Source organism: Triticum aestivum, chromosome 2B, assembly GCF_018294505.1.
Source record: "Triticum aestivum cultivar Chinese Spring chromosome 2B, IWGSC CS RefSeq v2.1, whole genome shotgun sequence".
NCBI lineage: Eukaryota > Viridiplantae > Streptophyta > Magnoliopsida > Poales > Poaceae > Triticum > Triticum aestivum.
The window spans coordinates 50,433,181-50,505,269 of record NC_057798.1 but is presented as its reverse complement, the minus strand read 5'-3'; positions in this window follow the sequence as shown (position 1 = coordinate 50,505,269).

The window sequence follows — 72,089 nt, the reverse complement described above, 5'->3', positions numbered from 1 at the left end:
ACCCTCAGATGATCGCACTGCGACCCCTCACCCAGCATGGTTCTGACCCGGGATGAAGGAGCCGTCGACGTTGATCTTATATTCACCGTTGGTTGGGGGTCGCCACTTGTCAGGAGGGATCTTGGGTGCATTAGCCACAAAGATCTGCATGTAGTCGCTTACATTGCTTCTCGCCCTCCTAGCAGCTCGTCGGCCGCTGTAGGCATGTTCCCTTCTCGAAGTTTATTCCTGTTGGTCCACCATAACCACCAGAAGGTGAGAACTAGAAGACGATGTTTTAGGTCCAGCCCCCATAAGAACTCCATGGTTGCATGCACGGACGTGATACGTTCAAGAGCAACCCGCTCGCTCTCCATGGCTAGCTCCCTTCATCCAGCCTTGACCATCTTGCACTTGATAAATAGGTGAGCCCCGTCTTCATCTGCCTTACCGCAAAACAGGCACTTCGTGTCAGCAATGGGGATACCACGTCGGGCCACATTAGTCCCGAGTGCAAGAGAGTCATGCTTAATGCGCCAAGTGAACATCTGTAGGGTTTTTGGGCAAGGTAGTTTCCATATCCGTTTCCACGAATCATCCTCCACTCTGTTAAGCATCCCCGGATCCGTGTTGCTGCCACCCACTCCTCCTGTCCTCCTCGCTTTTTCTAGGTGGCCAAACAGTTTGTAAGCCGACTTGACTGAATGGGTACCTTTGCTGTCGTAGTGCCAAGCAATAAAATCTTGTGCCCCCTCTCTCAACGGAATCTGGAGAATGTGTTTAACATCATCAGGCCAGAACGTATCCCTCATGAGCAGCTTGTCCCACTGGCCAGTTAACGGATCGATAAGATCACATACTCTTTCCAGAAGATTAGGACCCCTAGCAGTAATAACCTGGCGCGACCAAGGCCTAGGTATCCAAGGATCCGACCAGATGTTGACTTTGGTGCCGTCTCCTAATCTCCATATATAACCTTCTTTGAAAAGCTGGAGCCCGTGTAGCAAACTTCTCCACGAGTAGGAGATGCCAACTCCCGGTACAGCCGTGAGGATTTGATCGTTCGGGTAGTATCGAGCACGTAACACTTGCGCACATAAGGAGTCCGGGTGCTGAATGAGGCGCCAAATCTGTCTGGACAGCATGGCGATATTGAACCCATGCATACCCCGGAAGCCGAGACCTCCCTGGGCCTTTGGCAGCGTAAGTGTTTTCCAGCCGATCCAGTGGATGGTGCTCTCCTTATCTTGTTGACTCCACCAATAGTTTCCGAGCAACGAGCCAAGTTCTTCGCAGAAAGATTTTGTTAGATCGAAAGACGACATGGCGAAGGTAGGTATAGCTTGGGCAACTGTAGTTACTAAGGTGCCCTTTCCGGCCTTTGCAATGAGTCGTTCCTTCCATCCGTAAACCCGGCCAGCCATCGCGCCCTTAACGAAAGCAAAAGCCTTCTCCCGAGACTTGCCCACATGAACTGGCAGCCCCAGATATTTGTCATTCCATTCTTCAGTTTGGATCTGCAGCGAGTCTTTGACAGCATCACGAATCCCATCTGCAGTGTCTGGGCTGAACATCACGGCCGATTTCTCAAGGTTTATGCACTGCCCCGAGCAGGCCTCATAGAGATCAAGCACCCTACGCAGTTCCTGGGCTTCCTCCTGCTTAGCTCTCAAAAGGAGGAGCGAGTCATCCGCGAAGAGCAAATGTGAAACCACTGGATCCCCCTGGCATACTCTAACACCACTGATCCTCCCACTCCCCTCCGCATCATGCAAGAGAGCCGAGAGGCCCTCCGCACATATGACAAAAAGATAGGGCGAGGCAGGGTCTCCTTGCCTTAAACCCCTGGATGGTGAAAATTGTTCGGTTAATTCGCCGTTCACTTTAATCTGGTAGCGAACAGAAGAAACACATGACATGACCAGATCTATCCACCTAGTCCCAAAACCCAGCTTGGTCAGCATAGCTCTGAGGAAATCCCATTCGACTCTATCGTAAGCTTTACTCATATCCGCCTTGACAGCAACTATTCCCTCTTTTCCTCTCTTCTTATTAAGGAGATGGTGTGACCGTTCATACTCCACTAGAACATTGTCCGTTATCATTCTCCCGGGGACAAAGAGGCGCTTTGGTTGGAAGAGATAATGTCTGGGAGAATAATTTTGAGACGGTTGGCGATGACCTTAGAGACCAATTTGTATATAACATTGCATAAGCTTATCGGCCGGAGATCCTTGATCCTGCTTGGGCATTTCACTTTAGGAATCAGGACCACAGTTGTATCATTCCATCCCTCCGGCATGGCCCCACCATTGAGAACAGCCATGACCTCCTCTATAACTTTCTCCCCCATGAAATGCCAATGTTTCTTATAGACCACCGAGGGCATGCCGTCCGGCCCAGGGGCTTTAAGGTCCCCTATGTGATCAAGGGATTCTTTAATTTCTTCCCTGGTAACTTCTGCCTCCAGAATCGCCCTCATAGCTGCCGTAAGACGGGGCTGAACTTTATCAATAAGTTCAGAAAAACGGTTGACTCCGGCGGTAGTGAAAAGGTCCTGGAAAAAGAGCAAACATAGTCATTTAGTTCCTCCCCTCCTTCACTTCCATGCCATCTTCCCTCCTCAACTTCTTGATTCTATTCGCCTTCCGTTTTGCAGAAGCTACAGCCATGAAATACTTTGTGCTCTTATTTCCATCCTTCAGCCACGTGGCGTGTGAATGCTGCCTAGCTTTGGTGTTCTTCTTGCCTTCCAGCTCCTCCAGCAATCCTCGCAGCCTCCCTTCCTCCCTCACTTTTTCTGCCGAGACCGGTGCCCTCATGCATCTCTCCAATGCTCTCCTAGTATCCCTAAGTCTTCCTTCAAGCTCTCCCGCCACTTCCTTACCCCATCTCCTCATCCTACCAGCCACATTCTTCATGGCAGAAGCCACATTCCCATGGCCCATCATACAACCTTCCTCCTATGCCCCCTGCACCTCCGCACTACACCCTTCCTCCCGGAGCCACCACGCTTCGAAACGGAAACTACAATCTCCTCCCCCCTGCCTCCTGATAGCGCCTTGTGTACATACGATAACCGGTCGGTGGTCGGAGTGTCGTGGAGAGCCGTTTATGACTGTGAACTCCGGAAACCACTTGCACCAAGATGCATTTGCTGTCGCTCTTTCAAGCCTTTCACAAATATATGTATCCACCCTCTTGCTGTGGTTCCTCCACGTAAATCTATCTCCCTCATATCCCAAGTCACTAAGGTCGCACGCCTCGAGCGCCTCTCTGAAATTATCCATAAGTCTTTGACTTCGGTCAGCCCCACCAATTTTCTCATCACAAGTTAGGATTTCATTGAAATCACCCCAACAAAGCCAGGGGCGTCCGTCCTGGTGTTGCTGTCCAAGGATTTTTAAGAGCCTTCACGTCTCCACCTTGCATTCCGATTCAGATTCACCATATATTCCTGTTAACCTCCAGACCCGACCATCTTCTTCCGTGATATCCACATCCACATGCCTCCGACCATAAGATCTTAAGGCAACATCCAACCCTCTCCTCCAAAACAGCGCCACCCCTCTACTCCTCCCCACTGGGTTCCATGCAGACATGTTAACCATACCCAATGACCAACGGAACCTCTCCAACTCCTTCACCGATAGCTTCGTATCCGCCAAAAACAGAACGTCGGGATCCTCCGCCCTCCCCAAGTCGAGGAGGCTGCGAACTGTCGGGCCATTCCCAAGCCCCCGACTGTTCCATCCGATCAGTTTCATAGCTCCCGGCAGGACTGCTCCTGCAGCTCGGCTGATGTGATTTCATTAGCAGCGATCGTTGCGGTGTCCGTCGCCAGGTTACCCTCCTGACTCATCTCCTGAACCCTTCCCTTCTTACTGAGCTTTTCTTCTTCTTCATTAGTTATGTCCCTCTTCTCTCCTGAGATCGCAACCACCCTCTGGCCTTCCCCACCTACGACCCTCTCCCTGCCCTCCCTGCCTTTCTTCCTGTACTTCTTACCACCTGGAAGTTTGTCACTGCCACTCGCCTCCTTATTCATAACCAGCCGCCGAGTACCTTCACCCCCTCCTGCGAAGCCTCGCCATGAACATCAGATTTGGCTATGGCCTTCTCTATCTGACTTCCCGAGCCAGCATGTACCACCATTGCGCTCTGGTCAAGCACTAGTTTCCTCGCGGCTCCTTTTTCAACAGTAACAGAAATTTTTTGATCGGGCTAGTAACTTCATCCTCCTTCCCACTCTTCCCATTCTTCTCTTCCTCCCCTCCACCCGACCGAGAGTCATTCTTCCTCCAAGATAGACTATCACTTCCTCCACTAGATCTCCCGCTCGATCTACTAAAGCCAAAGTTACGGGTTCCGCTTAAACCTCTCCCTCCATCCCTCCATAGCCTCTCCTCCATTCCCCCTCTACGTTGGCCTACATCCGCTCTCAATCATCGACCAAATTGGGCTTGCTCTCCCTTCATAAGTTTGATGGTACAATCTTTGTCTCCATGGCCGATAGTCCCACAAGTATAGCAAAAATCCGGCAAGAACTCATACTCCAACCGACACCAGCCCTTCTCCTCCTCGCCATCACTACTCACCATGTCGGCCTTCCCATTGTCCCCTTCCTCTCCCCCTACAGCTTCTTCATCTAGGGTAAAACCCCTCATCAATGGCTTATCGATCTGCATCCTGATTTTGACTCTAAGAAACCTTCCAAAAGCTTTCCCATCTGGTCTAGTATCTGCCTCCACATACACGCCTATGGTGTTCCCTATGTCCTTTGCAGCTTCTTCGTTCATCATACCGAGGGGTAGGTTATAAACCCTAACCCAGATGGGGATGTTGTTGTGAGCGTAGTCTTCTGGCCTTTTATTGGGCACATAATCCTCAACCACTACCAGCTCCTTAGCAAACATCCATGGTCCATCCTCGATCGCCTTATGCTTCCCCGACTCTTGGTGGAAAGTGAATAGGAACTGGTTGGCCCCAATCTCCCTGCAGTCGATCCCTTTAATCGGGCACCAAACCTTGCCAAGAGAGAGGCAGATCGCGTCTCGGTGCGCCAATTTTTCTGACATTACCTTGCCAACAGCCTGCGGAGCCGACTCCTTGCCCTTCCCCACGGATGAGATTCGAACCTTGACTCCCTTCTTCTCCTCCTCCGTCAACTTCAACCCCTTCATCAGCCCAGCTACTCCCTCCACCGCCATGACTACCCTCCTGCTCCCTCCAAGCACCTCCTAGGAAAAGTGTTTTACGACCCTGCGCCCTAGGGCCACGCGGAGAAGGAGTATGGTGGACAGGACTCGGATTTGGATGGGCTCACACCGGCGCAAAGAACGCCAGGGAGACCTAGCACGACGGATCTCGAAGAACCCTAGCCCGGCAAGACACGGACGTGATCGCCTCCCTGATCGCCTCCAGAAATCCCGGACGAGAGCCAACCGTCACCCTATGGGACGGACCCACTTCCCTAGACTAGTTACTGTGTTACCTGTAGTTGACCGTAACTAATAAGTCAAAAATGCTACTAGCAAGATGCTTCACACGGCGTAGACTTATGACAAATAGTTACTTGCAGTAGATTTATGCTCCGCACAGGTTTGAATCCCAAACGTCAACAGTGGTCGACCAGGCTAGCAGAACGACAGAACACTTTTTGCATGTGAAGAGAAAATTTTATGCTAAACAATATGTATCCCGCACACAGGTGCAGATGGCTCAGTGTGTATGTACGACGTCATATCAGAGATGCTCCTATTACTGTACACCTAGGCCTGCAAATCAAAATAGGATGGCAGACCAGGGTACGGATCGCGAGGCAAGACAAGTACAACGAACGAACGGGATAGTAGGGTATCCCGACCCCCGGGAGTAGAAAAGCCAGTCTCATGAAACATATTCTTCTCATAGACCCTTGCTAAAGAAGTTTTGTTGGTCAGTATAATAAGAATCTAACTGAACTCGATATAGCGACAGCATTCAATACTTATTATGGAACTTTTGCCTGAGCTATTTGTGAAGGATTGTAATGGTACTAGTGAAAATAAAGAAAAACCTAGGGTTTTTGTAACTACTATGGAGCAACAGCTCTATAGTCCTTGATTCCATGAAAACAAAAGGAAGCAAAAATATTTACAAGAGAAACCAAGGAAAAAGTTAAAAACAACACTTACATACTTATCTATCCACGAAAACAAAGGGAAAAGCCTAGTAGTAGCGCGGGTCTAAGGGCTATCAGTAGCGCGGGGAACCGCTCTACTGATATGGTGCTACAGCTAACATGTAGCAGTAGCGCAGTTTGACACGTGCTGTTGCTATACCTACTTAGCAGTAGCGCTTTCCATACCAGCGCTACTGCTAAGTGCTTTAGCAGTAGTGTTTTCTTGTCCAGCGCTAAAGAGCGCTACTACTATATTTTCTCATATATATATTTTTGCATATTTGCGATGTTTTTTACAGGTTTTATACAATATTCTAATCATATCATAAACATGCAATATGCTCATCATATCATACACATAATAGTCTCATCATATCATCCAACACAAATCATGTCATCACATCATAATCATGATGTAGCTACAAGTTACATGACATGTCTCATCATACATAATGTAGTACTTCTTGAGGCGTCGGTTCATATCCCTCTCTCGCACTAGCGTGAACCTAAACTAACTACTGGCTATCGCTCAAAAACCGGTACACTTGGGCATGACACTCCGGCCACTCTTCGTATACTCTTGGCGTAGCACTTCTTCGCCATCGATGATCTATGCACCTGCATTGTCACATGAGTCGATGATATGCAACATATATAGTTGAGCAACAGAAAGAGTCAGACTTGGCAAAAATAGAAGTAACATATCATAAGCATAAATAACAAAGTTCATTGTACCCAAAGTGCCGTAACTAGAGTGAACTTTGCCAGTTGAGGAGGACGGTTTAATTACATCACAAATAAAGTTTCGTTGTGCATAACTCAAAGTTTCGTCTAGAGAAACAAAGGACTAAATGGACACTTTGTCATATATCGTCAATCACTCCAACATGTCATGCCATCCATCCAAGTCAGGGAGATAGTCCCTTAGCATAGTGAAAGGCTTCAGGTCAAGACACTGAGCCGATACGCGTGTTCCGATGTCTTCCCGCGACATTTGCCCTTCTTCGTAGAACATCCCTGTTTTTTTGATGACCTCCTTCATGATGATTTGGGCAAGTTCACGCTGGACGTGATAGAACTCAGCTCGAAGTCGATGATCTGGGATATCTCCTATGTTCTTTGCCTATTATAGAATATGGGCATCGCCGGATCTAGGTGACACGCGAAGGTTTTGTTGTTCCCTTCTGTACTCCAGCATGTGGTGGAGGACATAAAACCCATCACTAATAGTACCACTCGGTTGCTGGATGCAGCAGAAGTCGGTCTTATGGCCGAAGGCGGGCGTGTGGTTCCTTGACTTCCTGGTCTTGATCTCTCCACCCCGTAGGCCATAGCTCAAGATAGCACTGTCGAGAACAAACTTGATGTGGGTGTAATCCTTTTTCTTCATGTTCTTCGATGAGTCCAAGTAAAGAGCGTGGGAGAATCGGGGGTAAAGGATGATGAGGACGGTGCGCCCGTCGCTGCGCAAAATAAGTACACCTCAAATTAGCCTCCACGCGTGCAAATGAATGATTGAAATCGAAGGAAAGATATCCGCGGATGACTTATATGGGATGATAAGGCACGAGAATCGTCTCCTTGTCCTTATTGGTGACCATGAAATCGGTGATGTAGTTACTCACATATTCACGGTGCTCTGGACAGACTGCCAAGAAGCCCTCGTGCATGAAGTATGGGTCAGTGACACAGATATAAGGTATCTGCTCAATCCTGATGAAGTGGTTCATGTGCAAGGCAAAAAGGCGAACAAACGTAAAATCCAGCTTTTTCAAGTGAAACATGTCGAAGATGTAATTGAATCGAAGGAAGAACTTTTCCGTGGGGAATGTGTTGACGTACAACCTTTGCTGCCGCACGATAACCATGTACAAGGCTTTTCTCTCTCTACAGCACATCGTCATGAAGTCTCCTTAGATCGTCGTATATGCCCTCTACCGCTGCCTTAGGTAGAATCGGATCACCGGGGATATGACATTTTGCCGCATCGGGGATAGGGATACAGTCTTTATCCCGAGCCTGCTAGATCATAGAAGGAGCTTTGTTGGCTTTCATCGTTCTCTTCCTATGCTTCTTTCCTACTAGAAGTGAGCCTATAATGCGTTCATCCTCCAGCAATTCAGGCACCAACTCATCACTCTCAAACCCTGATTACTCATACTGCTAAGCCATCAATCCTCCATCGTTAGAGGTGCCGGTATGGAGATACTATAGAGGGTCATCGTCATCCTCGTCGATGGCATCATGCATTGCTTCTTCTACGGTGGTGACATCATCAGCCATTACTGGAGCCTCTTCCTCACCCGGCACAATAGGAGACGCTAATTTGGTAGGTGGGGTGTTGGTGTTCACACCTTGCTGAGGTTGCTTGGTCGTGGGTGTGCTCCCGGCCGCCTCTACACGAAGCAGACTCTTCGGCCACAACAGGACCCAACGATTGCAATCGCCAAGCCGCCGCGGGGTCTCATCGTCATCTCCCCCTAGTGCTACCGGAGGAGCCAAATTCTCGTGGCCCGGTTCAACACTGGCCACGGAAACCTTGAAGACGTCAGGGGGATCGGTCGGTTGTGGAACAATTCTTCCTTCGGCTGCATTATCGCCGCCTTCCCCACGTCCAGCTTCGGGCCGCTAATGGTGTAAAGTATGGTACACGGGGTTACATCGGCCTGCAAAGACATGTATGCAACGTGAGGCATCTAAAAGGCGATGGAAACGGGAGATTATACATATATTGAAGAGGGTCGTTGTGACAGGTACCGTGAGGACGTCGAGCTCAGCTAAAGACGAAGCACCGTCGAGCACTTCCGAGAAGGAGGACAGGCTGTTATGAGCATGTGCGGGAGCCACTGTAGAAGCAGGTGCGGTAGCAGGTGCTGGTGCAACGCTAGTGGAGCTCCTCCCCAAGAAGTTGGAAAGGGGAAAGTCCGCTGCATCCTTATTTGTATTTTTCTTGGTCCAACTGTCGATAGCCGGAACCAAGACACTATACGAAGCTGCAACCTCCTGTTTTGCGACAGCAACCTTCTTGCGGATGTTTTCTTCATTTAACCTTCGTCTTTCCTTTCTTTCCTCTGTGGTCTCACGGTAGTACTTCTTCCACGTGGTGCCGTCTCCGACGCCGTGCACACGTCCATACGACAATAGAGTGTCCATCGGGAGTCCTTTCAATATGTGATGTCTACTATGCAACTTTATTCTTGTAGACTCGTGTTGGGCCTCCAAGCGCAGAGGTCTGTAGGACAGTAGCAATTTTCCCTCAAGTGGATGACCTAAGGTTTATCAATCCGTGGGAGCATAGGATGAAGATAGTCTCTCTCAAGCAACCATGCAATCAAATACAAGAAATCTCTTGTGTCCCCCAACACACCCAATACAATGGCAAATTGTATAGGTGAACTAGTTCGGCGAAGAGATGATGATAAAAGTGTAGTATGGATAGTAGATATGAGTTTTTGTAGTGCGAACAATAAAAACAGCAAGGTAGTAAACGATAAAACAGAGCACAAATGGTATTGCAATGATGTAAAATGAGGCCTAGGGTCCCTACTTCGCTAGTGCAATCTCTCAACAATGCTAATATAATTGGATCATATAACCATCCCTCAAAGTGCGATGAAGAATCACTCCAAAGTTCCTATCTAGCAGAGAACATAAGAATAAATTATTTGTAGGGTACGAAACCACCTCAAAGCTACTCTTTCCGTTCGATCTATTCAATAGTTCGTACTAAAATAACACAAATCTATTCTTTCCGTCCAATCTATCCTAGAGTTCGTAGTAAAATAACACCAAAGCAAATTCATATTCATAATACTCAATCCAACCCAAAGAACTTCAAAGAGTGCCCCAAGATTTCTACCAGAGAAACAAAGACAAGAACTTGCATCAACCCCTATGCATCAATTACCCCAATGTCACCTCGGGATTCCGCAAGTTGAGTGCCAAAACATATATCAAGTAAATCAATACGATACCCCATTGTCACCACGAGTATTCAATTGCAAGACATATATCAAGTGTTCTCAAATGCATAAAAGTACTCAATCCAATAACAACGAAATCTCAAAGGGAAAAACTCAATTCATCACAACAAGATAGAGATGGGAAAACACAGTATGATCCGACTATATTAACAAAGCCCGCGATACATCAAGATCGTGACATCTCAAGAACACGGTAGAGAGAGAGAGAGAGAGAGAGAGAGAGAGATTAAACACATAGCTATTGGTACAAACCCTCAACCCCGAGGGTGGACTACTCCCTCCTCATCATGGTGGCCGCCGGGATGATGAAGATGGCTGTCGGTGTCCAAACCGGTGGATCTTGGGTAGGGGGTCCCGAACTGTCCGTCTAAGGCTAATGGTAACAGGAGGCGGCGGACACAATGTTTACCCAGGTTCGGGATCTCTCGATGGAGGTAATACCCTACTTCCTGCTTGATTGATCTTGATGATATGAGTATTACAAGAGTTGATCTACCGCAAAATCGTAGAGGCTGAACCCTAGAAGCTAGCCTATGATTATGATTGTTCTTGTCCTACGGAATAAACCCTCCAGTTTATATAGACATCGGAGGGGGCTAGGGTTACACAGAGTCGGTTACAGAGAAGGAGATCTACATATCCGGATTGTCAAGCTTGCCTTCCATGCAAAGGAGAGTCCCACCCGGACATGGGACAAAGTCTTCAATCTTGTATCTTCATAGTCCAATAGTCCGGCCAAAGTATATAGTCCGGCTGTCCGAGGACCCCCTATTCCAGGACTCCCTCAGTAGCCCCTGAACCAGACTTCAATGACGATGAGTCCGGCGCACAGATTGTCTTCGGCATTGCAAGGCGGGTTCCTTCTCCGAATATTCCATAGAAGATTTTAAACACAAGGATCGTGTCCAGCTCCGCAAAACAAGTTCCACATACCACTGTAGAGAGTAGAATATTCCACAAATCTAATCTGCTGACAACTTTTCACAGCGTGACATTACGATGTGGTCCGGTCATTATGCAAACCTTTTTTCCAACCTGCTACCGCACATATCGTGAGGCGTTTTCCTTGGCACGTCTTGTCGAAGCAGAGATCGTGTCTCCTTATCACGGGATTCTCATCAATACGGGTGTGGGTAACCCAACCGCGCCATCAACGCGACGCTTGGGGAATAAGCGAGTTTACCGGGCAAGTGGGGAGGCGCAGGATCCCCTGCTGCCTTTATAAGGAGATAAGGACTCCCCTCTTTCGCCCACGCCTTCTTCTTCCTCTTCTCATCCATTCCCCCTTGCTCGAGCTCCAGCACCCAAGAGTTCGTCTTCTCCGCCCACAAAGGCCTTCCGAAAATGTCCGGATCCGGAACAGGAGGCAAGTGGATGGCCTCTACCGTCCGGGAGAAGGATATCAAAAAGCTTTGGGAGGCCGGGTATTTGGCCAAGAAAATTAGCCACCGTCTTCCGACAGCGGGACAAATTGTCCCCACTCTAGAACCACACGAGAGGGTTCTATTCCTCCCTCATTTTGTCCGTGGGCCATTCGTTCGCGGCATCATGTATTATTACGGGATCGATTTTCATGATCTATCCCCCAATTCCTTCCTCAACATCTCGACATTCATCGTCGTGTGTGAGGCCTTTCTCCGCCTCTCGCCACACTTCGGCTTATGATTGAAGATCTTTAATGTGAAGCCCAAGGTAGTGAGCGGCGAGCATGCCGAGTGCGGAGGTGCCATGGTGAGCAAGATGCCCAATGTCACATGGCCAGCAGGTACTTTCAATGATTCCGTCAAAGAGTGGCAGCAGCTGTGGTTTTACATCACTGAGCCGCGCAGCACGGAATGGGCCGCTACTCCTGAATTCAGATCCGGAGCCCCCTGCGGCTTACGTCCTGGCCCAAAAAGGGCCTGAACTGGTCTTGTCCGACAAACTGTCGGTGCTCCGGACGCGCGTCAAGGATATGGAAGACAAGAATATCAAACTTGTCAATGTAGTCCAGGTGATGTTAGTTCGCCGGATTCTTGCTTGTCAACACAAGGCTTGCAATTTATGGGAATTCGACCCGGCCAAGCACCAGACCCTGCTCGAGCTCTTTGGCTCCTTGCATAAGGACATTTGGAAGGTGCTCTTTAAGTCCAGCAAATCGTGGCCGGACTCCGCCGAGGACTGTGGGTACCAACTGTCCCGCCCTGCAAGTTTGGTAAGTCATTGTATGTTGGCAATTCATATGTTTTATTCGCATATCCTGACGAAAATGCTTAATGTGTTTTCCACAACTCTCCTAGGGATGGACAAAGAAGGTGGGGCGGATCTACTATCCGGCCCCTCTGCCAGAAGATACGTCCGACCCACTTCTGACGAAGATGCTGGTCCCAGCGCCTTATGATGTCTACTACACAACCTTCTTCTTGTAGACGTTGTTGGGCCTGCAAGTGCACAGGTTTGTAGGACAGTAGCAAATTTCCCTCAAGTGATGACCTAAGGTTTATCAATCCGTAGGAGGCGTAGGATGAAGATGGTCTCTCTCAAACAACCCTGCAACCAAATAACAAAGAGTCTCTTGTGTCCCCAACACACCCAATACAATGGTAAATTGTATAGGTGCACTAGTTCGGCGAAGAGATGAAGATACAAGTGAAAAATAGATGGTAGATAAAGGTATTTGTAATCTGAAATAATAAAAACAGCAAGGGAGCGAGCGATAAAAGTGAGCATAAATGGTATTGCAACGATAGGAAACAAGGCCTAGGGTTCATACTTTCACTAGTGCAAGTTCTCTCAACAATAATAACATAGATAGATCATATAACAAGACCTCAACATGCAACAAAGAGTCACTCCAAAGCCACTAATAGCGGAGAACAAACGTAGAGATTATGGTAGGGTACGAAACCACCTCAAAGTTATTCTTTCGGATCGATCTATAAAAGAGTTCGTAATAGAATAACACCTTAAGACACAAATCAACCAAAACCCTAATGTCACCTAGATACTCCATTGTCACCTCAAGTATCCGTGGGCATGATTATATGATATGCGTCACACAATCTCAGATTCATCCAACCAACATAAAAGTACTTCAAAGAGTGCCCCAAAGCTACTACTGGAGAGTCAAGAACGTGTGCCAACCCCTATGCATAGGTTCCCAATGTCACGAAACCCGCAAGTTGATCACCAAGACATACATTAAGTGTTCTCATAAAAGACTCAATCCGATAAGATAATTTCAAAGGGGAAACTCAATTCATCACAAGAGAGTAGAGGGGGAGAAACATCATAAGATCCAACTACAATAGCAAAGCTCGGGATACATCAAGATCGTGCCATAGAGGGAACACGAGGGAGAACACGAGAGAGATAGAGATCAAACACATAGCTACTAGTACATACCCTCAGCCTCGAGGGTGATCTACTCCCTTCTCGTCATGGATAGCGCCGGGATGATGAAGATGGCCACCGGTGAAGGATCCCCCCTCCGGCAGGGTACCGGAACGGGCTCCCAAGAGGTTTTTGGTGGCTCTGGAGGCTTGCGGCGGCGGAACTCCCGATCTATCTTCTGTTCTAGAAGTTTTAGGGTACGTAGGTATATATGGGTGCAAGGGGTACGTCGGTGGAGCTTCGGGGGCGCCCCCCCACCCTCGTGAGCACCTCCCGTATCTTCTGACGTGGAGTCCAAGTCCATCAGGTGGGTTTCCTTCCAAAATTAACTTCTCTAGTTGATTTCGTTCCGTTTTGACTCCGTCTGATATTCCTTTTCCTCGAAACACTGAAATAGGCATAAAACAACAAATCTGGGCTGGGCCTCCGGTTAATAGGTTAGTCCCAAAAATAATATAAAAGTGGATAATAAAGACCAATTTTGCCTAAAATAGTAGATAAAGTAGCATGGAGCAATCAAAAATTATAGATACGTTGGAGACGTATCAAGCATCCCCAAGCTTAATTCCTGCTCGTCCTTGAGTAGGTAAATGATAAAAAAGAATTTTTGATGCGGAGTGCTACTTGGCATAATTTCAATGTAATTCTTCTTACTTGTGATATGAATATTCAGATCCGAATGATTCATATTGATAAAGGAAATAGTAACACTTCAAGCATACTAATCAAAGTAATCACGTCTTCTCAAAATAACATGGCAAAAGAAAGTTCATCCCTACAAAATCATATAGTTAGGCTATGCTTCATTTTCATCACACAAAGATGTTCCCAACTTCTATGCCCCCGATGACAAGCCAAGCAATTGTTTCATACTTAAATAATCTCAAACTTTCTCAACCTTCACGCAATACATGAGCGTGAGCCATGGATATAGCACTATGGGTGGAATAGAATATGATGATGGGGATTGAGTGGAGAAGACAAAAAGGAGAAAGTCTCACATTGACGAGGATAATCAACAGGCTATGGAGATGCCCATCGATTGATGTCAACATGAGGAGTAGGGATTGCCATGCAACGGATGCACTAGAGCTATGAATGCTCAACAAAAGAAAACTAGTGGGTGTGCATCCAACTTTCTTGATCATGAAGACCTAGGGCATTTGAGGAAGCCCATCGTAGGAATATACAAGCCAAGTTCTATAATGAAAAATTCCCACCAGTATAAAAAAAAGATAACTTACGAGACTCACTACATGAAGAACAAGGTGCTACTTTGAAGCACAAGGGTGGAAAAAGAGATAGTAGCATTGCCTTTTTTATTTATTTTCTCTTTTTTTTGGGCCTTCTTTTTTTTGGCCTTTCTCTTTTTTTGGGCAATGCTCTAATAATGATGGTCATCACACTTCTATTGATTACAACATAAGGATTGCAACTCGAAACTTAGAACTAGATATGACTCTATATGAATGCCTCCGGTGGTGTACCGGGATGGTGCAATGAAACAAGAGTGACATGTATGAAAAATAATGCATGGTGGCTTTGCCACAAATACGATGTCAACTACATGATCATGCAATGGCAATATGACAAAAGTAATGTATGTCATGAATATGATGATGGAAGTTGCATGGCAATATATCTCGGAATGGCTATGGAAATGCCATGATAGGTAGGTATGGTGGCTGTTTTGAGGAAGATATAAGGAGGTTTATGTGTTATAGAGCGTATCGTATCACGGGGTTTGGATGCACCGGCGAAGTTTGCACCGACTCTCAAGGTGAGAAAGGGCAATGCACGGTACCGAAGAGGCTAGCAAAGACGGAAAGGTAAAAGTGCATATAATCCATGGACTCAACATTAGTCAAAATAACTCATATACTTATTGAAAAAATTTAGAAGTCATCAAAAACCAAGTACTACACGCATGCTCCTAGGGGGATATATTGGTAGGAAAAGACCATCGCTCGTCCCCGACCGCCACTCATAAGGATGCACAAGCCAGGTACACTTCATGTTTCAAATTTGTCACACAACTTTAACCATACGTGCATGCTACGGGACTTTCTAACTTCAACACAAGCATTCTTTAAATTCATAATCACCCAACTAGCATGACTTTAATATCACTACCCCAATATCTCAAAACAATTATCAAGTATCAAACTTTTCTTAGTATTCAACACACTCATAAAAATTCTTACAAATCTTTTATGCTTAGCATATTAGGATTTTAAGCAAATTAGAATGCTATTTAAGACTCTCAAAATAATATAAGCGAAGCATGAGAGTTCATCTATTTCTTAAAAACAAAACCACCACTGTGCTCTAAAAGATATAAGTGAAGTACTAGAGCAAATGACAAACTACTCCGAAAGATATAAGTGAAGATCAATGAGTAGTCGAATAATTATGCAACTATGTGAAGACTCTCCCATTTAATAATTTCAGATCTTGATACTTTATTCAAACAGCAAGAAAAGCTAAAGAAAACTACATTGCAAGGATAGCACAACTCATGTGAAGAAGCAAAAACTTAGGCTCAACCGATACTAACCGATAGTTGTTGAAGAAGAAAGGTGGGATGCCTACCGGGGCATCCCCAAGCTTAGATGCTTGATACTTATTGAAATATTATCTTGGGGTAACTTGGGCATCCCCAAGCTTGAGCTTTTGTGTCTCCTTAATTCCTCTCATATCATGGTTTCTCTTTTTATCAAAAGCTTCATTCACAACAAACTCAAAAAGAACTCGTGAGATAGGTTAGTATAAACCAATGCAAAACCATATCATCTTCTACTGTAACAAATCACTTAAATTATTATTCAACATTGAATAATAAATGTCTCTTCATGTTTAATACTCCTATCATCAAATAGAATCATTAAACAAGCAAACATATGCAAACAATGCAAACATAATAGCAATCTGCCAAAACAGTACAGTCTGTAAAGAATGCAAGAGTATCAATACTTCCCTGACTCCAAAAATTATGAACTAAAATTCCCAATTAAATAAATTAATCAGATCTTAATATGCAAAAAGATTCAACGTTATACCATTCTCTGGCTTTTCTAGGGAATTTTTGCAACAGCGGTAAACTTTTTGTTTTCAAACAGCAACATGTATACAAGCAAAATAAGCATGGCAAAGGCTATCCTTGACTTTTTTTATTGAAACTAAAGATGCAAAACATTATTATAACTAGCATCAACCAAATACTAACAAAAGAAAATGACGCTCCAAGCAAAACACATATCATGTGGTGAATAAAAATTTAGCTCCAAGTAAAGTTACCGATGAACGAAGACGAAAGAGGGGATGCCTTCCGGGGCATCCCCAAGCTTAGGCTCTTGGTTGTCCTTGAATATTACCTTGGGGTGCCTTGGGAATACCCAAGCTTAGGCTCTTGCCACTCCTTATTCCATAGTCCATCGAATCTTTACCCAAAACTTGAAAACTTCAACCACACAAAACTCAAAACAAAACTCGTAAGCTCCGTTAGTAAAAGAAAGTAAAACCACCACTTAGGTACTGTAATGAACTCATTATAAATTCATATTGGTGTAATACCTACTGTATTCCAACTTATCTATGGTTCATACCCTTACATACTAGCCATAGATTCATCAAAATAAGCAAACAACAGATAGAAAACAGAATCTGTCAAAAACAGAACAGTCTGTAGTAATCTGTATCAAACGTATACTTATGGAACCCCAAAAATTATGAAATAAATTTCTGGACCTGAGTAATTTGTATATTAATCATATGCAAAAATAATCAACCTAAAATCACTCTCCAGTAAAAAATGGCAGATAATCTCGTGAGCGCTAAAGTTTCTGTTTTTCACAGCAAGATCACATAAACTTCACCCAAGTCTTCCCAAAGGTTCTACTTGGCACTTTATCGAAACAAAAGCTATAAAACATGATTACTACAGTAGCATAATCATGTGGACACACAAAAACAGTAAGGATAAATATTGGGTTGTCTCCCAACAAGCGCTTTTCTTTAATGCCTTTCTAGCTAGGCATGATGATGATAATGATGCTCACATAAAAGATAAGAATTGAGACATAACGGGAGCATCATGAAGCATATTACTAGCACATTTAAGCCTAACCCACTTCCTATGCATAGGGATTTTTTGAGCAAACAACTTACGGGAACAATAATCAACTAGCATAGAAGGGTAAAACAAGCATAACTTCAAGAATTTCAACACATAGAGAGGAAGCTTGACATTATTGTAATTCCTACAAGCATAAGTTCCTCCCTCATAATAATTTTTAGTAGCATCATGAATGAATTCAACAATATAACCAGCACCTAAATTATTCTTTTCATGATCTACAAGCATAGAAAATTTCTTACTCTCCACATAAGCAAAATTCTTTTCATTCGGAATAGTGGGAGTATCATAAGAGACTTGAACACTAAAAATTGTTTCCACATTAAAATAGTAATGTTCAGAAAAAGGGTAATCATAATCATGACAAGATTTGTAAATATAATCATCACTACTTTTTATAGCATAAGTTTCATCACAATAATCATCATGAGTAGCAACTTCGTTCTCATCATAATCGATTGAAACCTCTCCCAAGATAGTGGAATCATCACTAAATAAAGTTGACACCCTTCCAAATCCACTTTCATATTCATCACAATATAATTCAACATCCTCCAAAATAGTGGAATCACTATTTCCTAAAGTTGACACTCTTCCGAACCCACTTTCATCAATATAATCATCATAAGTAGGAGGCATGCTATCATCATAACTACTTTGTATATCAAAACTTGGGAGACTAAAAATACCATCCTCACTAAACGTAGCATCCCCAAGCTTGGGACAAACATTAATTTCAGCAAATATATTCTCAAATATTTCATCATCATCAAACATAGCTTCCCCAAGCTTGGGCTCTTTCATATCATAAGCATAATCACTCTCATCATTAAAAATATGGATAGCACCAATAGTAAAGCAATTATCACCCTAACAATGAGTAGTAGGAGCAACATCATTTCGGAGGGATACCTTTCTACCTTTGTTGCTCCTTCTTTTCTTTTTCTTCTTCACATTATGTGTAGGTTCAACCTTCCTCTTCGATCTCCTTATTGATGAGATTGGTTGAATAGGATGCTCCTCCTCGTCACCTGATTCATCATAAGAAATAATAGGAGGATATTGGGAAGTCTCTTCCCTTTCATTAGCATTCTCGTCATCTTTAGGTAATTGGCAATATAAGGATTTTCAATGCAATTCTCCGCACAATACAAATAAATATCCTCTAGATCAAAATCAAGAAATCTATCAAGATTAAATTTTGGAATACCCTCGGTTATACATTTCATTTCTTCATACCCCAAAAGAAGACTAAGCTCTTTATGATGCCCAAGGGTAATCAAGCTATCACAATTTTTGGACACGATTTGATCATAAAACAATTTGCATTGGAGATTTAAACGACCACATTCATTGCAAAGTTCACAAGGAGCGCGAAAAATATTGAATCTTTTAGCACACTCATCAAGACTTTCTTGCAAACCTTTAGTTTTTAAATACATATGGCTCTTGCAATATCTATTTTGTCTATTTTGTGGCGTACATTTGGAGGCGTAGGATGAAGACGGTCTCTCTCAAACAACCCTGCAACCAAATAACAAAGAGTCTCTTGTGTCCCCAACACACCCAATACAATGGTAAATTGTATAGGTGCACTAGTTCGGCGAAGAGGTGAAGATACAAGTGCAAAATAGATGGTAGATAAAGGTATTTGTAATCTGAAATAATAAAAACAGCAAGGTAGCGAGCGATAAAAGTGAGCGTAAACGGTATTGCAATGATAGGAAACAAGGCCTAGGGTTCATACTTTCACTAGTGCAAGTTCTCTCAACAATAATAACATAGATAGATCATATAACAAGCCCTCAACATGCAACAAAGAGTCACTCCAAAGCCACTAATAGCGGAGAACAAACATAGAGATTATGGTAGGGTACGAAACCACCTCAAAGTTATTCTTTCGGATCTATCTATAAAAGAGTTCGTACTAGAATAACACCTTAAGACACAAATCAACCAAAACCCTAATGTCACCTAGATACTCCATTGTCACCTCAAGTATCCGTGGGCATGATTATACGATATGCCTCACACAATCTCAGATTCATCCAACCAACATAAAAGTACTTCAAAGAGTGCCCCATAGGTACTACCGGAGAGTAAAGAACGTGTGCCTACCCCTATGCATAGGTTCCCAATGTCACGAAACCCGCAAGTTGATCACCAAGACATACATCAAGTGTTCTCATAAAAGACTCAATCCGATAAGATAACTTCAAAGGGGGAAACTCAATTCATCACAAGAGAGTAGAGGGGGAGAAACATCATAAGATCCAACCACAATAGCAAAGCTCGGGATACATCAAGATCGTGCCATAGAGGGAACACGAGAGAGAACACGAGAGAGAGATCAAACACATAGCTACTAGTACATACCCTCAGCCTCGAGGGTGAACTACTCCCTCCTCATCATGGATAGCGCCGGGATGATGAAGATGGCCACCGGTGAAGGATCCCCCCTCCGGCAGGGTGCCAGAACGGGCTCCCAAGAGGCTTTTGGTGGCTCTGGAGGCTTGCGGCGGCGGAACTCCCTATCTATCTTCTGTTCTGGAAGTTTTAGGGTACGTAGGTATATATGGGTGCAAGGGGTATGTCGGTGGAGCTTCGGGGGCCCCATGAGGTAGGGGGGCGCGCCCTAGGGGGGTGGGCGCGCCCCCCACCCTCGTGAGCACCTCCCGTATCTTCTGACGTGGAGTCCAAGTCCATCAGGTGGGTTTCCTTCCAAAATTAACTTCTCTAGTTGATTTCGTTCCGTTTTGACTCCGTCTGATATTCCTTTTCCTCGAAACACTGAAATAGGCATAAAACAACAAATCTGGGCTGGGCCTCCGGTTAATAGGTTAGTCCCAAAAATAATATAAAAGTGGATAATAAAGCCCAATATTGCCTAAAACAGTAGATAAAGTAGCATGGAGCAATCAAAAATTATAGATACGTTGGAGACGTATCACCTTACAAGGCGCCGAAGAAGAAGGCCGAGAAGGGGGGCAAAAAGACTAGGGGCGGCCTTCGTCGCCGTGGCACTTCGGACACCATGTCCGAAGACTCTGATGCCCGATCTTCCTCCAGAGAGGACGAGGAGGAGGAGAAAGACCCATCCCCGGCGAGGGGAGGAAAGAAAAGGACGGCCTCCACATCTTTGGAGGCCGAGTCGCCTAAGAAGGGAAAAACTCCCCTTCCAGAGGAGTCCGCCGCTGCTGCCGACAGCAGCCCGGAGTGGGATCCCAGGGCCCAGTCCCTGGTGAACTCGTGAGTATATAAAATTCGAATATGTTTATGCGTCCAGACTCATCATGGCATAATATTTGAATCTGAGCCATACTTTTTTGCAGTCCGGCGAGGTCCCGCACCGAACAATCCTCGTCAAAGGATTTACTAGGCTCGGATGCTATGGAGAGCGCGACACCCCCGAAGGCCCCCTTCCCCAAACATGTGAATGACACCGAGGTTTCATCCCAGAAGGACCCAGGCCAAGGAGGGGGGGGGGAGATCGTAAAGGCGGTGCCAGGAGGTCAAACTTCGGGGGCCGAATACATGGGAGAGAAGACTCCCACGGACGTCGACGGCGGGGGCTATCTCAAATTTGGCCCCCAGCCGGACACATTTCTGGAGACCAATACGGCTCCAGAAGCAGGCAGGCGACCTCCCTCAGCTGGAGGGGTTGTGCCTATTCCACCGGCAACCTCTGTCCAACCAGAGGTGTCGGATACTTTATAGGCGATGCTTAAAAGCACCTCCCTCGTCGATGAACACCGTGCCCTTATGGGTGCGGTGATTGAGAAGATTCAGTCCGCTGAGAGTGGACTGAATGAAGCCTGCATTAGCCTTATAACGGGCCTAGAGGTATGTTTTGTGAGATTTTGAAGAGTGTCATAGTATCGATAGTAGCCCCTGATGCACTATTTGGTGAAAAAAGGAACCAAACAGAGGATCAAATAAGTGTTCGCAGGAGACTCACTTTATGTCATCTCTCTTTTATTTAAAAGCAGGCGTCTGTAGCAATGGCCTCCTCTCAAACTGCGGAAGTCTCCGGACTGAGGCAGAGTCTGAGCGGGCCGAAGGGGAACTCGGCCGAGAGAAGAAGAAGTTGGAGGATAACCAAGGTATGCAGAAACCTTGTTCCTATTCAACACAAATAAATAAGTTTGCATGATGAAAATATTTTTATGATGTGCTCTAGGGGCGACGGCCGAAATTGAGGCTCTTAAGAAGGTTGTGGCCGAAGCCGAGAAGAGGGCAACCACAGAGTAGGCTCGTCGTGAAAAGCACGAGGCCAGGGTTATTGAAGTTGAGCGACAACTTCAAGAGGCCGTGGATAAATGCGAGACCTTGGAGCAGAGTTTATCAGGGAAAGAATCCGAACTCTCCCAAGCTCGCCAAGCCGCAAGTGATGCCCGGGGGGAAGCCCAAGGTGCCCTGAAGGAAATCCAGGAGGCGAGGAAGATTGCGGCTGGTAAGGCTTTTTCTATACAAAGCGGGTATTTAAAAGGAGAAAATCAAGTTGATAATTTGAATTCTGATTTCTCCAGGGGTATTTGCGGAGCTGCCACACAGCATATCTGATGCCGCACAATTCTATTGAGCTGAAGAAAGGAGCACTGCGGAGAAGCTCTTCTGGTCGTAGTATCTGGTGCCGGTGTATCCGGTGCCACTTGCCGATCAGCTGAAGCAGTTGATCGAACTGCATAAGGCGGCCGAACTAGCCATGAAGGATTTAATTATCCGGCTATGGCTCGCCGAGCCGATTCCAAGCAGCTACTTCGGGCTCGTGAAGCGGCTTGTGAGTGCCTGCCCTCGACTTGATGTCATCAAGCAGTCGGTCTGTATTGAGGGTGTGTGAATGGCCTTCGCCCGCGCAAAGGTGCACTGGGGGAAGATGGATGCTAAAAAGATGATGACCGAGGGACCGCCCGAGGGGAAGGAGCACCGCAAGCCCGAATTATATTATGATAATATCCTAAAAGGATCCCGCCTTGCGGCGGAGCAATGCACCAAGGACATTATATTTGCATGAATACAGTCATGTTGTCCTTTGTAATGTTGAACAAGGTCATTTCTATTGTTTATTGCCTGTTATTTGAAAGTTTTCCCTCCTGCGTGGCCATTTTATATATTAATCCTGAGAGTTGGCCAGTCGTCGGCTTCTGCCCCCACGTAGGAAGTACGGGGGTGTTCGAGATAAACCTGAGCACTCTTTATCCTAGTTTTGGGTCCTTGAAGGAGGTGTTCAGCACAACGAACTAGGCAATCGGACTATAGGGCTTTATCGCTCTCACTTAGCCATAGGAGTTTAACAAAAGGAAGGTAGGCGCAGCCCCTGGTGTTCGGAAGACCGCACGAGGGGCTCTATAAGCGCCTGATCGGAAGAAAAGCCGATCCATCGCACGCTACATTGGTTATGGCATTATGCGGAAGAAATCCTTAAAGATTTTACAACCTCTCGAACAGCTGACCAGCTCTCGCCGTATCATGACAGTCAGCTTTCAGCTTTCTCTACTAAGGCGCTCGTCCGGAAGAACCGGGACACAATCGCAGTAGTTCTCCCTGTGCCGCCCTAGCCGATATAGCGGAACGTAAGGCAGCAAAACATAGGAGCCGGGCAAACCCAACTATTGACCCAAGACATGATTTGGAGCTGAAGCATATAATGCTATAAGTTCGGGGTGCCGAACGACCGTGATGGTGGTCGGGACTTTATTGCCGTGTTATGGGTACAATGAAGCCCCTGGCATATTAAGGCATATCGCGATGTAGAGATGCCATTTGACAAAGAGTGTCGATAAGAAACAACAGCAGATGAGCATCATATAAAGCCACATGTTGTCATTGAATAACACGTTGATGCGTATGAGTACAGGTAATGTGATAAAAAGCGATATGACTTCGGAACCTGCTGAGATCAAGCGGGAGGAGGCTGTGTGCGGATCCAGAGTGTAACCGTATGGTCATCAAGGGGCATCTCTAAGGATTCCCTTATGCATTCGAGTTGTTTCCATGCCGCCAGTCCTGGCCTACGCAAAAGTGGACCTGCAAAGATAGTGCAAAAAGGAAATTTATGTGCTACAGAGTGTTTTAGTTGAGCTCCGGACGAGCCAGGCTATCCTGCCGCAGAGTAGATCAGACTCCCTTGACGGTGTTCGGGAGATTGGCCATCGACTCGAGGTTCGATTGAAAGATGCCTTTCGTTGCTTCTAAGACGGTTGTACACTCTTCTGTGCAGAGGTGGAGTTCGGCCTTGCCATTAACTGTTATGACGCCATGCGGACCGGGCATCTTGAGCTTACGATAGGCGTAGTGTGGCACCGTGTTGAATCGAGCAAATGCGGTTCGTCCAAGCAGTGCATGATAATTACTGCGGAAAGGGACGATGTCGAAGACTAACTCTTCGGTACGGTAATTGTTCGATGATCCGAAGACTACCTCCAGAGTGATGGAGCCTGTGCAACGGGCCTCCACACCTGGTATAACACCTTTAAAGGTGATTTTAGTGGGCTTAATCATCGAATGATCAATACCCATCTTGCGCACTTTGTCCTAATACAGCAGGTTTAGACTGCTGCCTCCGTCCATAAGGACTCGTGTGAGGTGGATTATTGGGTCAACGATGAATGCGGCTGAATTTCCCTGATTGCTATTGGCTGGACGATCCGTACGATCAAAAGTGATTGGCCATAGTTTATATTGTGGGGCGACTGGCTCCGTTAAGTCGACATCCCTAAGAGTGCACGTCCATTCCAGTTTGGGAATGTGGATGGCGTTTATCATATTCACCGTTTTGATTTGCGGGGGAAATTTCTTTTGCCCTCCTTTGTTTGGTGATCGGGGCTCCTCATCGTCGTCATCGCTTTGGGACCCTTTCTCCTTGTTTTCGGCACCTGACCTGCCGGTTTGTTTGAAGACCCAACATTCTCTGTTGGTATGATTGGTTGGTATTCCTGCGTGCCACAAATTTGGCATGGACGATCAAGTATGCGGTCCAGACTGGACGGGCCCGAATTGTTCTTTTGGAATGGCTTTTTTCGCTAACCGGACTTAGAGCCACTGAATCCGGCATTGACTGCCGTGTCTTCGGTGTTGTCACCATTTTTGCGACGCTTGTGTTTGTTGCGTCGGGGCTTGCCGTTGCTATCTCTGGCCTCTGATGTGCCAGGATTGCTTGCTGTGTTGTTGCTAGGAGCCAACCAGCTATACTCGCCCTCACAAAAGCGGGTCATGAGTGTCGTGAGGGCTGCCATGGACTTCGGCTTTTCTTGGCCGAGATGTCGGGCAAGCCACTCGTCATGGATATTATGCTTAAAGGCCGCTAGGGCTTCAGCATCCGGACAGTCGACGATTTGGTTCTTTTTAGTTAGGAACCGAGTCTAGAATTTCCTGGCTGACTCTCCGGGTTGTTGGGTTATGTGACTTAAATCGTCAGCATCCGGTGGTCGCACATACGTGCCCTGGAAGTTATCCAGGAATGCGTCTTCCAGGTTCTCCCAACTTCTGATGGAGTTTGCCGGCAAGCTATTCAGCCAATGCCGAGTCGGTCCCTTGAGTTTTAATGGGAGGTATTTGATGGCGTGTAGGTCGTCCCCGCGGGCCATGTGAATGTGGAGAAAGAAATCTTCTATCCATACCGCGGGGTCTGTAGTCCCATCATATGATTCAATGTTCACGGGCTTAAACCCTTCTGAGAATTCATGATCCATTACTTCATCAGTGAAGCATAGGGGGTGTGCGGTGCCTCTATGCCGGGCTACATCACGACGCAGCTCAAACGAGTCTGATCTGTTGTATTCGGCCCGGCCGGATTTGTATTTAGCATATCCGGTGTGACGGTCATCGTCATGTGTTGGGGCGCGCCCCCGTGATCCATAGATCGATCTTGACTGTCCTGCTTTGTTTTCCAATTTGTCTCGCAGGTCATGTGTGGAGCCCCAGGCCTTCATGTTTTTGCTTGTTTGGTGACGGGGTGCGGGCTGGACTTCGAGCTGATACTCCGCTTTGTCTCGGCCACGAAGTGGCCGGTCAGCCACATCATGCACTAGTAGTGTGGGCTTTAATGCCCCTCCTCGAGTTGAGGTAGCAACCTGCGCTTTGGGTAACTTTTGGTTGGGCGCTCGAGTCCGTATTCCTTGGCTTCCAGGACCTCAGTCCATCTATCAGTTAGCAGATCTTGATCAGCTTGAAGCTGCTGCTGCTTTATCTTCAGGCTTTTTGCTGTGGCTATAAGTCAGCGCTTGAAGCGCTCCTGCTCTACGGGATCCTTAGGCACGATGAATTCTTCATCGCCGAGGCTCACCTCGTCTTCGGAGAGGGGCATGTAATTATCATCCTCTGATTCTCCATCCATTGCCTGTTACTTGGGGCTAGCTTGCCCATTCTCCCGTCCGGCCTGCTCGAAGCCTGGCTGGGTGGGGTTGTTTTCGTCCTCGGCATTATCCGGAGCGTTATTGTCTCTTGTGCCGGTATTGTTATTTTTGCTATGGCGAGGCTTAGAGTGGCGCCGATGACGCCGGTGCTTAGATTGCTTCTCGAGGGGATTATCCTCTGTTGTATCATCGCCATCGCTTTCTTTGGGGGTGTCCACCATATATATATATCATATGATGAGGTGGTTGTCCAGCGCCCTGTGGGCGGTGGTTCTTGTTCCTCTCCGGTATCGTCATTCATACTGTCGATGTCTTCGGAGTCGAAATCAAGCATGCCGGTTAAGTCGTCGACAATGGCTATTAAGTGGGTGGTGGGTGGGGAACGAATTTCTTCGTCGTCCGCTTCCCACTCAAGCCGGACATAGTTCGGCCAAGAGTCTCCTGACATGGAGAGAGATTTCAATGAATTTAGCACATCGCCCAAGGGTGAGTGCTGAACGATATCAGCGGAGGTAAACTCCATGATCGGTGCCCAATCAGATTCGATAGGCATGGATGCACGTGGTTCGAAACCTATGACCGGAGACGAGTACGAGGGTCCGATGACACAGATCTCTTTGGAGGTGATGTCTGTGATCAGCTCTAGCGCCGATGAGTGTGCGGCCTCTGTGGCGGGGTCTATCCATCCGTCCTCGGATGGCATGATCTGCTCCGGATCTAAGGCCAGGGCAGCTGCAGGTGTGTTCTCCTGAACACCATCTGATGGCAGATCTAAGTCATGCTCATCGTCACTATACGGCGCACCTGTTATGGGCTCGAATCTGTCGAAGATCAAGTCTCCGCGGATGTCGGCAGTGTAGTTCAAGCTTCCAAACCTGACCTGATGGCCAGGGGCATAGCTATTGATCTGCTCCAAATGGCCAAGCGAGTTGGCCCGCAGTATGAAGCCGCTGAATACGAAGATCTGTCCGGGGAGGAAAACCTCACCCTGGATTGCTTCGTTACAGATGATTGAAGGAGCCATCAAGCCTTACCGTGACGACATAGTGGAACTCTCAATGAAAGCACCAACGTCGGTGTCAAAACCGGCGGATCTCGGGTAGGGGGTCCCGAACTGTGCGTCTAAGGCTAATGGTAACAGGAGGCGGGGGACACAATGTTTACCCAGATTCGGGCCCTCTCGATGGAGGTAATACCCTACTTCCTGCTTGATTGATCTTGATGAAATGAGTATTACAAGAGTTGATATACCACGAGATTGTAGAGGCTAAACCCTATAAGCTAGCCTATGATTATGATTGTTCTTGTCCTATGGACTAAACCCTCCAGTTTATATAGACACTGGAGGGGGCTAGGGTTACACAGAGTCGGTTACAGAGAAGGAGATCTACACATCCGGATTGCCAAGCTTTCCTTCCACGCAAAGGAGTGTCCCACCCGGACACGGGACAAAGTCTTCAATCTTGTATCTTCATAGTCCAACAGTCCGACCAAAGTATATAGTTCGGATGTCCGAGGACCACCTAATCCAGGACTCCCTCAATGGCCACCGGTGATGATTCCCCCCTCCGGCAGGGTGTTGGAATGGGGTCTAGATTGGATCTCGTGGATACAGAGGCCTTGTGGTGGTGGAACTCTGATCTAGGTCTACCCCAAAGGGTTTTGGAATATTTGGGAATTTATAGGGCGAAAAGAGGCGGTTCAGGAGGCACCCGAGGTGGGCACAACCTACCTGGGCATGCCTGGGCCCCCAGGCGCGCCCTGGTGGGTGTTGCTCCCATCGAGGCACCCCCCTAGGTGCTTCCTTGGCCCACTGGATGTCTTCTGGTCCATAAAAAATCCACAAGAAGTGTCGTGGTATTTGGACTCCGTTTGATATTGATTTCCTGCGATCTAAAAAACAAGCAGAAATAGCAACTGGCACTGGGCATTGGGTCAATAGGTTAGTCCCAAAAAAATGATATAAAGTTGCTATATAATGATTGTAAAAATCCTAGAATGATAATATAATGGCATGAATACTTCATACAATATAGATACGTTGGAGACGTATCACCATCCCCAAGCTAACTCCTACTCGTCCTCGAGTAGGTAAATGATAAAAGAAATATTTATAGAGTGAATGCTAGCAAAGTGCATAGGTTTGATCGATGATAATTTCAATCACTTTTCCTAGCATCATATTAGCAATTCTTTCTTATGAAACTTCTCATGTTATAGTAGCAACCAATTCACATGTTACGGTTCAAACAATGAATTCTCTTGAAACTCAACAACCTATGTTCTCAGTCACCAAGCAATTGCAATTCTACTTATTCAACAGAGTCTAAGTAAGAGCTCCACATACTCAACCATCATATAGTCTTATATGATTGCTAACACTCACTGCATACACATGAGCAAAACGTTTCAACCAGACACATAGAAAGATAGGGGCTTATCATTTCTCCTCCCAACGTATTCACCTCAAGGGTGATGTCAACAATAATAACTCATGCTAACCATATCCAACTGGATATATGTGCCTAGATCTTTCCTCACCACATGATGCTTGCCAAAGGAGAAAAATAAAACGGAATAGAGAGAAAAACCTTGACTCTTGCATGAAAGTAAATACATAAAAGTAAAAGATAGGCCCTTCGTAGAGGGAAGCAGAGGTTGCCATGCGCTTATTTGCTTGTATGATCAACCCCTTAGTGCAAAATAACGTCACGTTATATTGCCCCTTATGATAGCAACCTTTATTATGCAGTCTGTTGTTTTTATTCTTTGCCATCACAAGTTCGTACAACGCTCAATTTTCTCTTAAACTAAATTATCTAACACTTTTAGAAGCAATTTTTATTGCCTTATTGCACCGATGACAACTTACTTGAAGGATCTTGCTCAATCCATAGGTAGGTATGGTGGACTCTCAAACCAAGATTTGGGTTTAAGAGTTTTTTGATGCACAACTAGTATCTCTACTTGGTGCGGAATTTTTGGCTAGAAAAGATGGGGGGAAAGCACCACATGTTGAAGGATCTATGACAATATAACTTCTATGTGAATATGAACAAACATAAATCATTACGTTGTCTTCCTTGTCCAACATCAACAATTTTGGCATATAATATTTTTATGTGGGCTCACAATCACAAAACATTTCCAAGATAGTGTATTTGCATGTGAAAGTTCTCTTCCTTATACTAATTATTCTTGAATTTCTTGTATGAAAAATATTGTGATTGTCAAGCTTCAAAAGCTTTCACTTTCTAAACCCAATGTGAATCCACTATTAGGCATGATATGAACATGTAATTTCAACATCATGATATTCAACTCATTCAATAATTTACTCATAAGATATAAGTGAAGCACAAGATTAGATGACAAGCTACTCCAAAAAGATATAAATGATGATCATGAGCATAATATTTCTTTCTCTCAAATTAATTTAAGTGAAGTAAGAGAGAATTTCTTCAAAAATACTAAAGCACACCATGCTCAAAAAGATATAAGTGAAGCACTAGAGAAATTCCATAGAAAAGAGATTCGTTGACGGAATGTGAACGCCGCTTACCTAGCCTCCCTGGCAACTAATTGAGGACTCTATTTTATTTAAAAACTTTCAGATCTAAGTATTTTATTAAAACAGAAACCAAAACAAAACAAAATGACACCCCAAGAATAGTACAACTCATGTGAAGAAGTAAGAACATTGGCTCAACCAATACTAACTGATAATTGTTGAAGAAGAAAGGTGGGATACCTACCGGGGCATCCCCAAGCTTAGATGCTTGAGACTTCTTGGAATATTAACTTGGGATTCCTTGGGCATCCCCAAGCTTGAGCTTTTGTTCCTCCTTAATTATTTTCATATCATGGTTTTCCTAAATCTCAAAAGCTTCATCCACACAAAACTCAACAACAACTCGTGAGATAAGTTAGTATAAACCAATGCAAAAACCTTATCATTATATACTGTAACAAGTCACTAAAATTATTATTCAATATTGAATACTAAATGCCTCTACATATTTAATACTCCTATCGTCAAATAGAATCATTAAACAAGCAAACATATGCAAACAATGCAAACATAACAGCAATCTGCCAAAACAGTACAATCTTTAAAGAATGCAAGAGTATCAATACTTCTTAGACTCCAAAAATTATGAAAAAAAATACCACACTGTAGAAACTTTATCATAGCTTATTTTTCAAAAAGTTTCAACATTTTATCATATTATGATTTTTCTAGGGAATTTTTTCAACATCGATAAACTTTCTGTTTTGAAACAGCAACATGTATACTTGCAAAATAAGCATGGAAAATGCTATCATTGCCATTTTAATTGAAATAAAGGATGAAAAACATTCTTCTAAATAATAGAAAGCAAATCCTAACAAAATAAATTGACGCTCCAAGCTAAACACATATCATGTGACGAATGAAAACATAGCTCCAAGTGAGGTTACCGATAATGTTAGAGACGAAAGAGGGGATGCCTTCCGGGGCATCCCCAAGCTTAGTTGCTTAGATCTTCCTTGAATATTACCTTGGGGGTGACTTGGGCATCCCCAAGCTTAGGTTATTGTCACTCCTTATTCTCCTCATATCGACATTTCACCCAAAACTTGAAAACTTCAATCACACAAAACTTAACGAAACTTCGTGAGATAGGTTAGTATGATAAAGAGCAAACCATTTCACTTTGGTACTGTCAAAGACAAGATTCATAATTGTTTCCACACTATTCCTATGGTAGCACATCATTTACACAATTTATATTGAGCAATATAATTCGTAGAAACAATCAGACAAGCAAACTATGTATTGAAAACAGGATCTGTCAAAAATAGAACAGTCTGTAGTAATCTGTACTCAAACCATACTTCTGCTACTCCAAAAATTATGAAAAAAATATGACCACGTGTGTCTATTAATCTTATGCAAAAATAAACAACTCAAAGCACTCTTCTGTTAAAAATGAGAGTTATTTCCGCGAGCGCAAAAGTTTCTGTTTTTCAGTAAAATCAAATCAACTATCACCCAACATGATCCCAAAGGCTTTAATTGGCACTTTATTGAAACGAAAGCAATAAAACATGATCACTATAGTATCCTAATCATGTGAACACACAAAAACAGTAGGTAAAAGTGTTGGGTTGTCTCCCAACAAGCGCTTTTCTTTAATGCCTTTCAGCTAGGCATGATGAGTTCAATGATGCTCGCATAAAAGATAAGAATTGAAACATGAAAAAGAGCATCATGAATCACATGGCAAGCACATTTAAGCCTAACCTACTTCCTATGCATAGGGATTTTGTGAGCAAATAATTCATGGGAACAAGAATCAACCAGCATAGGAAGGCAAACATGCATAACTTCAAAACTTTCAACACATAGAGAGGAAACTTGATATTATTGAGATATGTAAAAGCAGATGTTCCTCTCTCATAATAATTTTCAGTAGCATCATGAAGAAATTCAACACTATAACTGCTACCTCTTGAGCATGTGTTAGTTTTCCTTAAAGAGGAAAGGGTGATGCAGCAAAGTAGTGTATGTATTTCCCTATATTTTTTAGAACCAAGGTATCAATCCAGTACGAGGCTACACTCAAATCCCTCGTACCTGCACAACCAAATAAGAACCTTGCAACCAACGCGATAAAGGGGTTGTCAATCCCTTCACGACCACTTGCAAAAGTGAGATCTGATAGAGATAATAAGATAAATATTTTTGGTAATTTTATGATATAGATTGGAAAGTAAAGATTAGAAAATAAAATAGCTCGGAAACTTATATGATGGAAAATAGATCCCGGGGGCATAGGTTTCACTAGTGGCTTCTTTGAAGATAGCACAAGTATTACAGTGGGTGAACAAATTACTGTCGTGCAATTGATAGAAAAGTGCATAGTTATGAGAATATCTAGGCATGATCATGTATATAGGCATCACGTCCGCGACAAGTAGGTCGAAATGATTCTGCATCTACCACTATTACTCCACACATCGACCGCTATCCAACATGCATCTAGAGTATTAAGTTCATAAGAACAGAGTAACGCATTAGGCAAGATGACAGGATGTAGAGGGATAAACTCAAGCAATATGATATAAACCCCATCTTTTTATCCTCGATGGCAACAATACAATATGTGCCTTGCTGCCCCTGCTGTCACTGGGAAAGGACACCGCAAGATTGAACCCAAAGCTAAGCACTTCTCCCATTGCAAGAAAGATCAATCTAGTTGGCCAAACAATACTGATAATTCGAAGAGACTTGCAAAGATAACAAATCATACATAAAAGAATTCAGAGGAGATTCAAATATTGTTCATAGATAATGTTGATCATAAACCCACAGTTCATTGGATCTCGACAAACACACCGCAAAAAGAATTACATCGAATAGATCTCCATGAAGATCGAGGAGAACTTTGTATTGAGATCCAAAGAGAGAGAAAAAGCCATCTAGTTAATAACTATGGACCTGAAGGTCTGAGGTAAACTACTCACACATCATCGGAGAGGCTATAGTGTTGATGTAGAAGCCCTCCGTGATTGATTCCCCGTCCGGCAGAGTGCCGGAAAAGGCCCCGAGATGGGATCTCACGGGTACAGAAGGTTGCGGCGGTGGAAATAGGGTTGCATGGTGCTCTCTGATGTTTTTAGGGTATATGAGTGTATATATATATAGGCGAAAGAAGTCGGTAAGGGGAGCCACGAGGGTGGGGGGCGCGCCTCCCTGCCTCGTGGCCGCCTCGTTGCTTCCTTGACGTCCACTCCAAGTCTCCTGGATTGCGTTTGTTCCAAAAATGACTCTCCTGAAGGTTTCATTCCATTTGGACTCCGTTTGATATTCCTTTTCTGCGAAACACTGAAATAGGCAAAAAAAACTTCAATTTGGACTGGGCCTCCGGTTAATAGGTTAGTCCCAAAAATAGTATAAAAGTGTATAATAAAGCCCATTAAACATCCAAAACAGATAATATAATAGCATGGAACAATAAAAAATTATAGATACCTTGGAGACATATCAATAACCATCACATAAGCAAATTTATTCTCATGAATAGTGGTGGGAGCAAACTCAACAAAATAACTATCGTGAGATTGAAAATTAAAATCATGATGACAAGTTTCATGGGTATAATTATTCAATATAGTATACATGTCATCACCATAATAATCATAGATAGCGACCTTGTTCTCATAGTCTATTGAAGCCTCATCCAAAATGGTGGATTAATCATTAAATAATGTCATGACCTCTCCGAATCCACTTTTATCATTATAATCATCATAAATAGGAGGCATGCTATCATCATAATAAATTATCTCATCAAAACTTGGGGGAGTAAAAATATCATCTTCATCAAACATAGCATCCTCAAGCTTGTAGCTTTGCATATCATTAACATCATGGATATTCAAATAATTCATACTAACAACATTGCAATCATGCTCATCATTCATGACAATCATTTTATTAAATTCTTCTTCTATCAATTGAGCACAATTTCCCGAACCATCATTTTCAAGCAAGATATTATAAAGATGATCAATAATATGATGCAACCTCAATTCCATTTTTTATGTAGTTTTCTTTTATAAACCAAACTAGTGATAAAAAAAGAAACTACAATATTCGATTGCAAGATCTAAAGATATACCTTCAAGCACATAACTCCCCAGCAACGACATCAGAAAAGAGCCTGATGTCTACTACGCAACTTTATTCTTGTAGAATCGTGTTGGGCCTCCAAGCGCAGAGTTTTGTAGGACAGTAGCAATTTTCCCTCAAGTGGATGACCTAAGGTTTATCAATCCGTGGGAGGCGTAGGATGAAGATAGTCTCTCTCAAGCAACCCTGCAATCAAATACAAGAAATCTCTTGTCTCCCCAACACACCCAATACAATGGCAAATTGTATAGGTGCACTAGTTTGGCGAAGAGATGATGATAAAAGTGTAGTATGGATAGTAGATATGAGTTTTTGTAGTGCGAACAATAAAAAACAGCAAGGTAGTAAATGATAAAACGGAGCACAAACGGTATTGCAATGATATAAAGTGATGCCTAGGGTCCTTACTTTTGCTAGTCCAATCTCTCAACAATGCTAATATAATTGGATTATATAACCATCCCTCAAAGTGCGATGAAGAATCACTCCAAAGTTACTATCTAGCAGAGAACATAAGAATAAATTGTTTGTAGGGTACAAAACCACCTCAAAGTTATTCTTTCCGTTTGATCTATTCAAGAGTTCGTACTAAAATAGCACAAAGCTATTCTTTCCGTTCAATCTATCCTAGAGTTCGTACTAAAATAACACCAAAGCAAATTCGTATTCATAATACTCAATCCAACACAAAGAACTTCAAAGAGTGCCCCAAGATTTGTACCGGAGAAACAAAGACAAGAACGGGCATCAACCCCTATGCATAGATTACCCCAATGTCACCACGAGAATCCATGAGTTGAGTGCCAAAACATATATCAAGTGAATCTATACGATACCCCATTGTCACCACGAGTATTCAATTGCAAGACATATATCAAGTGTTCTCAAATCCATGAAAGTATTCAATCCGATAACAACGAAATCTGAAAGGGAAAAACTCAATTCATCACAACTAGAGACGGGAAAACACCATATGATCCGACTATATTAACAAAGCCAGTAATACATCAAGATCATGACATCTCAAGAACACGGGAGAGAGAGAGAGAGAGATTTAACACATAGCTACTGGTACAAACCCTCAGGCCCGATGGTGGACGACTCCCTCCTCATCGTGGTGGCCGCCGGGATGATGAAGATGGCCACCGGTGATGATTCCCCCCTCTGGCAGGGTGCCAGAACAGGTTCTAGATTGGATCTCGTGGATACAGAGGCCTTACAGCGACGGAACTTCTGATCTTGGGCTACCCCGAAGGGTTTTGGAATATTTGGGAATTTATAGGGTGAAGAGGCAGTTCAGGGGGAACCTGAGGTGGGCACAACCCACCTGGGCGCGCCTGGCCCCCCAGGCGCGCCCTGGTGTGTGCTGCCCCCTCGAGGCACCCCCCCAGGTGCTTCCTTGGCCCACTGGATGTCTTCTGGTCCATAAAAAATCCACAAGAAGTTTCACTATGTTTGGACTCCGTTTGATATTGATTTCCTGCGATGTAAAAAATAAGCAAAAAACAGCAACTGGCACTGGGCACTGGGTCAATAGGTTAGTCCCAAAAAATGATATAAAGTTGCTATAAAATGATTGTAAAAGATCCAAGAATGATAATATAATGTCATGAATACTTCATAAATAATAGATACATTGGAGACGTATCAATATGTTCAAGGCCCGGTTGAATGGGGTTTCCCACTTGGGCCTTGAGGGAGTCCTGGACTAGGGGTTGTCCGGATAGCCGAACTATCATCATCGGCTGGACTCCAAGACTATGAAGATAGAAGATTGAAGACTTCGTCCCGTGTCCGGATGGGACTTTCCTTGGCGTGGAAGGCAAGATTGGCGATACGGATATGTAGATCTCCTACCATTGTAACCGACTCTGTGTAACCCTAGCCCTCTCCGGTGTCTATATAAACCGGATGGCTTTAGTCCGTAGGACGAACAACAATCATACCATAGGCTAGCCTCTAGGGTTTAGCCTCCTTGATCTCGTGGTAGATCCACTCTTGTAACACACATCATCAATATTAATCAAGCAGGACGTAGGGTTTTACCTCCATCAAGAGGGCCCGAACCTGGGTAAAACATCGTGCCCCTTGTCTCCTGTTACCATCCGCCTAGAAGCGCAGTTCGGGACCCCCTACCCGAGATCCGCCGGTTTTGACATCGACATTGGTGCTTTCATTGAGAGTTCCTCTGTGTCGTCACCATCAGGAAGGATGCCTTTTCCCGTCTTTAAAGATGGCACCGTCGTCAAGGGAGCTTTGGCCGCCGGCCAGACTATCCGGCTAGGCAGTTTCCTTATGACCGCCTGTTCGGCCATCGCTCTGACAATGACCTCTCAGGTCATTAAAAGCAATCTTCACGTCAGCTCGGAATTCGCCGAGTAGCGTGGTGACCGACTACGATCAGATTGGGCTTAAAACCGATCTGAGAGAAATTAACTCTCCCCAGGTTACCCACCACGTTGTTGTGGTAGAGGAACAATGCGGCGACTCTTCTTCTATGTTAAAAACCAAACTATGTCCGGATTCCCGATCCCTCCAGGCCGGATTCCCGCGAAGGGACGGACGCCAATCAAATACTGAACCTAAAGTCAGGCATCAGACCAGATTTGTTGGAAAGCATCCAACAAACCAAGCTTCCAAATCCGGAAGCTTCTTGGCCTTTGAGCCTCAGATCGGGCGGGGTTCCGAACTTAATTCCACCCGCCCACCCAAACATAAGCGATCTATCTCAAATACGGCAAGAGCCCGATGAAACAGTACATCATTACTGGGCCAGATTCCTCCTGGTTATGAACAGGATAAAGGACTACCGTGAAGAAAGCGCGATTTCAATTTTCTGCAACAATTGCACGGACGAGGGAATCATAAACGCCATTAGTCGTCGCGAAGTTACACGCTTCTACGACCTAGCGACCATCGTACAAAAATACTGCGCGATGGAGAGTGCCTGGAAAACCGAAACTAGGTTTTGGGACAATCCGGCCCTGAATACAATCCCAGTCTGAAATAAAAGGGTGCGTCATACTCAAGCACCTGGGTTAAAATCTAAAAAGCAAAACCCCCCTAAAGGGTACGGAACTATACTGGAGGGATGGCTCAACGGACCCTGCAAAATCCACAGTACGGAGGGCGCCACTGCAACACATAGCCTTCGAGCATGTTGGATATTATGGCAGTTGGCCAAAAGTGGCGAAGGCTTTTTAGCCCCGGGCAACCAGCCCAGCAGTACCAGTACGGTATTAACAGTCTTCGAGAATTTCGCATCAAATAACATGCGGAAACGAACAATCCGCAGCCTCGCCGAAGTCTACCAAGTAGCAACAACAAATCCATGGAGTGACACGGCTATCACCTTCAATGCCAGCGACGAACCTAAATTTCGAACAGCTAGAGCACCAGCCGCATTAGTCCTCAGTCCGATAGTGGACGACTTTCGTCTTACCAAGGTACTCATGGATGGCGGCAACGGAGTAAACCTCATCTACTAAGAAACCCTTCAAAAAATGGAAATTGACTGGAGCCGCATTGAGCAAAGCAGCACAACCTTCAGGGGAATAATCCCTAGTCGAGAAGTATGCTGCACAGGAAAAATCACACTAGATGTAGTGTTCGGCTCGCCGGACAATTAGAGGTCTGAAGAGGTCACGTTCCAAGTGGCCCCATTCGGCAGCGGATATCACGCCTTGTTAGGGCGAGAGGCATTCACAATCTTCCAAGCTATACCCCATTACGGGTACATGAAGCTCAAAATGCCCGGACCCAATGGAATAATCACTCTCGCTAGTGATCCAGATACAACACTTCGCGCTGAAAATAAAACAGCCGCACTGGCCCTAGAGGCATTATCCGAAGCCCTAGCGGCAGAGGAACTAACTGCGCTGCGCTCCACGGTGGATAGGGATGATGTGATACTCGATAAGAGGTCCAAGTCCACCTCTTTTAAACCAGCAGACGAAATAGTCAGATTTCAGGTCCATCCAACGGACCCCACAAAGACGGCCTCCATCGGGGCACAATTAAATCCTGATGTAGAAGCCGCACTACGAGAATTCCTTCGGGAAAATTGGGACATTTTTGCCTGGCACCCTTCAGACATGCCAGGAATCCCACGCAGGCTGGCAGAGCACAGCCTAAATATCCTAAAAGGATTCAAGCCAGTCAAACAAGCTCTTCGGCGATTTTCCGAACCCAAAAGAGAGGCAATGGGAGAGGAGCTAGCCAAACTCTTAGAAGCCGGATTCATCAGAGATATAAAACATTCGGACTGGCTAGCCAACCTAGTAATGGTACCAAAAAAGGACAAATCCTGGCGCCTTTGCGTCGATTTCAAAGACCTTAACAAGGCCTGTCCAAAGGACCCTTTCCCTCTCCCTCGCATCGACCAAATCATCGATGCTACCACAGGGTACGATTCATTGTGCTTCCTCGACACATACTCCGGATACCATCAAATCAAGATGGCGGAAAAAGACCAGGCCGCAATGACATTCATTACTCCATATGGGCCATTTTGCTTCAACACAATGCCCTTCGGACTCAAAAACGTTGGCGCAACATATCAGCGCATGATTCAGACATGTCTGGCTACCCAAATAGGCAAAACAGTAGAGGCATACGTAGACGATGTGGTCGTCAAGACCAAACACGTCGAAACTCTAGTAGACGACTTGGGGGTGACATTCGACAACCTCCGAGCATATGACATTAAGCTCAACCCTAAAAAATGTGTCTTCGGAGTACCAGCCGGAAAGCTTTTGGGCTTCATTGTATCCGGTAGAGGAATTGAAGCAAACCCAGCCAAGATCCGAGCTCTGTCACAATTAGATATCCCAAAATACCTCAAGCAAATACAAAAACTAACTGGATGCGTAGCGGCTCTAAGCCGCTTCATCTCCCGTTTGGGAGAAAAGGCTCTGCCCCTCTATCGCCTCCTCCGGCGCACCGAACACTTCGAATGGACGGATGCTACCACGGCCGGACTTGAAGAAATCAAGGCCATACTGGCAACTAATCCGGTCCTGGCCAGGCCCAACCTGGGCGAACCTATGTTATTATATATCGCAGCAACACATCAAGTTGTCAGCGCGGTACTCGTCGTCGAGCGAGAAACAGAAGGGCACAGATTCCCTCTTCAAAAACCAGTGTGCTACGTATCCACTGTCTTAACTCCATGCAAGTCCCGGTACCCACATTATCAAAAGATAGCGTATGCGGTGTTCATGGCATCCCGGAAGCTGCGACAGTACTTTCAGGAGTGTTCCATAACGGTGGCCTCCGAAGTACCTCTCAACGATATTATAAACAATCGCGACGCAACGGGCAGGATTGCAAAATGGGCCATTGAGCTCTTACCATTTGACATAACCTACAAACCACGGCGAGCTATAAAGTCGCAAGTTCTGGCTGACTTCATCGCCGAATGGACCGAAGCCGAACTCCCTAAAGAGTACGGCGCGTACTCCAATTGGATCATGCATTTCGACGGATCCAAAATGTTGGCTGGCTTGGGGGCTGGCGTCGTCTTGACGTCCCCAACCGGAGACACAGTCCAATACGTACTTCAAATAATGTACACGGACTCCAACAACGCAGCCGAATACGAGGCCCTTCTACATGGCCTTCGGATGGCAATCTCCATGGGCATTCAACGCCTAGAGGTGCGCGGGGATTCAAACCTCGCAATATCCCAAGTAAATGGAGACTTTGACGCCAAAGATCCGAAAATGGCAGCCTACCGCAACGCCGTCCTAAAAATGTCAGCTCGGTTCGAAGGACTCGAATTCCACCATGTAGCCCGGGATAACAACCAGGCAGCAGACGTGTTGGCACGCATCGGCGCAAAACGCGACGCCGTCCCTCCGAACATCTTCCTGGAACGGCTCTTTAAGCCATCCGTATTATGGCAAGAGGAGTCCGGAAACAACAATCCGGAACCAGTTGCATCACCTAACTCAGACCATTCTGACACAATCGTGGCTCAGCCAATGAAATAACACCTTCAGCCCACGAAATAATGGCAGTAATTGCCCCGTGGACGGAACCATTCCTAGCCTACTTAATCAGGCAGGAACTTCCCGAAGACCAAAATGAGGCCCGCTGCATAGTTCGGCGATCTAAAGCCTACAAGATCCATGACGGAGAACTTTATAAGAAAAGCACAACCAGAGTCCTTCAAATGTGTATCTCCGAAGAGGAAGGGCGAAATCTCCTGGCTGAAATTCACGCCGGACTCGGCGGGCACCACGCTGCAGCCCGGGTCCTTGTAGGCAAGGCCTTCCATACAGGATTTTATTGGCTGACAGCCCAGGAGATGCTCAGGACTTAGTCCAACGATGCGTCGGTTGCCAGCTCTTTGCTAATCAGAGCCACATGCCACCCACCACCCTCAAAACTATACCCATCACCTGGCCGTTCGCGGTCTGGGGGCTTGACATGGTTGGACCCCTTAAAGGGGGAACCCACAAGCACAAATACTTATTGGTCATGGTGGACAAATTCACCAAATGGATAGAGGCCAAGCCGGTTAAAACGGCAGAATCCGGACCTGTGGTAGACTTCATATCCGGGGTAGTACACCGTTTTGGCGTCCCCCACAGCATCATCACTGATAACGGCACGAATTTCATGGCCGACGAGGTTAAACTCTGGTGCAAAAACATGGGCATCAAGCTCGACTACGCTTCAGTCTATCACCCCCAAACTAACGGTCAAGTCGAGCGAGCAAATGGTCTAATCATGAGCGGCATCAAACCCAGACTAGTGCGGTCCCTCAAGGAATCTAACACGCACTGGGTAGAGGAGGTCGACTCCGTACTCTGGGGGCTGCGGACCACGCCAAACCGCACTACCGGATTCACACCATTTTTTATGGTGTACGGCGCAGAGGCAGTTCTGCCCTGCGATATAATTCATGACTCACCTCGCGTGCGCATGTACGAAGAAAGAGAAGCCGAGTTGGATCGGCAGGACAGTGTGGACGCCTTAGAAGAGGAGTGGGACGTGGCAAAAGCTCGTTTCGCATTCTATCAGCAGCAGGCTCGAAGATATCAAAGCAGAGAAGTACGGGCCAAAACTTACAATGTTGGCGAACTTGTTCTACGCCCGCCGGACAAGAAAAAGGACAAACTTAAGCCCAAGTGGGAAGGTCCCTTCATCATCGACCAAGTCCTGACCGGCGGAGCATACCGTCTACGTAACGCATCTGACAATCGACTCGAGCCGAACCCATGGAACGCAGCCCGTCTCCGAAGATTCTACGCCTAACGCCGGACTCAGAGTTCGTCTCACTCCTCCGTCCACCTTTTTACATTTTCACTGTCTCTTGTCCCCCTCCTTCTTCCCACTTATTTTTTCGATACCTTTTATAGGCTGATTTGCGCATTGTTCGCACACACTTGATGTGCTCCTAGCACTCATTATACCAGGGGGCTTCTTTAACAGAAGCTTATTTATATGGGCTTCATGCCCAACACATGTGTTATACTTCCGCATGTACCTTTTATTCACCATTATATGCATCGATATGACTTAAGTTTTGCCCAAGCTGGGCTGCCTGGCTCCTGTGCTTACCCCTACGTTCCTGATTGTTCAGCTAGGAGGTAAAGGGAGCACCTCTACGATTGTTACTGCCGGGTCAGCCGGATGTGTACCTCAGACTGGGTGAAGCCGAAAGCTAGCGTTCTTAAGAGAATATTCGGTCGGTGACTTGAAAGATGATTTATTGCTTACTTATTTATCTGCCCCCAGATGCTTTTTCTGCTAATTTCGCAGTCCGAACATGCACTTTAGGGAATGCCTCCCAGGGAAAGGAACCCTTAACGGAACTATTCTCCCTGGAAGATGTTTCTTACTAACCATGCAATATAACATAGCTAGTTGGGCACTTGTCTGATAAAGCAATTATGACCCCGACGCCTTGTCTCCATGCACGCCCCGGTTCTTTTATAACCGTAAGGGTATTCGGACACACTCCGGACTGTTGGGTCCCGAGGTTGAAGCGAAAAGGTCCGCAAAGACAAAGGATCTACAATCCGGCTAGAAGGCATTCTATATGTCATTTTAAAATTACATCGCCAAACTGACTAATTGTACTCCTCTTCAATCCCATCTAACAGGCTGTCTAATTTACAGTCCTGTTGGGAATATTTCGCGGCCAGCTCTATTTGGCCGTACATCAAGCTCATAGGGATCTCCTTCCCATCAGGCCCCATAGGTCCGACCTCGGCCATGTGGTTTGGGTCAGCCTTCGGGTACCGCGTCTTCACCATGGCCCAGGCCTCCCTGGCGCCTTGACGGCAGGCTGATATCTTGCACAGACGGAGACGTCGCCGTACTCCCTGAAGCTTCTCAGCAAGCCCTCCAAGGCCCTCAGGTAGGGAGACGGAAGGCGATAAGGCCTGAACGACACCACTCATCGCCTGCCGAACACGTTCGAACAGTTTCACCAGCTTGGGAAGTTGGTCACCCGTTGAACCGGGCATTTCCTCCGCAGGGCGACCTGTGAGCACACCTAAAGACACATTTCTGTCAATCGACTTCCTCGCCAAATTCTTCTTTTCAATGGAATTTGCTCAAGCACTTACTATAAATGCCGCGACGAAGCCGCTGATTCTCCTTCACGGAGCCAGACAGCTGGGCCCGAACATCTTTCAGCTCTTCTCCTAGCTGGGTGTGGGCATCTTGGAGCTTGTTCCTCTCCTGCTGCACCTTCATAAGCACCCTCTCACCGGCCTTCAGCTGACGCAGTAGCTGTTGCTTTTCCGGATCTAGTCCGGCGCCCTCTGCAATATTATTGTTAGATTTACGCACACGCCGCACTTTGTTAACTACTTATCTTTTCGAAGTACGTATTACCAGCGAGGGTCTTTGTGGCTCCCCCTGTGGCGGCCAGTGCAGCCTCAAGTTGGGCCTTGCACTCTTGAAGCTCCTGGGACAGGTGGGTATTCTTCTCCGTAAGATCCTACATAATAAATGATCCTTAAATCAGTTATTTTAACTATTTTAAGTCTCGGGGGCTACTGGCATATATATAACTATTAAAATTACTTACTCGTATGTCCTTCACATACTGCTCCATGGCTCTGGTTAAACCATCTTGAGCGGCATGGAGGTGCGCGTCTCCCGCATCAAAGGCATTCAATGCCTCCGGGGAGAAACACGCGTCACAAAGAATTGTCCGGCGACGCCTGTGATTCATGGCGCTCTCCACCTCAGACGGGGTGGCGGACAGCCTGTCGGCATCCTCCGTCGGAGGAGCATCCGTCTCATGCCTTGTATTCGCCTCCCCTTCTGGACCACGCGTTGGAGCATGGCTTGCGGAGGCTTGATTGGCAACCTCTCCGGACACTGTCCGGCGAGCGCTCTTTCTCCTGGAAAAGTTATGAGCATTAATATACCTCCTAGGGATCCTTCCCTTAAAAACAGCGGTGCGTCGTACCATTGCGGCGATGTTTCGGTTCGCGTCGCACTCCTCTTCCGCCTGCTGGGCCGAACTGACCCTTGCTGGTCAGCCGCCGTGGCTTCGGCTTCCCGCTCGAAAGGCACCTCCTACGATGCACCATCAGTATAGGATGGTCAGAATTGAGCATGGATCAAATGATGGTGTCAAGACCTCGGTCGTAGTCACCTGGGAGGCCGGAAACTAATCGGGGTAGTCAGCCGTAATGGCGACTAGAGCATTGTCCATGCTAAGTTGTTGGAACACCCCATCAATCAGCTCCACCTTTATGTTCGGATCCTCTTCGGAGGCCAGATCAAGGGATCATTCCGGATCCTTGGGCTGTGGAGTTAGGCTTTGTATGCCCTCCATGTCCTGGCGCAGCTCCTGCGTCGAAATCATAAAGTAAAATACTTGACTTTGGAAGTATGGATCGGGTAGATAAACGTCCACTTACCCAGCTCCGAGGGTTATTCATGGAAAATCCATTCAATGGACTCGTGCGGAGGAAGTCCTCCTCCTCCCCCTTGTACAAGCCGGATAGGATCTTTACCAGATCGGCTGCCGAGCCCGGCCCTCTGCGGCCATGACGGGTGGCGTCATCTTCCCCATTGAAATCCCACATAGGGTGGCCCCTATATTGGAGCGGCTGCACCCCTCGCATAATGCACGTGGCCATGATTCCGATCATGGTCAATCAAGAGTGGGCCAGTAACCTAATCCGGCCCATCAGATAATGGACGCTCCCATCATCCTCCCGTTGAGGGCTCTGCGGGCGCCAACTCAGGCGTTTCTTCAAGGGAGCATTGCTGAACTCCGGGAGGCCGATCCGAACTGGATCCGGCAGAGGGGCGTCCTCCATGTAGAACCATTCCGAAGGCCAGTCTTCGGACGCCTTCTTCGGGGTGCCAGATAGATATCCGGTCCCGGCGATGCGCCATATTTCGGCTCCGCCCACTTGATATATCGACCCCTCCTGAGAACGGGGTGCGAGGCAAAACAATCTCTTCCACAGTGCAAAGTGGGGCTCGATGCCCAAGAACAGCTCGCAACGGGCTACAAAGCCCGCGATGTGCAAAATGGAGGCAGGTGTGAGGTGGTGAAGCTGGAGTCCGTAGAACTCCAGGAGCCCCCGGAGAAACGGGTGTATGGGAAATCCGAGTCCCCTTATTAGATAAGGGACGAAGCATACCCGCTCTCCTTTGGAAGGGTTGGGGACGCTCTCCGCCTGCTTTCCACCCCTGAAGGTGGCCAGTCCGGCTCGAACCGGAACCATGAAGGCTGGGGGAAGATATCCCTCGGTTTGGAGCGCCACTAGCTCGCTGTGTGGAACTGAGCATCTCCCCCAATCTCCTGGCTTAGGGCTGGGAGCGCGAGAGGAGGAGCCGCGTCGACTATCCATGATAGAATGGATTTTTGTCAGAGGCGCTTCGATGAGTACTTGCGGAAGGAGGATGGTGTGAGTTGGATCTAGATCCTCACATCTCTTATAGGCGGCTCGTTCGCACGGCTAGGGGGTAAGATGTAAAAATACCCTAGCTTTTCGCATTCATACAACACGTGGAAGAAGGCCATTATTGGGCGTAGAAGCCAAGGAGCGCAACATTTATAAGGAAGTCGGACACTATTCGGCAGGAACATGAAGTTTGAAGGAGAACCCGCCTTGTAACGCCGAAGACAATATACGTGCCGGACTTGTCGTCGCTGAAGCCTGGTTTGGGGGCTAATGAGGGAGTCCTGGACTAGGGGGCGTCCGGATAGCCGAACTATCATCATCGGCCGGACTCCAAGACTATGAAGATAGAAGATTGAAGACTTCGTCCCGTGTCCGTATGGGACTTTCCTTGGCATGGAAGGAAAGCTTGGCGATACGGATATGTAGATCTCCTACCATTGTAACCGACTCTGTGTAACCCTAGCCCTCTCCGGTGTCTATATAAACCGGATGGCTTTAGTCCGTAGGACGAACAACAATCATACCATAGGCTAGCCTCTAGGGTTTAGCCTCCTTGATCTCATGGTAGATCCACTCTTGTAACACACATCATCAATATTAATCAAGCAGGACGTAGGGTTTTACCTCCATCAAGAGGGCCCGAACCTGGGTAAAACATCGTGCCCCTTGTCTCCTGTTACCATCCGCCTAGACGCACAGTTCGGGACCCCCTACCCGAGATCCGCCGGTTTTGACACCGACAGGCCTCGCAATGCCTCAGACGACGAGCCGCTTTCGGCCGCAATTATGTGCTGCTCTTTTTGCAAAAGGAACAAGAATCGTATAAATATATGACTAAATGTGCAGTCGAATTGATCAGAAGCTAAAATTAGGGGGTAAATTAAAAATTACCAGCAGTCTCATGAACTCCTTGTGATCGCGTACATCTCAAAAACCTTCTTGACTAGGTCCCAAGGGTACTGGGCCCTGATGACATTATGCTCCTGCTGGACAGTGAACACCGCCAAGGGGTCTGGGATGCCCAGACTTTCGCGTTTTGCGTCCTCCTTGGCCAATATGGACCTCTTCCCGCGTAACCACGACTTTCGAGGTGGTGGCACCCCATGTTCCTCTCTTGGAGCCCCTTCATGTACTCCGACTTTTCTTTGGCAGCTTCTTCAACACAAGTCGCCTTGAATATTTCAAACTGCTCTTCCGTAATTGTCGGATTATCATTTACAATCTAGGAGTAGGGTTCTTTTTTGTCGATGATCTTATGTTTCACCCTTACTTTCAGGCGGACAATGCACTACTAAAATTGCTCATGGCGCGTTTGTTATCTTCTTCATTGTCGGGTCTTTATCTGGATTAGTATATTTGATTTCATCCCGGCCCGGTAACAAGAATACCTAGTGCAGCTTAGTTCGGAGGGACTGCTTCATATCTGGTATATTCTTTAGTTTCTCATCGTTGTTGGTGGCGCTTGCTCATAGGATGCAGCCTATTTGATTGCCATAGCACGCGTGCGCTTCCGTAGGCTCTTTTGGCTCAAAATTGTCATCGTCCACCACCGTGACCACCAGTCTATTAGTGATGAGCTGGTTTGGGCGCCGTTGCCTCTTTGGTTTTGGTTCTGTACCGGCTTCACCAGTCTTCGTGCGGGTCTGGGTCTCAGCGCCAGTCTCGATACCAGTCCCGATGTCGGTCTCAGTCTCGGATGTGACAAGTGGGCCATGCAACAACCGTTGCTCGTCGAGAAGGTTCAAATAAACGTCTGCCACCTCGTAGACGTTGCAAACACCGTTGCTAGCCATGTTTCCTACAATTAAATCTAGTCAATTAATTCTAGACCTAATAAAATGAATAATGACATAAAAAAGGCCTGTATTTTGAAGGGATGTTGATTCATTTCTGGTGCGGTAAATCCCGGGCACTCGATATGTCCTAGTTTGTAGCACAAGTCATGCCGAAATTCAAGGAAAATTTTGGCACGAGCTTTGCTATAAAAGTGGACAAATCGAGCACCTAAAATTTGCTGGAATGGAAATGAATCAACATTCCGGCAACACATAGGCCACTCGGCTTCATTCCCTGGAAACAACAAAAGGCCACTTGGGCACAATTGAACCACTTCAATGTTGCATATAACAGGACCACTCAAGAACATGTACATGAGCAACTACAACAGTAGATAAACATGAGCAAACACTATTGAGGAATTTGCATATTGTTGGAAATATGCCCTAGAGGCAATAATAAAAGGATTATTATTATATTTCCTTGTTCATGATAATTGTCTTTTATTCATGCTATAATTGTATTATCCGGAAATCGTAATGCACGTGTGAATACATAGACCACAATATGTCCCTAGTGAGCCTCTAGTTGACTAGCTCGTTGATCAACAGATAGTCATGGTTTCCTGACTATGGACATTGGATGCCATTGATAATGAGATCACATCATTAGGAGAATGATGTGATGGACAAGACCCAATCCTAAGCATAGCACAAGATCGTGTAGTTCATTTGCTAGAGCTTTTCCAATGTCAAGTATCTTTTCCTTAGACCATGAGATCGTGTAACTCCCGGACACCGTAGGAGTGCTGTGGGTGTACCAAACGTCACAACGTAACTGGGTGACTATAAAGGTATACTACAGGTATCTCCGAAAGTGTCTGTTGGGTTGACACGGATCGAGACTGGGATTTGTCATTCCGTATGACAGAGAGGTATCTCTGGGCCCACTCGGTAATGCATCATCATAATGAGCTCAAAGTGACCAAGTGTCTGGTCACTAGATCATGCATTACGGTACGAGTAAAGTGACTTGCCGGTAACGAGATCGAACGAGGTATTGGGATACCGACGATCGAATCTCGGGCAAGTAACATACCGATTGACAAAGGGAATTGTATACGGGGTTGCTTGAATTCTCGACATCATGGTTCATCCGATGAGATCATCGAGGAGCATGTGGGAGCCAACATGGGTATCCAGATCCCGCTGTTGGTTATTGACCGAAGAGCCGTCTCGGTCATGTCTATGTATCTCCCGAACCCGTAGGGTCTACAAACTTAAGGTTCGGTGACGCTAGGGTTGTAGAGATATTTGTATGCAGCAAACCGAAAGTTGTTTGGAGTCCCGGATGAGATCCCGGACGTCACGAGGAGTTCCAAAATGGTCCGGAGGTAAAGAATTATATACGGGAAGTCGAGTTTTGGCCATCGGGAAAGTTTCGGGGGTCACTGATATTGTACCGGGACCACCGGAAGGGTCCCGAGGGTCCACCGGGTGGGGCCACCCATCCCGGAGGGCCCCATGGGCTAAAGTGGGAGGGGAACCAGCCCCTGGTGGGCTGGTGCGCCCCCCCCCTGTTGGGAAACGTTGCATAAAATAAAAAAATTCCTACATTCACCAAGATCAATCTATGAGTTCATCTAGCAACGAGAGAGAGGAGTGCATCTACATACCCTTGTAGATCGCGAGCGGAAGCGTTCAAGAGAACGGGGTTGAGGGAGTCGTACTCGTCGTGATCCAAATCATCAGAGATCCTAGCGCCGAACGGACGGCACCTCCACGTTCAACACACGTACGGTCAGCGTGACGTCTCCTCCTTCTTTATCCAGCAAGGGGGAAGGAGAGGTTGATGAAGATCCAGCAGCACAACGGCATGGTGGTGGATGCAGCAGGGTTCCGGCAGGGCGTCGCCAAGCGACTACGGGAGGAGGAGGTATAGCAAGGGGGTAAGAAGGCGCCAGAGGTCAGGGGTGCAGCTGCCCTCCCACCCCCCCTCTTTACATAGGGACCCCAGGGGGCGCCGGCCCTAGAGATGGGATCTCCCAAGGGGGGCGGCGGCCAGGGGGTTGGAGTGCCCCCCAAGGCAAGTGGAGGTGCCCCCTCCCCTAGGGTTCCCAACCCTAGGCGCAGAGGGGGGGCGGGGGGGGGGGGGGGGCGCACCAGCCCACCAGGGGCTGGTTCCCCTCCCACTTCAGCCCATGGGGCCCTCTAGGATGGGTGGCCCCACCCGGTGGACCCCCGGGACCCTTCCGGTGGTCCCGGTACAATACCGGTGACCCCCGAAACTTTCCCGATGGCCGAAACTCGACTTCCCATATATAATTATTTACCGCCGGACCATTCCGGAACTCCTCATGACATCCGAGATCTCATCCGGGACTCCGAACAACTTTCGGTTTGCTGCATACTCATATTCAAAGAACCCTAGCGTTATCCAACCTTAAGTGTGTAGACCCTACGGGTTCGGGAGACATGCAGACATGACCGAGACGGCTCTCCGGTCAATAACCAACAGCGGGATCTGGATACCCATGTTGGCTCCCACATGCTCCTCGATGATCTCATCGGATGAACCACGATGTCGAGGATTTAAGCAACCCCGTATACAATTCCCTTTGTCAATCGGTACGTTACTTGCCCGAGATTCGATCATCGGTATCCCAATACCTCGTTCAATCTCGTTACCGGCAAGTCACTTTACTCGTACCGTAATGCATGATCCCGTGACCAGACACTTGGTCACTTTGAGCTCATTATGATGATGCATTACCGAGTGGGCCTAGAGATACCTCTCCGTCATACGGAGTGACAAATCCCAGTCTCGATCCGTGTCAACCAAACAGACACTTTCAGAGATACCTATAGTGCACCTTTATAGTCACCCAGTTATGTTGTGACGTTTGGTACACCCAAAGCACTCCTACGGTATCTGGGAGTTACACGATCTCATGGTCTAAGGAAAAGATACTAGACATTGGAAAAGCTCTAGCAAACGAACTACACGATCTTTGTGCTATGCTTAGGATTGGGTCTTGTCCATCACATCATTCTCCTAATGATGTGATCCCGTTATCAATGACATCCAATGTCCATAGTCAGGAAACCATGACTATCTGTTGATCAACGAGCTAGTCAACTAGAGGCTCACTAGGGACATGTGTTGGTCTATGTATTCACACGTGTCTTACGATTTTCGGATAATACAATTATAGCATGAATAAAAGACAATTATCATGAACAAGGAAATATAATAATAATCCTTTTATTATTGCCTCTAGGGCATATTTCCAACAGTCTCCCACTTGCACTAGAGTCAATAATCTAGTTACATTGTGATGAATCGAACACCCATAGAGTTCTGGTGTTGATCATGTTTTGCTCGCGGAAGAGGTTTCGTCAACGGATCTGCGACATTCAGATCTGTATGTACTTTGTAAATATCTATGTCTCCATCTTGAAAATTTTCACGAATGGAGTTGAAGTGACGCTTATTGTGCCTGGTCTTCTTGTGAAACTTGGGCTCCTTGACAAGGGCAATAGCTCTAGTGTTGTCACAGAATAGAGTGATTGGCCCCGACGCATTGGGTATGACTCCTAGGTCGGTGATGAACTCCTTCATCCATATTGCTTCATGCGCTGCCTCCGAGGCTGCCATGTACTCCGCTTCACATGTAGATCCCGCCACGACGCTCTGCTTGCAACTGCACCAGCTCACTGCTCCACGATTCAACATATACATGTATCCGGTTTGTGACTTAGAGTCATCCAGATCTGTGTCGAAGCTAGCATCGACGTAGCCCTTTACGACGAGCTCTTCGTCACCTCCATAAACGAGAAACATGTCCTTTGTCCTTTTTAGGTACTTCAGGATATTCTTGACCGCTGTCTAGTGCTCCTTGCCGGGATTACTTTGGTACCTTCCTACCAAACTTACGGCAAGGTTTACATCAGGTTTGGTACACAGCATGGCATACATAATAGATCCTATGGCTGAGGCATAGGGGATGACACTCATCTCTTCTTTATCTTTTGCCGTGGTCATGCATTGAGCCGAGCTCAATCTCACATCTTGCAATACAGGCAAGAACCCTTTCTTGGACTGATCCATTTTGAACTTCTTCAAAATCTTATCAAGGTATGTGCTTTGTGAAAGACCTATGAGGCGTCTCGATCTATCCCTACAGATCTTGATGCCTAATATGTAAGCAGCTTCTCCAAGGTCCTTCGTTGAAACACACTTATTCAAGTAGGCCTTAATGTTGTCCAAAAGTTCTATATCATTTCCCATCAAAAGTATGTCATCTACATATAATATGAGAAATGCTACAGAGCTCCCACTCACTTTCTTGAAAACACAGGCTTCTCCATAAGTCTGCATAAACCCAAACGCTTTGATCATCTTATCAAAGCGAATGTTCCAACTCCGAGATGCTTGCACCAGCCCATAAATGGATCGCTGGAGCTTGCATACCTTGTTAGCATTCTTAGGATCGACAAAACCTTCCGGCTGCATCATATACAGTTCTTCCTTAAGATAGCCGTTAAGGAATGCCGTTTGACGTCCATCTGCCATATCTCATAATCATAGTATGCGGCAATTGCTAACATGATTCGGACGGACTTCAGCTTCGCTACGGGACAGAAAGTCTCAACGTAGTCAACCCCTTGAACTTGCCGATAACCCTTAGTGACAAGTCGAGCTTTATAGATGGTAACATTGCCATCCGCGTCCGTCTTCTTCTTAAAGATCCATTTGTTTTCTATCGCTCGCCGATCATCGGGCAAGTCTGTCAAAGTCCATACTTTGTTTTCATACCTGGATTCTATCTCGGATTGCATGGCTTCAAGCCATTTGTTGGAATCTGGGCCCGCCATCGCTTCTTCATAGTTCGAAGGTTCACCGTTGTCTAACAACATGATTTCCAGGACAGGGTTGCCATACCACTCTGGTGTGGAACGTGTCCTTGTGGACCTACGAAGTTCAATAGCAACTTGATCCAAAGTACCTTGATCATCATCATTAATTTCCTCTCCAGTTGGTGTAGGCACCACAGGAACATTTTCCTGAGCTGCACTACTTTCCGGTTCAAGAGGTAGTACTTCATCGAGTTCTACTTTCCTCCCACTTACTCCTTTCGAGAGAAACTCTTTTTCCAGAAAGGATCCGTTCTTGGCAACAAAGATCTTGCCTTCGGATCTAAGGTAGAAAGTATACCCAATGGTTTGCTTAGGGTATCCTATGAAGACGCATTTTTCCGACTTGGGTTCGAGCTTTTCAGGTTGAAGTTTCTTGACATAAGCATCGCATCCCCAAACTTTTAGAACGACAGCTTAGGTTTCTTCCCAAACCATAATTCATATGGTGTCGTCTCAACGGATTTAGACGGAGCCCTATTTAAAGTGAATGTAGCTGTCTCTAGAGCGTATCCCCAAAATGATAGCGGTAAATCGGTAAGAGACATCATAGATCACACCATATCCAATAGAGTGCGATTACGACGTTCGGACACACCATTACGCTGAGGTGTTCCAGGCGGCGTGAGTTGTGAAACGATTCCACATTTTTTAAGTGCGTACCAAATTCGTGACTTAAATATTCTCCTCCACGATCTGATCGTAAGAACTTTATTTTTTGATCATGTTGATTCTCTACTTCATTCTGAAATTCCTTGAACTTTTCAAAGGTCTCAGACTTGTGTTTCATCAAGTATACATACCCATATCTACTTAAGTCATCAGTGAGAGTGACAACATAATGGCATCCTCCGCGAGCCTCAACGCTCATTGGACCACACACATCAGTATGTATGATTTCCAATAAGTTGGTTGCTCGCTCCATTGTTCCGGAGAACGGAGTCTTGGTCATTTTGCCCATGAGGCATGGTTCGCATGTGTCAAATGATTCATAATTGAGAGACTCTAAAAGTCCATCAGCATGGAGCTTCTTCATGCGCTTGACACCAATGTGACCAAGGCGGCAGTGCCACAAGTATGTGGGACTATCGTTATCAACTTTACATCTTTTGGTATTCACACTATGAATATGTGTAACATTACGTTCGAGATTCATTAAGAATTAACCATTGCCATCGGGGCTTGACCATAAAACATATCTCTCATATAAATAGAACAACCATTATTCTCGGATTTAAATGAGTAGCCATCTCGCGTTAAACGAGATCCAGATACAATGTTCATGCTCAAACTTGGCACTAAATAACAATTATTGAGGTTTAAAACTAATCCCGTAGGTAAATGTAGAGGTAGCGTGCCGACGGCGATCACATCGACCTTGGAACCATTCCCGACGCGCATCGTCACCTCGTCCTTCGCTAGTCTCCGCTTATTCCGCAGCTCCTGCTGTGAGTTACAAATATGAGCAACGGCACCGGTATCAAATACCCAGGAGTTACTATGAGTACTGGTAAGGTACACATCAATTACATGTATATCAAATATACCTTTAGTGTTGCCGGCCTTCTTGTCCGCTAAGTATTTGGGGCAGTTCCGCTTCCAGTGACCCTTCCCTTTGCAATAAAAGCACTCAGTCTCAGGCTTGGGTCCATTCTTTGACTTCTTCCCGGTAAATGGCTTTGCGCGGCAACATCCTTGCCGTCCTTCTTGAAGTTCTTCGTACCCTTGCCCTTCTTGAACTTGGTTGTTTTATTGACCATCAACACTTGATGTTCTTTCTTGATCTCTACCTCCGCCGACTTCAGCATTGAAAATACTTCAGGAATGGTTTTCTCCATCCCCTGCATATTGTAGTTCATCACAAAGCTCTTGTAGCTCGGTGGGAGCGACTGAAGGATTCTGTCAATGATCGCCTTGTCCGGGAGGTTAATGTCCAGCTGGGACAGGCTATTGTGCAACCCAGACATTTTGAGTATGTGCTCACTGACAGAACTATTTTCCTCCATCTTACAACTATAGAACTTGTCGGAGACTTCATATCTCTCGACCCGGGCATGAGCTTGGAAACCCATTTTCGGCTCCTCGAACATCTCATATGCTCCGTGTTGCTCAAAACGCTTTTGGAGCCCCGGTTCTAAGTTGTAAAGCATGCCGCACTGAACGAGGGAGTAATCATCAGCACGTGACTGCCAAGCGTTCATAGCGTCTTGGTTCTCTGGGATGGGTGCTTCACCTAGCGGTCCTTCTAGGACATATGCTTTCTTGGCAGCTATGAGGATGATCCTCAGGTTCCGGACCCAGTCCGTATAGTTGTTGCCATCATCTTTCAGCTTGGTTTTCTCTAGGAACGCGTTGAAGTTCATGTTGACATGAGCGTTGGCCATTTGATCTACAAGACATATTTTGCAAAGATTTTAGACTAAGTTCACAATAATTAAGTTCATCTAATCAAATTATTTAATGAACTCCAACTCAGATTTGACATCCCTCTAGTCATCTAAGTGTTACATGATCCGAGTCGACTAGGCCGTGTCCGATCATCACGTGAGACGGACTAGTCATCATCGGTTAACATCTCCATGTTGATCGTATCTTCCATACGACTCATGTGCGACCTTTCGGTCTCTGTGTTCCGTGGCCATGTATGTACATGCTAGGCTCGTCAAGTTAACCTAAGTGTTTAGCATGTGTAAAACTGTCTTACACCTGTTGTATGAGAACGTAAGAATCTATCACACACGATCATCACGTGGTTCTTCAAAAAGGATGAACTTTAGCAATGGCGCATAGTTAGGGGGAACACTTTCTTGAAATTATTATAAGGGATCATCTTATTTACTACCGTCGTTCTAAGTAAACAAGATGCATAAACATAATAAACATCACATGCAATTATATAGTAGTGACATGATATGGCCAATATCATATAGCTCCTTTGATCTCCATCTTCGGGGCTCCATGATCAGCTTCGTCACCGGCATGACACCGTGATCTCCATCATCATGATCTCCATCATTGTGTCTCCATGAAGTTGCGCGCCAATTATTACTTCTACTACTATGGCTAACGGTTTAGCAATAAAGTAAAGTAATTACATGGCGTTGAATCATTGACACGCAGGTCATACAATAATTAAGACAACTGATATGGCTCCTGCCGGTTGTCATACTCATCGACATGCAGGTCGTGATTCCTATTACAAGAACATGATCTCATACATCACAATATATCATTCATCATTCATCACAACTTTTGGCCATATCACATCACAAAGCAATTGCTCCAAAAACAAGTTAGACGTCCTCTAATTGTTGTTGCATCTTTTACGTGGCTGCAATAGGGTTCTAGCAAGAACGTTTTCTTACCTACGAAAAACCACAACGTGATTTGTCAACTTCTATTTACCCTTCATAAGGACCCTTTTCACCGAATCCGCTCCAACTAAAGTGGGAGAGACAGACACCCGCTAACCACCTTATGCAACTAGTGCATGTCAGTCGATGGAACCTGTCTCACGTAAGCGTGCGTGTAAGGTCGGTCCGGGCCGCTTCATCCCACAATACCGCTGAAGCAAAATAAGACGAGTAGTGGCAAGAAAGTTGACAACATCTACGCCCACAACAGATTTGTGTTCTACTCGTGCAATAGAGAACTACGCATAGACCTAGCTCATGATGCCATTGTTGGGGAACGTTGCATAAAATAAAAATTTTCCTATGTTCACCAAGATCAATCTATGAGTTCACCTAGCAACGAGAGAGAGGAGTGCATCTACATACCCTTGTAGATCGCGAGCGGAAGCGTTCAAGAGAACGGGGTTGAGGGAGTCATACTCGTCGTGATCCAAATCACCGGAGATCCTAGCGCCGAACGGACGGCACCTCCGCGTTCAACACACGTACGGTCAGCGTGACGTCTCCTCTTTCTTGATCCAGCAAGGGGGAAGGAGAGGTTGATGAAGATCCAGCAGCATGACGGCATGGTGGTGGATGCAGCAGAGTTTCGGCAGGGCTTCGTCAAGTGACTACGGGAGGAGGAGGTGTAGCAAGGGGGTAAGGAGGCGCCAGAGGTTAGGGCTGTGGCTGCCCTCCCACCCCCCCTCTTTATATAGGGACCCCAGGGGGGGCGTCCCTGGAGATGGGATCTCCCAAGGAGGGCGGCGGCCAGGGGGTTGGAGTGCCCCCCAAGGCAAGTGGAGGCGCCCCCTCCCCTAGGGTTCCCAACCCTAGGCGCAGAGGGGGGCCCAGGGGGGGGGGCGCACCAGCCCACCAGGGGCTGGTTCCCCTCCCACTTCAGCCCATGGGGCCCTCCGGGATGGGTGGCCCCACCTGGTGGACCCCCGGGACCCTTCTGGTGGTCCCTGTACAATACCGGTGACCCCCGAAACTTTCCCGATGGACGAAACTCGACTTCCCATATATAATTCTTTACCTCCGGACCATTCTGGAACTCCTCGTGATGTCCGGGATCTCATCCGGGACTCCGAACAACTTTTAGTTTGCTGCATACTCATATTCAAACAACCCTAGCATCACTGAACCTTAAGTGTGTAGACCTTATGGGTTCGGGAGACATGCACACATGACTGAGACGGCTCTCCGGTCAATAACCAACAACGGGATCTGGATACCCATGTTGGCTCCGACATGCACCTCGATGATCTCATGGGATGAACCACGATGTCGAGGATTTAAGCAACCCCGTATACAATTCCCTTTGTCAATCGGTACGTTACTTGCCCGAGATTCGATAGTCGGTATCCCAATACCTCGTTCAATATCGTTACCGGCAAGTCACTTTACTCGTACCATAATGCATGATCCCGTGACCAGACACTTGGTCACTTTGAGCTCATTATGATGATGCATTACCGAGTGGGCCCAGAGATACCTCTCCGTCATATGGAGTGACAAATCCCAGTCTCGATCCGTGTCAACCCAACAGACACTTTCGGAGATACCTGTAGTGCACCTTTATAGTCACCCAGTTACGTTGTGACGTTTGGTACACCCAAAGCACTCCTACAGTATCCGGGGGTTACACGATCTCATGGTCTAAGGAAAAGATACTTGACATTGGAAAAGCTCTAGCAAACGAACTACACGATCTTTGTGCTATGCTTAGAATTGGGTCTTGTCCATCACATCATTCTCCTAATGATGTGATCCCGTTATCAATGACATCCAATGTCCATAGTCAGGAAACCATGACTATCTGTTGATCAACGAGCTAGTCAACTAGAGGCTCACTAGGGACATGGTGTGGTCTAAGTATTCACACGTGTATTACGATTTCCGGATAATACAATTATAGCATGAATAAAAGACAATTATCATGAACAAGGAAATATAATAATAATCCTTTTATTATTGCCTCTACGGCATATTTCCAACACCCCCCTTGGGCCCCCCTGCGCCTAGGGTTGGGAACCCTAGGGGAGGGGGCGCCTCCACTTGCCTTGGGGGGCAAGGCACCCCCCCTTGGCCGCCCCACCTCCCTAGGAGATCCCATCTCCTAGGGCCGCCGCCCCTCCTGGGGTCCCTATATAAAGAGGGGGGAGGGAGGGCAGCCGCACCCTTGCACTTGGCGCCTCCCTTCCCCCTTGCTACACCTTCCCCCCCCCCTCGCAGACGCTTGGCGAAGCCCTGCCGGGATCCCTGCTGCATCCACCACCACGCCGTCGTGCTGCTGGATCCTCATCAACCTCTCCTCCCCCCTTGCTGGATCAAGAAAGAGGAGACGTCACGCTGACCGTACGTGTGTTGAACGCGGAGGTGCCGTCCGTTCGGCGCTAGGATCTCCGGTGATTTGGATCACGACGAGTACGACTCCCTCAACCCCGTTCTCTTGAACGCTTCCGCTCGATCTACAAGGGTATGTAGATGCACTCCTCTCTCTCGTTGCTAGATGAACTCATAGATTGATCTTGGTGAAAACCGTGGAAATTTTTTATTTTCATCAACGTTCCCCAACAGTGGCATCATGAGCTAGGTCTATCAGTAGTTCTCTTTGCACGAGTAGAACACAAATCTGTTGTGGGTGTAGATGTTGTCAACTTTCTTGCCACTACTAGTCTTATTTTGCGTCAGCGGTATTGTGGGATGAAGCGGCCCGAACTGACCTTACACGTACGCTTACCTGAGACAGGTTCCACCGACTGACATGCACTAGTTGCATAAGGTGGCTAGCGGGTGTCTATCTCTCCCACTTTAGTTGGAGCGGATTCGATGAAAAGGGTCCTTATGAAGGGTAAATAGAAGTTGACAAATCACGTTGTGGCTTTTTCGTAGGTAAGAAAACGTTCTTGCTAGAACCCTATTGCAGCCACGTAAAAGATGCAACAACAATTAGAGGACGTCTAACTTGTTTTTGCAGCAATTGCTTGGTGATGTGATATGGCCAAAAGTTGTGATGAATGATGAATGATATATTGTGATGTATGAGATCATGTTCTTGTAATAGGAATCACGACTTGCATGTCGATGAGTATGAAAACCGGTAGAAGCCATAGGAGTTGTCTTAATTATTGTATGACCTGCGTGTCAATGATTTAACGCCATGTAATTACTTTACTTTATTGCTAAACCGTTAGCCATAGTAGTAGAAGTAATAGTTGGCGAGCAACTTCATGGAGACACGATGATGGAGATCATGATGATAGAGATCATGTTGTCATGCCGGTGACGAAGATGATCATGAAGCCCCGAAGATGGAGATCAAAGGAGCTATATGATATTGGCCATATCATGTCACTATTATTTGATTGCATGTGATGTTTATCATATTTTTGCATCTTGTTTACTTAGAACGACGGTAGTAAATAAGATGATCCCTCATAATAATTTCAAGAAAGTGTCCCCCCTAACTGTGCGCCGTTGTGACAGTTCATTGTTTCGAAGCACCACGTGATGATCGGGTGTGATAGATCCTAACATTCACATACAATGGGTGTAAGACAGATTTACACATGCAAAACACTTTAATTAACTTGATGAGCCTAACATGTACAGACATGGCCTCGGAACACAGAGACCGAAAGGTCGAACATGAGTCGTATGGAAGATATGATCAACATGGAGATGTTAACCGATGATGCTAGTCTATCTCACGTGATGATCGGACACGGCCTAGTCGACTCGGATCATGTAACACTTAGATGACTAGAGGGATGTCTAATCTAAGTGGGAGTTCATTAAATAATTTGATTAGATGAACTTAATTATCATGAACTTAGTCTAAAACCTTTGCAAAAATGTCTTGTAGATCAAATGGCCAACACTCATGTCAACATGAACTTCAACGCGTTCCTAGAGAAAACCAAGCTAAAAGATGATGGCAGCAACTATACGGACTGGGTCCGGAACCTGAGGATCATCCTCATAGCTGCCAAGAAAGCATATGTCCTACAAGGACCGCCAGGTGAAGCACCCATCCCAGAGAACCAAGACGTTATGAACGCTTGGCAGTCACGTGCTGATGATTACTCCCTCGTTTAGTGCAGCATGCTTTACATCTTAGAACCGGGGCTCCAAAAACGTTTTGAGCAAGACGGAGCATATGAGATGTTCGAGGAGCTGAAAATGGTTTTCCAAGCTCATGCCCGGGTCAAGAGATATGAAGTCTCCGACAAGTTCTATAGTTGTAAGATGGAGGAAAATAGTTCTGTCAGTGAGCACATACTCAAAATGTCTGGGTTGCACAACCGCCTGTCCCAGCTGGACATTAACCTCCCGGACGAGGCGGTCATTGAAAGAATCCTTCAGTCGCTCCCACCGAGCTACAAGAGCTTTGTGATGAACTAGAATATGTTGGGGATGGTGAAAACTATTCCTGAAGTATTTTCAATGCTGAAGTCAGCAAAGGTATAAATCAAAAATGAACATCAAGTGTTGATGGTCAATAAAACCACTAAGTTCAAGAAAGGCAAGGGTAAAAGAACTTCAAGAAGGTCGGCAAGGATGTTGCCGCGCTCGGTAAGCCAGTTGCCGGGAAGAAGTCAAAGAATGGACCCAAGCCTAAAATAGAATGCTTTTATTGCAAAGGGAAGGGTCACTGGAAGCGGAACTGCCCCAAATACTTAGCGGACAAGAAGGCCGGCAACACTAAAGGTATATGTGATATACATGTAATTGATGTATACCTTACCAGTGCTCGTAGTAGCTCCTGGGTATTTGATACCGGTGCCGTTGCTCATATTTGTAACTCAAAGCTGGAGCTGCGGAATAAGCGGAGACTGGCGAAGGACGAGGTGACGACGCGTGTCGGGAATGGTTCCAAGGTCGATGTGATCGCCGTCGGCACGCTACCTCTACATTTACCTACGGGATTAGTTTTAAACCTTAATAATTGTTATTTAGTGCCAAGTTTGAGCATGAATATTGTATCTGGATCTCGTTTAATATGAGATGGCTACTCATTTAAATCCTAGAATAATGGTTGTCCTATTTATATGAGAGATATGTTTTATGGTCATGCCCCGATGGTCAATGGTTTATTCTTAATGAATCTCGAACGTGATGTTACACATATTCGTAGTGTGAATACCAAAAGATGTAAAGTTGATAACGATAGTCCCACATACTTGTGGCACTGCCGCCTTGGTCACATTGGTGTCAAGCGCTTGAAGAAGCTCCATGCTGATGGACTTTTAGAGTCTCTCTTTTATGAATCATTTGACACATGCGAACCATGCCTTATGGGCAAAATGACCAAGACTCCTTTCTTCGGAACAATGGAGCGAGCAACCAACTTATTGGAAATCATACATACTGATGTGTGCGGTCCAATGAGCGTGAGGCTCGTGGAGGATATTGTTATGTTCTCACTCTCACTGATGACTTAAGTAGATATGGGTATGTCTACTTGATGAAACACAAGTCTGAGACCTTTGAAAAGTTCAAGGAATTTCAGAATGAGGTAGAGAATCAACCTGACCGAAAGATAAAGTTCTTGCGATCAGATCGTGGAGGAGAATATTTAAGTCATGAATTTGGTATGCACTTAAGGAAATGTGGAATCGTTTCACAACTCAGGCTGCCTGGAACACCTCAACGTAACGGTGTGTACGAACGTCGTAATTGCACTCTATTGGATATGGTGCGATCTATGATGTCTCTTACCGATTTACCTCTATCATTTTGGGGATACGCTCTAGAGACAGCTACATTCACTTTAAATAGGGCTCCGTCTAAATCCTTTGAGACGACACCATATGAATTATGGTTTGGGAAGAAACCTAAGTTGTCGTTTCTAAAAGTTTGGGGATGCGATGCTTATGTCAAGAAACTTCAACCTGAAAAGCTCGAACCCAAGTCGGAAAAATGCGTCTTCATAGGATACCCTAAGGAAACCATTGGGTATACCTTCTTCTTTAGATCCGAAGGCAAGATCTTTGTTGCCAAGAACGGATCCTTTCTGGAAAAAGAGTTTCTCTCGAAAGGAGTAAGTGGGAGGAAAGTAGAACTCGATGAAGTACTACCTCTTGAACCGGAAAGTAGTGCAGCTCAGGAAAATGTTCCTATGTTGCCTGCACCGACTGGAGAGGAAATTAATGATGATGATCAAGTTACTTCGGATCAAGTTGCTACTGAACTTCGTAGGTCCACAAGGACACGTTCCACACCAGAGTGGTATGGCAACCCTGTCCTGGAAATCATGTTGTTAGACAACGGTGAACCTTCGAACTATGAAGAAGCGATGACGGGCCCACATTCCAACGAATGGCTTGAAGCCATGCAATCCGAGATAGAATCCATGTATGAAAACAAAGTATGGACTTTGACAGACTTGCCGGATGATCGGCGAGCGATAGAAAACAAATGGATCTTTAAGAAGAAGACGGATGCGGATGGTAATGTTACCATCTATAAAGCTCGACTTGTCGCTAAGGGTTATCGGCAAGTTCAAGGGGTTGACTACGATTAGACTTTCTCTCCCGTAGCGAAGCTGAAGTCCGTCCGAATCATGTTAGCAATTGCCTCATACTATGATTATGAGATATGGCAGATGGACGTCAAAACGGCATTCCTTAATGGCTATCTTAAGGAAGAACTGTATATGATGCATCCCGAAGGTTTTGTCGATCCTAAGAATGCTAACAAGGTATGCAAGCTCCAACGATTCATTTATGGCCTGGTGCAAGCATCTCGGAGTTGGAACATTTGCTTTGATGAGATGATCAAAGTGTTTGGGTTTATGAAGACTTATGGAGAAGCCTGCGTTTACAAGAAAGTGAGTGGGAGCTCTGTAGCATTTCTCATATTATATGTAGATGACATACTTCTGATAGGAAATGATATAGAACTTTTGGACAGCATTAAGGCCTACTTGAATAAGTGTTTTTCAATGAAGGACCTTGGAGAAGCCGCTTACATATTAGGCATCAAGATCTATAGGGACAGATCGAGACGCCTCATAGGTCTTTCACAAAGCACATACCTTGATAAGATATTGAAGAAGTTCAATATGGATCAGTCCAAGAAAGGGTTCTTGCCTGTATTGCAAGGTGTAAGATTGAGCTCGGCTCAATGCCCGACCATGGCAGAAGATAAAGAAGAGATGAGTGTCATCCCCTATGCCTCAGCCATAGGATCTATTATGTATGCCATGTTGTGTACCAGACCTGATGGAAACCTTGCCGTAAGTTTGGTAGGAAGGTACCAAAGTAATCCCGGCAAGGAACACTGGACAGCGGTCAAGAATATCCTGAAGTACCTGAAAAGGACAAAGGACATGTTTCTCATTTATGGAGGTGACGAAGATCTCATCGTAAAGGGTTACGTCGATGCTAGCTTCGACACAGATCTGAATGACTCTAAGTCACAAACCGGATACGTGTATATGTTGAATCGTGGAGCAGTAAGCTGGTGCAGTTGCAAGCAGAGCGTCGTGGCGGGATCTACATGTGAAGCGGAGTACATGGCAGCCTCGGAGGCAGCACATGAAGCAATATGGATGAAGGAGTTCATCACCGACCTAGGAGTCATACCCAATTCGTCGGGGCCGATCACTCTCTTCTGTGACAACACTGGAGCTATTACCCTTGCCAAGGAGCCCAGGTTTCACAAGAAGACCAGGCAAATCAAGCATCGTTTCAACTCCATCCATGAAAATGTTCAAGATGGAGACATAGATATTTGCAAAGTACATACGGATCTGAATGTCACAGATCCGTTGACTAAACCTCTTCCGCAAACAAAACATGACCAACACCAGAACTCTATGGGTGTTTGATTCATCACAATGTAACTAGATTATTTACTCTAGTCCAAGTGGGAGACTGTTGGAAATATGGCCTAGAGGCAATAATAAAAGGATTATTATTATATTTCCTTGTTCATGATAATTATCTTTTATTCATGCTATAATTGTATTATCCGGAAATCGTAATGCACGTGTGAATACATAGACCACAATATGTTCCTAGTGAGACTCTAGTTGACTAGCTCCTTGATCAACAGATAGTCATGGTTTCCTGACTATGGACATTGGATGTCATTGATAACAAGATCACATCATTAGGAGAATGATGTGATGGACAAGACCCAATCCTAAGCATAGTACAAGATCGTGTAGTTTGTTTGCTAGAGCTTTTCCAATGTCAAGTATCTTTTCCTTAAACCATGAGATCGTGTAACTCATGGACACTGTAGGAGTGCTTTGGGTGTACCAAACGTCACAACGTAACTGGTGACTATAAAGGTATACTACGGGTATCTCCGAAAGTGTCTGTTGGGTTGACACGGATCGAGACTGGGATTTGTCACTCTGTATGACGGAGAGGTATCTCTGGGCCCACTCAGTAATGCATCATCATAATGAGCTAAAAGTGACCAAGTGTCTGGTCAGGGGATCATGCATTACGGTACGAGTAAAGTGACTTGCCGGTAACGAGATTGAACGAGGTATTGGGATACCGACGATCGAATATCGGGCAAGTAACATACCGATTGACAAAGGGAATTGTATACGGGGTTGCTTGAATCCTCGACATCGTGGTTCATCCGATGAGATCATCGAGGAGCATGTGGGAGCCAACATGCGTATCCAGATCCCGTTGTTGGTTATTGACCGCAGAGCCGTCTCGGTCATGTCTACGTATCTCCCGAACCCGTAGGGTCTACACACTTAAGGTTCGGTGACACTAGGGTTGTAGAGATATTTGTATGCAGCAAACCGAAAGTTGTTCGGAGTCCCGGATGAGATCTCGGACATCACGAGGAGTTCCGGAATGGTCCGGAGGTAAAGAATTATATATGGGAAGTCGAGTTTTGGCCATCGGGAAAGTTTTGGGGGTCACCGGTATTGTACCAGGACCACCGGAAGGGTCCCGGGGGTCCACCGGGTGGGGCCACCCATCCCGGAGGGCCCCATGGGCTGAAGTGGGAGGGGAACCAGCCCCTGGTGGGCTGGTGCGCCCCCCCTTGGGCCCCCCTGCGCCTAGGGTTGGGAACCCTAGGGGAGGGGGCGCCTCCACTTGCCTTGGGGGGCAAGGCACCCCCCCTTGGCCGCCGCCCCCCCTAGGAGATCCCATCTCCTAGGGCCGGCGCCCCCCTGGGGTCCCTATATAAAGAGGGGGGGAGGGAGGGCAGTCGCACCCTTGCACTTGGCACCTCCCTTCCCCCTTGCTACACCTCTCCCTCCCGCAGACGCTTGGCGAAGCCCTGCTGGGATCCCTGCTGCATCCACCACCACGCCGTCGTGCTGCTGGATCATCATCAACCTCTCCTTCCCTGTTGCTAGATCAAGAAGGAGGAGATGTCATGCTGACCATACGTGTGTTGAACGCGGAGGTGCCGTCCGTTCAGCGCTAGGATCTCCGGTGATTTGGATCACGACGAGTACGACTCCCTCAACCCCATTCTCTTGAACGCTTCCGCTCGATCTACAAGGGTATGTAGATGCACTCCTCTCTCTCGTTTCTAGATGAACTCATAGATTGATCTTGGTGAAAACCACAGATTTTTTTTGTTTCTGCAACATTCCCCAACAGTGGCATCATGAGCTAGGTCTATGCGTAGTTCTCTTTGCATGAGTAGAACACAAATCTGTTGTGGGCGTAGATGTTGTCAACTTTCTTGCCACTACTAGTCTTATTTGGCTTCAGCAGTATTGTGGGATGAAGCGGCCCAGACCGACCTTACACGTACGCTTACGTGAGACAGGTTGCACCGACTGACATGCACTAGTTGCATAAGGTGGCTAGCGGGTGTCTGTCTCTCCCACTTTAGTTGGAGCGGATTCGATGAAAAGTGTCCTTATGAAGGGTAAATATAAGTTGACAAATCATGTTGTGGCTTTTTCGTAGGTAAGAAAACGTTCTTGCTAGAACCCTATTGCAGCCACGTAAAAGATGCAACAACAATTAAAGGACGTGAGAAAACACTATTGAGGCAATAATAAAATGGTTATTATTATTATATTTCCTTGTTCATGATAATCGTTTATTATCCATGCTATAATTGTATTGATAGGAAACTCAGATACATGTGTGGGTACATAGACAACACCATGTCCCTAGTAAGCCTCTAGTTGACTAGCTCGTTGATCAATAGATGGTTACGGCTTCCTGACCATGGACATTGGATGTCGTTGATAACGGGATCACATCATTAGGAGAATGATGTGATGGACAAGACCCAATCCTAATCCTAGCACAAAGATCATATAGTTCGTATGCTAAAGCTTTTCTAATGTCAAGTATCATTTCCTTAGACCATGAGATTGTGCAACTCCCGGATACCGTAGGAATGCTTTGGGTGTATCAAACGTCACAACGTAACTGGGTGGCTATAAAGGTGCACTACGGGTATCTCTGAAAGTGTCTGCTGGGTTGGCACGAATCGAGACTCGGATTTGTCACTCCGTGTAGACGGAGAGGTATCTCTGGGACCACTCGGTTGGACATCATCATAATGTGCACAATGTGAGCAAGGGTTTGATCACGGGATGATGTGTTACGGAACGAGTAAAGAGACTTGCCGGTAACGAGATTGAACAAGGTATCGGCATACCGACGATCGAATCTCGGGAAAGTACAATACCGCTAGACAAAGGGAATTGTATATGGGATTGCTCGAATGCTCGATGTCGTGGTTCATCCGATGAGATCACCATGGAACATGTGGGAGCCAACATGGGTATCCAGATCCCGTTGTTGGTTATTGACCGGAGAATGTCTCGGTCATGTCTACATGGTTCCCGAACCCGTAGGGTCTACACACTTAAGGTTCGATGATGCTAGGGTTATAAAGGAAGTTTGTATGTGGTTACCGAATGTTGTTCGGAGTCCCGGATGAGATCCCGGACGTCACGAGGAGTTCCAGAATGGTCCGGAGGTAAAGATTTATATATGGAAAGTTCTTGTTCGGGTTCCGGGAAAAGTTCGGGTTTTTCTGGTATTGTACCAGGAAGCTTCCAGAAGGTTCCGGAGGATTCCGGAGGGGTCCGGAGGTCCAGAAATTGTTCCACCACGTCCAATACAGCAGCATGGGCTGTAAGGGGGTGCCCTAGCCTTAATGGGCCTGGGGCACCAGCCCCCCCAAGGCCCATGCGCATGGGAGAGGGGAAACCCTAAGGTGGAGGGCCTCCACTTGACTTGGGAGGCACTCCTCCCCCCCTTGGCCGCCGCCCCAACCCTAGATGGGATCTAGGGGGCTGGCCCCCTTCTCTCCCCACCTATAAATAGTGGAGGGGTGGGAGGGCAGCCGCACCCCAAGTTCTGGCGCAGCCCTCCCCCTCTCCCAAGTACTCCTCTCTCCCGCGGTGCTTGGCGAAGCCCTGCAGGGTTGCCACGCTCCTCCACCACCACCACGCCATCGTGCTGCTACTGGACGGAGTCTTCCCCAACCTCTCCCTCTCTCCTTGCTGGATCAAGGCATGGGAGACGTCACCGGGCTGCACGTGTGTTGAACGCGGAGGTGCCGTCCGTTCGGCACTAGGATCTCAGGTGATTTGGATCACGACGAGTATGACTCCTTCAACCCCGTTCTCTTGAACGCTTCCGCTTAGCGGTCTACAAGGGTATGTAGATGCACTCTCCTTCCCCTCGTTGCTGGTTTCTCCATAGATAGATCTTGGTGACACGTAGGAAAATTTTGAATTATTGCTACGTTCCCCAACAGTGGCATCATGAGCTAGGTCTATTGTGTAGATTCTTTGCACGAGTAGAACACAAAGTAGTTGTGGGCTCTGATTTTGTTCAATATGCTTACCATTACTAGTCCAATCTTGTTTCGACGGTATTGTGGGATGAAGCGGCCCGGACCGACCTTACACGTACACTTACGTGAGACAGGTTCCACCGACTGACATGCACTTGGTGCATAAGGTGGCTAGCGGGTGCCAGTCTCTCCCACTTTACTCAGAACGGATTCGATGAAAAGGATCCTTATGAAGGGTAAATAGCAATTGGCATATCACGTTGTGGTTTTGTGTAGGTAAGAAACGTTCTTGCTAGAACCCATAGCAGCCATGTAAAACATGCAAACAACAATTAGAGGATGTCTAACTTATTTTTGCAGGGTATGCTATGTGATGTGATATGGTCAAAAGAATGCGATGAGTGATATGTGATGTATGAGATTGATCATGTTCTTGTAATAGGAATCACGACTTGCATGTCGATGAGTATGACAACCGGTATGAGCCATAGGAGTTGTCTTAATTTATTGTATGACCTGTGTGTCATTGAACAAACGCCATGTAATTACTTTACTTTATTGCTAATCGGTAGCCATAGTAATAGAAGTAATAAGTTGGCGAGACAACTTCATGGAGACACGGTGATGGAGATCATGATGATGGAGATCATGGTGTCATGCCGGTGACGATGATGATCATGGAGCCCCGAAGATGGAGATCAAAAGGAGCAAAATGATATTGGCCATATCATGTCACTATTTGATTGCATGTGATGTTTATCATGTTTATACATCATATTTGCTTAGAACGACGGTAGTAAATAAGATGATCCCTCGTTAAAATTTCAAGAAAGTGTTCCCCCTAACTGTGCACCGTTGCGAAAGTTCGTCGTTTCGAAGCACCACGTTATGATCGGGTGTGATAGATTCTAACGTTCACATACAATGGGTGTAAGCCAGATTTACACACGCGAAACACTTAGGTTAACTTGACGAGCCTAGCATGTACAGACATGGCCTTGGAACACAAGAGACCGAAAGGTTGATCATGAGTCGTATGGTGGATACGATCAACATGAAGATGTTCACCGATGATGACTAGTCTGTCTCACGTGACGATCGGACACGGCCTAGTTGACTCGGATCATGTAATCACTTAGATGACTGGAGGGATGTCTATCTGAGTGGGAGTTCATTAGATGAACTTAAATATCCTGAACATAGTCAAAAGCCCTTTGCAAATTATGTCATAGCTCGCGCTTAGTTCTACTATTTTAGATATGTTCCTAGAGAAAATATAGTTCAAAGTTGACTATAGCAATTATGCGGACAGTAGAAGGCTTATGTCCTTAATGCACCGCTCGGTGTGCTGGACCTCGAACGTGGTCTGTGGATGTTGCGAACATCTGACATACACGTTTTGATGACTACATGATAGTTCGGTAATGTTAAATGGTTTAGAATTGAGGCACCGAAGACATTTTTGAAATGTCACAGAACATATGAGATATTCCAAGAGCTGAAATTGGGATTTCAGGCTCGTGCCCACGTCAAGAGGTATGAGACCTCCGACGAATTTTCTAGCCTACAAACTAAGGGAGAAGATCTCAATCGTTGAGCTTGTACTCAGATTGTCTGGGTACAACAATCATTTGAATCGAGTGGGAGTTAATCTTCCAGGTGAGAGTGATGTTTCTCCAAAGACATTGCCACCAAGCTACTAGAGCTTCGTGATGAACTATAACATAACAGGGATAGATATGATGATCCTTGAGCTATTCACAAAGTTTGACACCACGAATGTAGAAATCAAGAAGGAGCATCAATTGTTAATGGTTAGTGAAACCACTAGTTTCAAGAAGGGCGAGGGCAATAAGGGGTACTTCATGAAACGGCAAATCAGTTGCTGCTCCAGTGAAGAAACCCAAGGTTGAACCCAAACCCGAGACTAAGTGCTTCTGTAATGAGAGGAACGGACACTGAAGCAGAATTACCCTAGATACTTGGTAGATGAGAAGGCTGGCAAGGTCGATAGAAGTATATTGGATATACATTATGTTAATGTGTACTTTAATAGTACTCCTAGTAGCACCAGGGTATTAGATACCGGTTCGGTTGCTAAGTGTTAGTAACTCGAAATAAAAGGCTACGGAATAAACGGAGACTAGCTAAAGGTGAGCTGATGATATGTGTTGGAAGTGTTTCCAAGGTTGATGTGATCAAGCATCGCACGCTCCCTCTACCATCGAGATTGGTGCTAAACCTGAATATTTTTATTTGGTGTTTGCGTTGAGCATAGACATGATTGGATTATGTCTATCGCAATGCGGTTATTCATTTAAGGAGAATAATGGTTACTCTATTTATTTGAATAATACCTTCAATGGTCTTACACCTAAAAGAATGGTTTATTGAATCTCGATCGTAATGATACACATTTTCATGCCAAAAGATATAAGATAGTAATGATAGTACCACTTACTTGTGGCACTCCCATGTAAGTCATATTGGTATAAAACGCATGAAGAAGCTCCAAGTTGATGGATCTTTGGACTCACTCATTTTATGAAAAGTTTGAGACATGCGAACCATGTCTATTGGTGTATACGCATGAAGAAACTCCATGCAGATGGATCGTTTGGACTCACTTGATTTTGAATCACTTGAGATATGCAAATCATACCACATGGGAAAGATGACTGAAAAGCCTCGTTTCAGTAAGATGGAACAAGATAGCAATTTGTTGGAAGTAACACATTTTGATGTGTGCAGCCCAATGAGTGCTGAGGCATGCACTGAATATCGTTATGTTCCTACTTCACAAATGATTCGAGTAGATGTTGAGTATATTTGCTTGATGAAACACAAGTCTGAATTGTTGAATGGTTCAAGTAATTTCAGAGTGAAGTTGAAGATCATTGTGACAAGAGGATAAAATGTCTATGATATGATCATAGAGATGAGTATCTGAGTTACGAGCTTTGGCACGCAATTAAGACATTGTGGAAATTGTTTCACAATTAATACCGCCTGGAACACCATAGTGTGATGGTGTGTCTGAACATCATAGTTGCACTCTATTGGATATGGTGCGTACCATGATGTCTCTTATCGAATTACCACTATCGTTCATGGGTTAGGCATTAGAGACAACCACATTCACTTTAATAGGGCACCACATAATTCCGTTGAGATGACACCGTATGAACTATGGTTTAGAGAAACCTAAGCTGTCGTTTTTTAAAAAGTTTGGGGTTGCGACGCTTATGTGAAAAAGTTTCATTGTGATAAGCTTGAACCCAAAACGGATAAATACATCTTCATAGGATACCCAAAATGGTTGGGTATGCCTCCTATCTCAGATCCGGAAGCAAAAGTAATTGTTTCTAAAACGGGTCCTTTCTCGAGGAAAAGTTTCTCTCGAAAGAATTGAGTGGGAGGTGGAGACTTGATGAGGTTATTGAATCATCACTTCAACCAGTGTGTAGCAGGGCACAGGAAGTTGTTCATGTGGCACCTACACCAATTGAAGTGGAAGCTGATGATAGTGATCATGATGCTTTGAATCAAGTCACTACCGAACCTCGTAGGACGACAAGGACGCATACTGCTTCGGAGTGGTACGGTAATCCTGTCTTGGAGGTCATGTTGCTAGACAACAATGAACCTACGAGCTATGGAGAAGCGATGGTGGGCCAGGATTCTGACAAATGGCTCGAGGCCATAAAATCTGAGAGAGGATCCATGTATACAAAGCATGGACTTTGGTGGTCTTGCCCGATGATCGGCAAGCCATTGAGATAAATGGGTCTTTAAGAAGAAAACGGACGTGGACGGTAATGTCACCGTCTATGAAGCTCGACTTGTGCCAAAGAGTTTTTTCACAAGTTCAAGGAGTTGACTACAATGAGATGTTCTCATCCGTAGCGATGCTTAAGTCCGTTGGAATCATGTTAGCATAAGCTGCATTTATGAAATCTGGAAGATGGATGTCAAAACAAGTTCCCTTACCAGTTTATCCTTGAGGAAAGGTTGTATGTGATACAACCAGAAGGTTTTGTCAATCTTGAAAGATGCTAATAAAGTATGCAAAGCTCCAGCAATCCTTCTAAGGACTAGAGTAAGCATCTCGGAGTTGGAATGTACGCTTTGATGAGATGATCAAAGATTTTGGGTTTATACAAAGTTTATGAGAAACTTGTATTTCCAAAGAAGTGAGTGGGAGCACTATAGCATTTCTGATGAGTATATGTTGTTGACATATTGTTGATCGGAAATGATGTAGAATTTCTGGAAAGCATATAGGGTTGTTTGAAAGGTGTTTTTCAATAGAGAACCTGGATTAAGCTGCTTGAACATTGAGCATCAAGATCTATGAGGATAGATCAAAAACCGCTCAATTGTACTTTCAAATGAGCACATACCTTGACATGATCTTGAAGGTGTTCAAGATGGATCAGTCAAAGAAGGAGTTCTTGCCTGAGTTGTAAGGTATGAAGTTAAGAGTTAAAGCTCGACCCCGGCAGAAGAGAGAGAAAGGATGAAGGTCGTCCCCTATGCTTCAGACGTAGGCTCTATAGTATGCTATGATGTGTACCGCACCGGAAGTGTGCCTCGCCATGAGTCAGTCAAGGGGTACAAGAATGATCCAGGAGTGGGGATCATTGGACAGCGGTCAAAATTGTCCTTGGAGTAAATAACGACATATTTCTCAATTATGGAGGTGATAAAGAGTTCGGCATAAAGGGTTACGTCGATGCAAGCTTTAAAACCTATTCGAATGACTCTGAGTAGCAAACCGGATACGTATAGTGGAGCGACCATTTGGAATAGCTCCAAATGGAGCGTGGAAACAACATTTACAATATGACCTAGAGATTTGTGAAATACATACATATCTGAATGTTGCAGACCCGTTGACTAAAACCTCTCTCACAAGCAAAACATGATCAAACCCCAGAACTCATTGAGTCTTAATCACATGGTGATGTGAACTAGTTTAGTGACACTAGTAAACTCTTTGGATATTGGTCACATGGCGATGTGACCTATCAGTGTTAATCACATGGCGATGTGAACTAGATTATTGACTCTAGTGCAAGTGGGAGACTGTTGGAAATATGCCCTAGAGGCAATAATAAAATGGTTATTATTATTATATTTCCTTGTTCATGATAATCGTTTATTATCCATGCTATAATTGTATTGATAGGAAACTCAGATACATGTGTGGGTACATAGACAACACCATGTCCCTAGTAAGCCTCTAGTTGACTAGCTCGTTGATCAATAGATGGTTACGGTTTCTTGACCATGGACATTGGATGTCATTGATAACGGGATCACATCATTAGGAGAATGATGTGATGGACAAGACCCAATCCTAAGCCTAGCACAAAGATCATCTAGTTTGTATGCTAAAGCTTTTCTAATGTCAAGTATCATTTCCTTAGACCATGAGATTGTGCAACTCCCGGATACCGTAGGAATGCTTTGGGTGTACCAAAGGTCACAACGTAATTGGGTGGCTATAAAGGTGCACTACGGGTATTCCCGAAAGTGTCTGTTGGGTTGGCACGAATCGAGATTGAGATTTGTCACTCCGTGTAAACGGAGAGGTATCTCTGAGCCCACTCGGTAGGACATCATCATAATGTGCACAATGTGACCAAGGGGTTGATCACGGGATGATGTGTTACGA